We start from the raw sequence: 71,086 nt of genomic DNA, 5'->3' as shown, positions 1-71,086 counted from the left end.
ACGCATACCAGTTCTCACTGTAGTCTAGCTCTGGCAACTGTAAGATATCGCAGCCAATTCTCTACATTGCCTCATCGTTTTTTGTTTGCTTTTTTTGTCTGAATGTAATTATGAAGTGACCAAAATCTGAGACGAATTTGGATGTGGTGGGAGGTGAGGTTCACCAGTAGTTGGAATCGGTCGTATAGCTGAGGTTCCTCAACAACGAACGTTCAAAAACGTTCTGCTGTCTAGATAAGCGTTTTATTATCTATACGATTCCAGGCCGGCATCTAGAGCTCCTTACCAAAAGGGCCTCCATGAGCATGCCAGCAACATTATGAGGTGCTGGCGCTGATTCGCTTTCTGTGGTATTTGGCCGTAAGAGTTATTTCCTCGGGCGGAAGCCCAAGCGAAACAGGCGAAAAACACCAAGTTATGCACACCCAACAATCAAATTGTAAGCATTGCTTAGCAGTTCAATTACAAAGGTAATAATCCAGCAGCACCTAGAATGCAAGCAGTCGTCGGAGTGTTGAATTAAGATCGGAGTTTTAGGCTCGTGCAAAAAGAAAATGAATGAAATATGTAGCGAGGCGAGTTTTTGTGTCACATTGGCAGGCAGGTTTAGCCAACTCGCCTGTCTCTCGTCCAAGCTTCTTTTGCAAAACCAGGCCGCTGGAATGAAGCATATACCAGTGAGTAGCCATTTCCAGCAGCGCAGCCAGAATTCGCGACGGGAGTGACCGCCTTCATTTGCGATGGAATATACTGCCACGCTGCGATTGAGGATGGGAGCTATTATTCTTTTTTAATCAGCGAGTCCCAACCCCGTTGACATTATTTATACGTATTACGAACAGGCTGACAGATCCAGCAAAAGTCATGCATACAGCGCCTAGCATATCAGGGGGCTATCGATGGTAGTTTGCCCTGTCCGGCTGCGCGGCGTACACATATACTCGGCTTTCCGCTGGTACTGCCACTGTATCACGGCTTCTGGGATCTACATACTGCTGGCCATGGTATGCCGTCCATGAATTAAAGTAACAGCGTGGTTTCCCATATCATCAGATTCTGAAATTATATTCTGCAGTCCTGAAAAACTGCGTTCGAACCTGACGGAGGGAGGGACGGTGTGTTAAGCCGCATGAGCCCCCCCCCCCCCCCCCCCCATTGGCTGCGTCACTTGCCATAACCATTTCTGTTCGTTTATGAAACATCTGGGACTTGAAAGGCGTCTCCGCCTGATCGCTGATTCACTCACTTTACTCACTCATACTCACTGCAGATCTGTTAAGAGGAGCTTTTTTTGTACTCGTTGCCACGCATACATCTGCTCTTGTCCCAGCACAGACCGGAAAGGTACCTTTCTTGCGTTTTGCTGTAAATGTAATCACCACCGCCACTAGTGTTTTTTGTTCCGAAGTGCGCCGACACCGGACCGCTGCCGGTAGTTGGCGCTGTGCCAGTTGGGCTCGGGGCCGGTTGGGTTGCGCGTGGTTAAAGGGAAGGGTGGTGTTAGGTGTGCGGGCTGGTGATAGGGCTGCTAGAATATGCGCGTATGGTTATTAGTGCTTGAATCACGCTGTGTCATATGGGTGCATCGCTCATGTTAGGGAAAAACGTAATGCTTTTCCTACGACGTGCTGTCATCAGCCTGGGATAGCCTTGCGAGGTGAGTGTCGGACTTGGTTACGGGTGGGTTTTGTGGGGACAAAATGGTGTGACGAAGCGGGGAACACTTTCTTAACGTTACCGTGCTGTCGGGAGATATGCAAAAAGGGAACACTTTTATGAAGTACATGGACGTTTGCGTATGGGGACTGAAGACCCACGGCGCCAGTTTGTGATTTCTTGTGCCATGACTGAGACTGGGACACCTCATCTAGATTCATTTCCACGCAATTGTGTCACCACGCGACGGCATCACCACGCGATAGTGGCACCACGCAGTGGTGTCACCACGCGATGGTATCACAACGCGGTAGTATCACCACGCGACGGCGTTTATCCAAAAGTAATGTTTTCTTATTGATCTAGCAACAACATTCGCGACCTGCGTTGACCGGACCGACGTCACGCGCCGGCGTCGTCGTCTGGCGCCAAGCCAACGCTGCGTAAATAAACGACAGTGGTCGTTGCCATACCAACCCGCGGCGGCTTATTGGTCTGCAAATGTCATGCTCATAAGCTGAGTTGTTACGCAGCAACGCGGTGAATATAATCAAAACGTGCGCAACTGAATTATCTCCATTAAAGACAAAAAGGGAATGGATATATACGGGATGTCCAGGAGTGTCTCTTTTTAAAATTGGTGTGGGTGACTCCGGCAGATAGGGTTGACCTAACGAAAGCCCAAAGCCTGATCTCTCCCGGTTTTCGGGTACTTGAATTTCTGTTGCCGAAGTTGAGGATTGAAATATTTAAAAATGACCAATAAAAGGTGGTTGTGAAATAATGGCTTCCCATCTCAAGCCCATGTGAAACTGCAGCTTTTTGAAAAGAGAATTGGGTGCAATTCGCAGAAGACATCTCAATAAGGCGGTCCGATATCATCATCGGAAATATGGTTCGCTCGTCGTCCATGGAAGGTGCTCCCAGGCTAACAAAAAACAGTTCTGTGCAGAATGGTGCGCCTTGACACGAGTGGCGGATCCACAGGAGGCCTTGACATGAGACCCTCCCCCCTCCTTGGAGCCCGAAGGGGCCCATAGGGTCTGAAGGGGTCTAAAGCCGGCCGAGCAGACACATTTTTAAAACACAAACGCAACAAAATTGGACGTCTTTGGGCCTCCAGGTGACCCAGAACAGTCGCAAGCGAAAGTAAAGGGTCCGACAAAAATAACTCTTCGCTGATTGAGAAGGTGATGATTGGGAAGGTGTTTAGGCTCATCACCATGTCCATAGGTCCTGCGCTGCTGCCGGTGGCCCTTTATGTCCACTTGACGGGTTAATCTGATCGCTAAGGAGCCATCCATGTTAGCCTTGATCTCTGCCTTTGCTCGGAGGGCCTACGCTGCCGATGGGACCCTATCTGCTAACATGCCGGGGCACTCTTGTTCGACCAGGCACCTCCACGGATTTTTCCCATGCGCCCGACAAGCTCTATACGTTATTGCAGGGGCCCGGGGTCCCAGATGTTAATCTGCCGGGGTGCTCTTGGTTGTTCGGGGGCCCTTCACGTTGGTCTTGGGTTTTTTCCGGATGCCCGGAGGGCCCCGCGCTGTTGCTGGGGCCCACGCACCGAGACACTCGATGCTCAGAGGCCCTCTGCATTGATCAAGGGCTCTTTCCCTTTGATCTCATTTGCGGAGGACACTTCACTCTTGTTGGGATTCTTTCGTTAACCTGTCCGGGCACCCTTGATCGCAATGGGCCGCTGCAATGGTTTTGGGTTCTTCATATTTGCTTGGAGGTCCCCACAGTGTCCGCAATCCTATACGTTCGTCTGCCAGGGCACTCTCGATCGGTCAAGGGTTTTGACTTGTGTACACTGGTCTTGAGTTCCTCAAATTCCTTGGATGGCCCTGTGCTGTGATCAGGCCCGATGTATTTAACTGCCGGGGCGCTTTCTATCGTTCAGGGGCCCACCACATTGATTGTGAGTTATTTTCGCTTGCTGTGAGGGCCATACACTGTTGAAAGGAGCATCTTTGTTAGTCTGCCACGGTATCTGCGATCTCCCAGGCACCCGGCCTTTTGGTCTTGGGTTTCCCATTTTGTCGGAGGTCCTACGCCATCGACGGGAACTTAAATGCCAAGCGGCCGGGGGGGCTCTTGATCTCTCCGGGGCACTTCACGTCGGTCATGGGTTTTTCCAATAAAGTGAGAAGGATTATTCCGTTGCCGAGAGCCTCACGTATGCTCCCGAGCGCAAATGTATTTCGATTGTTCGTGTTACCGGTCTGTTTAAATCAATTCATGCACACATCCGATATCTTCTATTTTCCTTGGCACCTTAGCCTTAGAGCAGCAGTCAGGTATGATCCGATAATTTTTTACGCGCAAGTACCGGAGGTGATACCATGCACCGCCGACATGATATCTGTCGCTTTCATTAGCTACTGAATGTGTGGAACTTATGCTCGTGCATCATGCTCTATGCACGTTTTGAATGGTAGGCTGCGTCTGAAATTGTGTTTCTCGGTGTTTTTAGTCCGAAGACATTTTGTTTACCACATATATACACTGGAATGAATATGAAAACTGTGCTCTGTATGCAACGTAAGATAGAAATAAGCCGTTCCGGAAACCTCGCCAGCATCGCGTGCCACCAAACACGACTAAACGAGGGATGCTGCCTGCAGGTTGCAGACAAAGCTCTTTATCAGACCGCACACAACCTTTCCTTCCAATGTACTCAGTGCCCACGTCCAGTCCTGCTCACCAGCACACGTTGAACCCACCTGTCACCGTCGACTCTCCCGCCCTTAGACGCCCGCCTCCGAGCGCCGCACTCCAGACAACCGTCTCTCCTGGCAGAGAGGATGGCCAAGGAGAATGGAGAGAACAGCGAATATCTCGTAAACGTGATGATTCAACGTTTATGGACTACACGCTAATATTGACAGGGAGTAAATGACGTTACTCTTACATATACCTATACATATATGACGTAAATTGATCCTATATTGTATACACAATACGCATTGACACCTCTTAAATCCTACGTTTATTCCGCCCCATTTAAACCTATACAAATGCAGATTGCGCACAGGGTACACTAGTGACGCCAAGCACCATCCTAAACACTCGTGTGAGCATGCGGAATCAACGGCGCTTCCGAAGTCTCCGGCTCTTGGGGAGGATTTAGCGTTTGAGAGAAGGCATCTTCTCTACCAAGAAATCCGAGCTCAAGACGGATAAAACCCACAAAAGCAGCTTTAAATAAAAGTATGACGTTTTTCTTGTAATCTTCGGAGCGCCGCCGCCAAATTATTGTGAGAATGTAAAGCTAAAGCATGGTTTGTTATTCTCCGTTCGGCAGGACTTTTGGTCTTGCATTGAAATAATTATTTGCGATTTGTTAGATTAACCTTCTACTTAAGCTGCGCCTGCCAATGAATGATGTCTACAAAATAATCAAGGTCCTAGAAAAGCAATATCAAAACCGATATATCACTGGCAGCGGCTCTGTCGTTGAAGACTGCTTCTCCGCGTGCAACCATGTCTGTAGCATTCTGACGTTTTGTTCAGGCCGCTGCGGGAGCCGTGTTGGGGAGCGATACTGGGATGGATTGCTGATATAGAACTCATATTAACAATTATCATATTAACTATGATTATATATTAAGAACTATGTCCTAACTCAGCCCAGCGTTACATACACTTAGAATAGTGTTGCATCAGAATCCCCGTCGGTGAGGAGATGTAGCGGTGCCAACTATGTAGGTCTGGTTTGCTCTATACTTGGGTGCGAGGTCCGCGCCGACGTTGCCATAGTTCCTCCGCCCCTGCTGCATTGGCCTCCGGGCCCCCATCACGCAGCAGTATGACGTCCCAGACGGTGTGGTTTGGTACATGACTTCGGGGAGGAGTGAGCAGAGAAAGTCGTTAGGCCCAAATAAATAGTGCAAATGTGACAAACTTTGTTCCCAAAGCTGGGGGCTAGAGGCCAGAGTCCCATGCAACTGAATAGGAAACTGCACCTGTGGTAACAAATGAAATATATCTAGGTCAGCAGAAGCTTAGGTGTTTATCGCATTGCTCCAGCATCCCTTATGTGAGAAATATTGTACCTTGGATTGAAGGTAGCCACACTAACTACGATGTCCCAGGTGTTCCTATGTATGTGATAGTGGCTTGTACGACCTTTCAACCGTAAATTTGTCATAATGTGCTCTGGGGAATAATGCAAGGGCTGCACAACATTTTAAGCATTGGTTTCTATCAGCCTTAATTGAAACTCACACTTTTATAATAGAACTGTCAACCTAAACAGCCTTCTATTGGCTCCATAGCTTCAAAAAGCACACTAGGTGGGATCATACATTTAGGAAGGAAGCACTTAGAAAAATAGAATATTTAAGAATTACAAGCAGCCAATCTCCAGTGGCCCGTGGCAATGACTGAGACCAGCTAATGCATGGTGTTTATTGCCACCCATTGCATGAGTTGGAAGAGGCCATCAAAAACAAAGGAATTTCTGGGAATGTGGGGAACGCCACGTTTAGCAGAATGCAGAGCAAGATTCGGTACCTTCATACTCGAAAGACCAGCTTTGTGGGCTGCTGCACAGGTGTGTTACGGCATCGGCACCACGGCATATATGGTCAGTAGCCCAAATTTGGCCTGAGAATAGGAGCGTTCACTTGGCCGTTGGAATGGTTTGTCGTATTGTTTTAACTCGCCTGCGCACTTTTGCTCATCCGTTGAACCTCATTCTTCAAACCGGCAATTACTCCCAATACATATCACAAATCACATAGTTCGTGCCTGCTACGCCTGAATAGCTCTATCACATTCACACTTCCGCCCCGCACAAACAATGACTTTCGGAGTCCATTCTTCCCCTATCGTCAAAAATTCGCAAAATAATACTTGGTTATGAGGCCAAATACTTGATTAATTTGCCATATGATAACCACCCACGTTGCAACTACTAGATAACCGACATTCGGCTCAACGTGATGAACTTTTTCAGATGACTTGTGTGAAACCATGTGAAGTAATTGTGTCAAGTCAAAAGAGTCACAGAGTTTTCAAATATGCTCCAACAATATCCCCAATGCAGATATTATGCAGTGAAGAGCCAGGCTGAACAAGCACACTAAAACTGTACTAGACACTGACAACTGCGATCACACTACAAAGGCGATGGCAGAGCAGCTCAGATGGTGCATAGAGGCATGTATGATCTTAGGTCATGACGTGATTTTATCTTAAGAAGATGAGTGGATATTGCATGTAAATGCCCACAGGTGAGTGCCCATAAGTACCCATATGAAAAGTGAACTGCCACCAACAAATCATATCCGCGCCAAGCACGGCCCAGACTGTGCCTTGCGGTGGTTTCCCGTTTTGTACTTATCTAGCCCAGTGCGACTTTTACCCAAATATCAACACATTATGTGCACAATCCATATCCATATATTCTCACATACACGCACTCTTCAAACTACATCTGCTCTGACACACATCACACATTGCGAGTGCTCACTCACGTGACACATCCTTTAATGTTCTGCATGCTTTTACCCGATTTGGTGTTTGCAGGACTGCTCCTGCAAACTCTTGCATTTGGTGAGAGGAGTTGGTAAATTGTCAACATGGAATGTAAATTGACGGGCCGGTAATGATTGCGTCCGCGTGCATTGAAAAAGGAATTTGATGGTTTTTAGTTAAGACGGGCTCCGGCTTAGCTGTGGATTTGATTAGGCATATTTTGTAAAGATTTAAGTCTCGGAAACAATTAAAGAACAATATTTTACATTAAAAAACTGCGCAGAAATATATATGTTCAACTTAATATTTCTAAGGTCATGAATAGAAATAAAAAGTGATGGGCCTTTTTCCAAAATGGCCGGCTGCCACTCCGTCAGGTGAAAGCGTCGGAATTTCTTTCGCAACCGGGAAAAACTGCTAGTTGTGGAGAATGTCGGCGACGCCGCACTTGGTGGGGGAGATACTAATGCTTGGCAGTTGGACATCCGACTCCGACGCCCACCAGTTGTATCGCTCCACAACCGATCACAATGTTGTTCACCCAGGGCTTCTGGCACGTGATCAAGTTGACATGACGCAAGGCAACGTGGCTAAGCTGCTGACTGATGAATGCAGGATATTCAAAAGAATAGCGACGAACAGGTGTACCTACCATCACAAATATGCAGTCTCAACCGTCTTACTCGCTGTCGGGAATCCCAAACGCATCCGGCCGCTGTTGACAAGGCGCGCTGTTGTTTCAGGCAATGGACTCCGATTCGAGCTGTGCGGACTCGGAGGACTCCACGGACACCGTACTCATATCGCAGGAGTGCCGGTCCCGGTGGAGAAAGCAGCGGGACCGGCGCAGCGCAGCGCCACCAACCTCTCGTGCCTCCCAGTCGCCGGCAAAACAGCGCGGACATAAGGGCGAGGCATTCTACAACCTGTTCGTCCCCACGGCATGCGGGACCGCCACAACCTCGCGCAGGGGCGGAGACCCTGAGGGAGGTCCCCCTAACCCAGCTGCGGAGGCGCGAGTGTCTTCTCCGGACGTCAGCGGTGTCCCGGAAAGCGGTGCTTACGCGGGAGCCTCCTTGACTTCGGCTGTTTGCGCGCCAGGTGCAGACTGCACGGGACCTGATGGCGCTGGTCCTCATGTGCGGGCAGGTGCCAATTCGCCCTGCAGGGACCTTCCTCTCGCCGCGGACGGTTCCCAGTGTCAGCGGGCCGTCGCTGGGCGGCTTCGGCGCGTCTCCCGCGGCGCGTGCGATCTGGCCGTCCGCTCTGAGTCCGAGCAGCGGCTGGTGGGAGCGGGTTCTTCCAGTGCCGGATCGCGAAGCGCGTCTGCCGGAGATGCCGGAAGGCGTGGAGAGTACGGAGGGGAAGAATGGGCGACGAAACGAGGTTTGCGAGAATGGACATCCGGGGGCGAAAAGGCTGAGGAACGAGCAGGCTTAGCGCAATATGGAGGTAGCGCGTCAGGTGCTAAAGAGTCCACCGACACCAAGACTTGGAACAATGCCGGAGCTGAGACGGATTCAGATTTCGACGACACGTTGAGCGGTGACAACTCAGAAATTGATGCTTTCGAAGACTTCCTGGAAGGCATAAGAAAAGAGCTGAACGAAGGCAGGTATTCGGATTTGAAGAACCTCGGCTCTCCCATTGACGAATCGCTCCAGTGTAATTCCCGGCAGACGGATGGAAAAGGGGTGAAGTTGGAGCCGGCGTCTCCATCTTGTTCCACCTCGCAAAATCCAGTCCCCCCAAGTCTGGTCTCAGAAGCGCCTTACTTACAACCTGCGAGCAAAGTGGGACAAATCAGTGCATCGCCCTCACAAACTCCTCACTTTCAGCCCCCGGTCGCATGTCTGCCGTTGACAGACACCATAAATATCACGACGGTCGCAAAATCCGTCCCAAGTGATGGCTCTATCAAATATCTTGACAGAGTGGGTACGTCGCAAGCAACGCAGTTGGACACCGATCAAGCTTGTCCTAAAAGTTCGGCCTCACTTTCCTTGGACAACGGCGTAGAGTCCATCTCGCAAAGGATCGAGCTGGACCAAACGGTACCATTTGATGAAGAGGCAGTGCAACATGTGGAGGACGAGAGTGATTCTCGCATGACCGTGGCGGTTACAAATGAAAAGGAAACCTGCGAAAATATCAAGGATGTCACCGACGCGCCGAAAATGACCGATCCACTGAACCCAGAAACTCCCTATACGCCGGGCCCAGAAACTTCCGATGCACCGGGCCAAGAAGTGCCCGATGCGCCGGGCCCAGAAATGCCCGATGTGCCGGGCCCAAAAACGCCCGATGCGCCGGGTCCAGAAATGCCCGACGCGCCGGGCCCAGAAATGCCCAATGCGCCGGGCCCAGAAGCTTCCGATGCGTCGGGCCCAGAAATGCCCGATGCGCCGGGCCCAAAAACGCTCGATTCGCCAGGTCCAGAAACGCCCGGTGCGCCGGGCCCAGAAATTCCCGATGCGCCGGGCCCAGAAACGCCCGATGCGCCGGGCCTAGAAACTTCCGATGCGCGGGGCCCAGAAATGCCCGATGGGTCGGGCCCAGAAATGCCCGATGCGCCGGGCCTAGAAACGCCCGATGCGCCGGGTCCAGAAACGCCCGAAGCGCCGGGCTCAGAAACGTCCGATGCGCTGGGTTCAGAAACGCCCGATGCGCCGGGCCCAGAAATGCCCGATCCCCCTGTCCCAGAAACCCCCGATCCGCCGGGCCTAGAAACGCCCGATGCGCCGGGCCCAGAAACGCCTGATGCGCCGGGCCCAGAAATACCCGATGCGCCGGGGCCAGGAATGCTCGATGCGCCGGGCCCGGAAACTCCCGATGCGCTGGGTCCAGAAATACCCGATGCGCCGGGCCCAGAAATGACCGATGCGCCGGGCCCGGAAACGCCTGATGCGCCGGGCCCAGGAATGCCCGATGCGCCGGGCCCAGAAACATCCGATGTACCGGGCCCAGAAACGCTCGATGCGCCGGGCCCAGAAACACCTGTGCATTCCGCGCAGACTGAGACAGTTGGAACCTCACCAAAGCCTGAGCAGGCAAGCGCCGCGATGATGTCACCGACGCCGGAGGGCGCCCAAGCGCGAGATGAAGCCGTTAGGTCACGGGTATCCACAGTGGACAAGTGTGCTGTCAGTATCACAGACGAATTTCAAGAATTTTCATTCCCAGCGGATGTGGCTGCCAGTGCTGCAGATGATGAAAAGGCAACAGCAGCTGCTCCCGCAACATTACATGAGCTCGGCATGAAGTCAACGGGCGGTGAGGAACTTCATGGTGATTTGGCAACAGAAGGTAATCTGCCCGCGCCCTGCTCTTCTAAAGCAGACCAGAGTACGCAGGTCGATGGCTTTGCCGGAGGCCACTCAGGGAAGGCGCACGTTGCTGACGAAATGCCTACGGCGGAAGTTTCGGCCCCCATAATGGCTGTTACGAAGGCAGACCATGGCACTCAGACAGACACACCAACTGGTCCTGTGACATCACCAGTGAAAACGAGTTCGCGGTTGTTTACCTGGGCGCCCAAATCTGCGGCAGGTGGCATGCCCGACGACGATGCCGCCAGGTGCGTCGATGACTACTGTGAGAAAACGTTTTGGCTTCTGGACAACTTAAGCGACAGCATATCAAAAGGCGCCCACGACAGAAAGGTTGGAAAGACTTTCACTAGAGCTAAGAGGGCGAGGGACAATCTGAACAAAAGGCACGGGTTGACTGTAGAGAAGCAGCTGGAGCTGTGCACAAAAGCAGTGCGAGCCGCGCTGGGCCACGTTCGAACAATGTTGAGTCAGCCTTCCAGGAAAACGTTGCTTGATACTAACATTGAAAGCCAGCAAGAAACACAGCTTTCAAAGGCAGTGGTTTCAGGGGAGAAGCTAAAAAATTCACAAACAAGCAAGCAGAAAGGGAAGGAAAAAAGTGAGACGAGGACGGCAGAACCGGCTCATGCTCACGAAAGACGGAAAACGGCTGATAGGGCGAGCAACAGAGACATGTCCGCGTGGGGACGCTGCTCCCTCCCGCAGGAAAAGAGGGCACTTTTGGAGGGTAGGTATCCGATGTAGCAGTCCCTGTAAGCTCAACAGTTTTTTTAGTCTCTTCGTTTGATGGTGTGACGTCTTTTTGTGTCCCTCTCAGTGATCGCCTTTTCAGCCAACTATTGCTGGTAACAAATGAAACCTGTCAAATTTGGTGGGGTTTGGTTCGCTCTCAGAAACCGAAGTGTGTGTGATTGGGGCTTTACGACGCACTCAGCTGCTGAGGCTATATGGCGTCGCCTGCGTCTCACCCTGGCAGGAAGGGCGGGCACCGCGGGGAATCGAACCCGTACCTCTGGTTTCCCAGGCGCGCAGTAGCCAACGCAGACGCGCTAACCAATACACTACCGGCACCCCACCGAAGAACCTGAAGGCCACTAGAAGCAAACAATATGGTTATTTTACAGACACACCTATCAAGCGTATTACATTCAAACCTTGAGACAAAGCAGCGAAATCCAAACTATCAGCCGAGCTCTCTGAACATTGGTGGCGGAAAGATGACGAGTCCCAATTCTAATACAACTACGAAACTTTGGTTTGCTCCAGTTTCAGGTGTGGTAGATCAATGTCATTGCTGAAGACGGATGTCCTAGAAGGTTCCCCCTCTGGTATCGTGTTGGCCACAATACTTACCATGTAATGCTTATCTAAGAAACATGTGTAAATGGGGTGGCTGCCGGGCTTAAAGGCCTGATCAGACTTGCGGCAAAGCGTAGTATGCGAGGCGAGGCGTTCTTCCAACTCGGGGTGACAGGGGGGGGGGGGGGGGTAAAGTTCCATAAAGTGACAGCTTTGGTACAGATATAGAAAGCTATGGTATCCCTGAACGCGTACATCGTTCATTCGTGTATTTTTATACAACAAGTTGTAGTAGATCCTCTCAATCGTTCTTTACTTACCATTCAATGTTTGCAGACTTCTTATTATAGCCCTTTTTCGGCAGGGCTCTCCATGAACGCTGTTTTCCCACTAAAGCTATTCCGGGAATTGCAGACGCCCCCCCCCCCCCCCCGCTACCCGACGCTGTGAGGTCTTGGGAGCTTCTGAGCCGATTATACGGAACTAAGCGGAGATTGATTTCTCTCGACGAAATCTTAATTCCTATGAACTAAAAACCCCAACAATTTATTCAAGGTGGGGAACAGGTGATCCAAAAGGATATAAGTATATTTCCTAGGACGCGTGTGTCATATTTATCGGCTGATTGTGGTGCAGCCGACGTAGATCGATAACCATTTCAAAATTGATGTGCTATGGCGCCATCTGAAAATTGCTAACTCAGTGGCGCATGTAGGAGATGCGAACACATTTTTCTACGTTATTCACTCACAGCACCTTAGTGCGGGACGAGGTTTGAGGCTGCTTGTATCCCCTTTCGTGGAACCCGAACACGTATTTTTACCGTATATTTCAGTTCCTTTTACAAATGTTGTCTGAAAGATGGAGCTTTGTGTAAAGACATCGATAGCTATCTTTTACGTACCTGCATTGGTAATCCGCAATACACTTCACGCTATTTGAAAACTCGGCACTCAGTGGGCCACGAGTACTGCTTGGTAGTGCATCCATTATGGCGGCGTTGCATGGTTACGGCGGAAGACAAGGTACAACATTAACGGCATGTCTAGTATCGGGGATTCGGTGGGCTGAGAAACTGTTTTTTACCAGGGTTTTGTGCTCTTTCCAGGAAAAATTCAGTGAAGTTGTTTGGGTCGGTCCCTTTAACAAATATGCGGTGTGAACTCGATACAATCACGTTTTGCCAATATTGCAGCACGGCACTGGATGCCATCGCGTTACAGCGCAGTGAGCAGAAATGCTTCATAAACCACCTGACGTTCGCGCTTCCCATCCACATCAGACTACTTCAACGAAGAAGGGTCTAAAATTTATACCGCCTTAAAGTCACGCTGCTGAAGCATATAAGAGGGCTATAAATAGGAAAGTTATAAACCAGTGAATCTCTCCAGTCATCGAACCCAATTTGTGCACTACACAACTCATGTCCTTGTGCGGTGTGATTTGAAGTCTCCGTAAGCTGCTACTTTGCTTCATAAGAATCTTATTATGCTGGAGAAGCCGCCGGATGCATCGAAGTTCAGCTTCTGCCCGCCCAGCAGGTCTACGGTGACAATAAACGTTGTGTCTGTGTTCCAGATGCATACGGGCTGCCCTTCCTGCGGGCTCTGCCGAGTCGCCAGGTGATAGACTCCCTGTTCGCCACCACCATCCGGCGGCTGTATGGCAACTGCGATCTGGTGTCGCTTCAGAGCGAGCGACTGCCGGCGCCGGCTCGGGACCGCGTCACGTTCACGAGCAGTTGGCGCGATGTGATCTGTCCGGACGTGAAAAAAGAGCTGTTCACGGGATTCGGCCCTCACCTGAGAAGCGTTGCCGAACTTCAGAACGGGTTCCTTCCGTTGAATCCATTTCAGATCAATTCCCGTCCGGGGGCGAACGATCCGCCCGAAGCGGAGAAGCGGAAGGAGGACGGCTTGAGTCCAGAACCTCACGCCCATAATGCCCCAGCGCCGGAACTGCGCACGGTACCGCTAGAGCTTCACGTGCCGCCACCCGGGTTTCAACTGCCACCGCCGGGGCCTCGCTACCCGCCACCGGGGCTACACGCTTCACCTCCTGGACCAGCGGGCGTGCACCCGACACCACTCCCACCGGGACCACCACCGAGATTCCACGCCCTGTCACCTCCATCACCGTTTGGACTTCACGCGCCACCGCCTGGGCTTCAGGTAGCACCTCCGAGGTTTCACGCACCACCCCCGAGACTTACGGCAGCCCCGTCATGGAATCCATCGGATGTGCTCAGCAACATGCCAGGATGTGATCCATCACATTCTGAGACTGCGCGGGCTGCCGTCAGCTCGAGATGCCTCATATCTGTTCAAATAACCCCCACTGCGGCTACGTCTGTGTCATTCCCCGAGAAGACTCCTGAAAAGGTGAAGCCAGTTATTGTCGACGAAATGCCGCCGATTGCCGGGAATTCTGCTCGCGAACCGGCGCAGCAAAAGAGCCACCTGACATCAGCGTCTGCCATTACACCATGTGATAAACCCGCGGACGCATTCAAGGGCGTTGCTCCCCCGGTGCATGTTGAAAGCCCATCCACGGCCGATGACAAACCACAGGATGAGCTTACAGACGCAAATAGAAACATCCCCTCTCCAATGCATCTGGAAAGCCCATTCGTGGATGATAGCAACCAATGCGACAAATCCATCGACGTGGCAAAAAGCACTGCTACTCCGATACTTGTCAAAATCCCACCTGCGGCTGGCAATGAAACATGTGACGAACCCGCCGGCGCAGTCAAAAGCATCGCCTCTGTCACGCTTGTGGAAATGCTTTCTTCGGACGATGCTAAATCACGTGACGAACTCGCCGATGCCGTCACAGGTGCCGCTTCTCTCTTAGACGCGGAAAGCCCATCCGAGGTGGACGCCAAGTCACGTGACGAACCGGCTAACGCAGCCAAAGGCGCCGTTTCGCAGACACCCGTGGGAAGCCGGTCGCCGTCCAGCGTTGCGACAGACTCCGTCGAGACTGGAAGCGGGCGGCTTGACCTGCCGAGCTGCAGTGTTGTGTCGCCTGTGGACGCGTCCATGTCGCCCGATCGCGCGTTGTACTCGCCATGGAGCTTCACGGACGAAATCATCGTTATTGAGTCTGAGGACCAGGACGAGGATAGCCCGGCTGCAGCCGTGGAAGGCGAGGGGGCGCCGCACGGAAATACATCGGTAGGGGTTTTTCCAGAAGATGGAAAACAAGTGCCGGGGGATAAGAAAACTGGACTCGGCGAAAAGCATGCCGGAAAAGAACGCTCCAACTTGACAGAGGCGAGCCGAGGGTTCATGTTAGTTACAGCTACAGCAGAAGTTGCAAAGTGGCCAGTCGCCTTAAACTCTTCGAAGGACGGTGGGGTGTGTAACGACGGTTGCTTAACGATGACACCTGCTACCGTGCAAGAGAAAGTCGCTCAACGACAGGCACAAAAAATGCTACGGGCAGGTATGCAACTGCTGAACTGCCTGAAGACTGACATCTCGCCCAGAAAACAGTGCTGGGAGGATCCAGATGATGATGGTAATGCAGCCTCAAAGAGATGCGATCAATCGGTAGAACGCAGTAAGCGCGCCTTGTCGAAATCAGACGAAAGGGGTTCGGAAGCATCGAAGAGAAGACACACCGCAATATTGCCGATCAAGCGTTGCTGGTACGATCCAGAAGAAGAGCGGAGCGTGTCAAAGAGAAGTAAGAGGTACCTGGTCACCGCGTCTCCATTTCCAGTCAGGTTGGTAGGGCGCTACAACTGACGTTTCCGGTTGAGGAGTACTGAACGTTGCGAGATTTCTCGCGCATTCTGTGATGTTGCTGCTGTCATGCTTAACTTCACGAACTAACTGGAACTACGTGAGCATTACCCAGTTGCCTGCGTTGTGCGGTGAGCGTAACATTGGCCGAAAAACAGCTTCACGGAAGCTCTGTCCGCAGTTGCGGCTTGGGTTGTGTAGCAGATATTTCCGCTGCCATTGCAAAAGCTGATAGACGCTAAGTCTTCTTTCCCCTCGCAGACTGGAGGAGCTGGTTTGCGACGTTCATCAGACCGTGCACAGGGAGCCGTGGGAGACCTTCTTCCACTTGTCATCCCGACCAGGTGACGCCATGGACATGGCGTTTGTTTCGTTACCGTGGCTCAGCTGTTGTACGTGAAACCGCCAGTTAAAAGTCATGAGATGCTCGTTGATATCGTTTCAAATTTGTGAATGCATTAAACGCGGCCTTAGCCACGCCTTAAATGTTACCGTGGTCTGCTTCCGGTTTGCTGCCGCATTCTGTGGGTGGAACACAAAAATGGACCGATGTGCTCAAACGCTGCTGTAGCGCGGACTCCACCGACTTTAAGAGCGGTTACACCATGGCATGTAGACGGACACCACGTGGCGGTCGGCATGGTAGCATCTCGTTACGCTCGTTGCGATGGAACGAGGGAAGTCGTGGCACACTGATTTGACCTCCGTCCCAGCAGTCATGATTAGGTTTCGCTGCTGATCATTTCTGTGACGTCCCGTCTGCTGTTTACTCTGCTCCAGATGGGTCGTCAGAACAGCCGTGTCCCGTCTGCCGAAGGGAGTGCATGTCTACGGAGCTGCTAGATCATGCGCGTCGGTCGCACAGCGTTGTGGCACCGCCCGGCGTGACTGACGGGATGTCATGGAGCCGTTCGTCGTCTAGTGAAGACTCACACCGCCGGTCCGCAACCGACGCCGAGGGCCGCCGGAGGTCACCCGGGAGGAGGTTAAGACACAGCACGTCAACCTTAAGATATCGTCGGCGCTGGTCGTCTGAAGAAAGATCGCGTCGTCGCTCTACATCAGGGGACCGTCATCGCAGCACAGCGAGCAGGATCAGCCGTCGCTTGTGTTCACCGGAAAGATCTCGTCGACGTCGCAGATCTGAGTTGTCATGCCGGCGTTTGGCATCGGCGGAGAGGTCTTCGCCAAAGCGGAACTCCGACAGGCGGCCTCGATCAGCGTCCGTGGAAAGTACATGCCACCGGCGCGCAAGAAGCAGATCGCGGCATCGCTCGTCGTCTGGTGGGGAATCGCGCCACTGTTGGCGGGCTAGAAGGCCGCGACAATCATATGCCGCACCAACCGTCGCGTTACCATTGGTTCTCTGAGAGACGCTTCGCACTAGACAGACGTCGCCGTCGCTCGGGGTCTTCGGGGAATTCTCGTCCAGGCCCGGCACCTGACTGGTGTCAGAATCACCACGTGCAAGAGGGAGACGGGCTTCACCGCTCGACACCACATCGGTCCGGCCGTTCATCCCCATCCGATAAAAGTTATCACCAACAACCGACAGATATAGAGAGCAGGCGGAGACGCTCTCCTGCGAGCCGGACGGTGACTGTCAAGCAACGTCAGCAACAAAGCAGTGAGACGAGCTGCTCTTCAGCCAAGAAGAGCTCGACCGGCCGGACAACGTTAGCGGACAGATTACGGCTTACGTCCGGTCCGAAGGCGCCGTTGACCCGTCATTCAAGTCACGGTGACCAGCGATGTGAGCAGCTGCTCAGCGAGGAGGCGCCCGTCGAGACCGAGTCGAGCGACCAGCTCCACCAAACAGAGCCAGTGAATGAGGAGACCGTTCAAGATGAGACGACAGTAGACGCTGAATCACGACGCCGTTTGTCTCACAGTGAGCTGAGTCAGTCAGTCCCCTTGCAGAGAGCTGTCAGTGAATTAACCACTGATTCACATTCGGACGGTAACGAAGCCCCGATGAGCCAATCGATAGAAAGTCATGATAAGCCAACCGATCAGGAATCACAACTGCAAGCCCCCAAAGACTTGGTCCATGAGCCCTCACACATGGATGAGTCGGGCAATCCACTTGGGATTAAAGAATCACGCCCTGGCTCGTTCCTTAGGAGGGAGCCTTGCTCTCAAGTGGTTCGGGAGGAAGCGTGCCAACAACCGAAATCGGAGGAGGATGCCCTTCTCGTGAGCAACAGGGATGTTTCCTCTGGTCTGGCAGCTTCGGAAGAGGCCGAATGTTGTCAGGGGGCCCACTGACGCGAAAGTGCCTCGGTTGTCCGACGAGGAATTATTACATGCGAACACTGCAGAAGGGGTACTTCTGGCAAGCTCTCAGGACAAGAAACAGATGTTAGCCGCGGGAGCCGCGCCCGAGGAACTGCTATCCCGTGTAGGGGAGTTATCAAGTGAAGAAAATGTGAGCAAGGCAATGCCTGCTGTGGACTTGCGTAGTTCCACCCCTGAAAAAGGGTTGATTAGACCTAGTGCCAAAGAGAGTTCGTGTAAACCTACTGAAGAGGCGTCTCGCCAGTTGATACCTGCGGTAGAATTTGCAAATGAACCGCTCCGGGCGCCTCCAAGTGGCGAAAGTCACGATAAGGTGGCTGTCGGTACAGATGATTCATGCTCGTCAGTTCCTCACGCCGTCTCAGCTACTGCTCAGCTGGGCTGTAGTGACCTGTTGGAGCGTTCGACTTTGGAAATCATTTCGCGTGATTCACGCGCCAGGGAGGTGTGTTCAGACCCGCCATCGAGGCTTGAACAAGAAGCATGTGTCTCAAGTGGTGAAAAGCTTACGAATACGCCTCAGTCGAGCCCGCAGTTGGGGAAGACCAAGCAGGCGTCCAAGCCGGGAGAGACCACGCAGACCTGCAAGACCACTGCGACCAGTGCTGATCCAGCGACTCCAGCGTCCACGGAGTCAGGCCTGGAGTATCATCGCTGCCCGAGGTGCTTCAAGTGTCTGCCCTCGGTAGAGGCCCTGAACAGGCATGACAAGCCGTGCCGCGCGGGTGGGCCGCCGTGCTCCGCGTGCGGTGAGAATGTGACAGATGCGTTCAAGCACGGCCGTCGTTGCCGCGGGATTTGCCCGTGGCTCTGTCTGGCCTGCCACACATGGACGCCGAATTGGACAATGGACGACATTACTGTGTCCTCTGGACCTAGTTGTCTTATTTAGTAGTTGTCTTATTATACACACACACACACACACACATGTGTGTGTGTGTGTGTGTGTGTGTGTGTGTGTGTGTGTGTGTGCGTGCGCGCGCGCGCGCGCGTGTGTGTGTGTGTGTGTGTGTGTGTGTGTGTGTGTGTGTGTATGTGCCTGCACGCAACATACTGGAAATGTCATTATTCCTCCACTAGCTTTGGGAGCATAAATATATCTCATAAGTTGTGCGCCAATGAATCAGTCTGGCAACCGGCCGGGTGTCGAGCCATCCTGGGCGTGAGACAAGAAGGCTTAACAGCCGGCAGAATGGTACGCTGTACAGAAAATCATTACAGCAATGTGAGCTTTTCAGGCCATGCCTTTCCCCTACCCACTTACCACCTGCCCGCTGGGGATGGTGGTGTCAGGGCGGATCCAAAGGGGTGAGCCATGTGGCCGTGCCCTCCCCCATCCCTCTCGGGGTCCATCAGGTTTTGGTATCCTTTACACCAAAATCTCAGAAGAGGCACCATAACCTTTATTTCGGAACCACATAATCTTTTTTCGAAAGGTGACAGATTCTAGGGGCACCACAAGGGGCACAAACCTCCATTTTCGAGCCACCAAATTCCAGTGAACCACAGTGTCCGTGCCGTGTCCCCTGACGAAATCCTGGAGCTGTCGTTTTGGTAAGCTAGCACCAAACAAACTTTCATTTCAGTGGCATAGCCATGTCGTGCCTTCCACCCTGATGAAACTGCGTCGGACTCCTGGGCGAGTGGGCACCAAAACCTTCATTGCGAGGCACCATAATCGTCATTTTCAACAGGTACCAAATCCAAGCAGGCCTTTTAAAGAGCCCAACGCCGCATTGTAAAAGCGGACCGAAACCACAGGCACTACAACTTCTGTGCTATTCCTTCTGACAAAATTCTGCATTGGCCCGTGCGGTGAAAATATATCAAAAGCATTCATTTCGGAGCATCATAACCTATACTTGTCAGAAGCACTCAATTCTAGGATGTGCCATAAGTTGCCCAAAATCTTCATTTTTATAAGACAACTAGGTCCAGAGGACACAGTAATATCCCGGCTCTTCAGTGATGCGCGCTCGGGCGGGGGGTCAATTGGCCCTCCCCCCCCCCCCGAAGGCTTTCCCGGAATTATTTCGGAACGGCGCTGCGTAGCCGCACTAAATTTTGTGTATCTGTAGAAAATGGAATGGCGGGTTCTTTGCCAAAATTTAAGTTGGCAATGTTGCTGACCTGCGGCAGGTCAAATTCAGGTAATGGATTCAACAGACAATTTCTGGGAAAGCGTTTAATCTGATGCAACAGCGGAGCGTTAGACGAAACCACACATCGCTGAGATAGTTTCTTACGCGGCACAACTGTTGAATTGAGAAATTCAATTGACTTAGGGTCTAGTACGAAAGTCAGATCAACGTTAAAACCAACCTGTAATATTGCTCTCGAACTCGCTGCATGGGGTAGCTTCTGGTGCTCATTTTTGATTTGTTGCTGACAGGAACCATGCTACATATGTTCCATAGACTTATTTAACGTCAAAAGGAGTCACTGACCTAAAATTATCTCGGTCAACATTTTGCTTTTAGGAATACACTGCGTGGTGTAGTCCTGGACGCTTATTCAAATGCAGAACTGAAAGCAATCTTTTACAAGTTAAGTCACTACGACCTTGGAAAATTCAAACAAGATCACTGAATTTTAGCCTTATATGACCTGACGGTTATGACCCAGGAACCTCAAATTTTGACACAAGTAAGTTCACGTACACGTTTATACACCCTGCGAATTTGGTGTCTAGCTCTCTTAGTTTCTGAGATCTGACAGGGGGTTAAACTGATCCTCTACCCTAACGAAGGGCGTTCAGCCGGCCACCGGGCCACCCCGCCTTGGCTAAATCCTGAGTACAAGTTCCATCTTCTATATATATATATATATATATATATATATATATATATATAATGTGTGTAATCTGAAAGGCTGAATTTTATCAATACAAGCTGTGACGCTGAACGCTAATGATAAGAGCGCTCTTCTTCGGCCGTGCGTATAGTTATTGGTTTCTTTAGGCTTTTGGCTTAGAGCGCTTCATCCTCGCGAGCGCTATCAGCCTGAGAGGCCTCGATCCTAAATCACCAAAAAAAGGATTGTGTGTTTGAATAACAGGGGTGCGCTAAAATCCGCGGACTCACGCACAACTTTGTACGCACATGCAACCCGTTGAATGGATGCTGCGTGACCTCTTACAGTCGATACGCTCTAAAGCTTCAAGTCTTCCTCACCGTATGCCCTTTTCTTGCTAATGTTGTGGCCTGCATTAATGTACGTGACGAGATGTTCATGGTTGAAATGTCAGGTACACGCGTGAAAACAAAATAAAAAATGCGACATTTTACAAGATAAAAAATCGCTCCTGCCTGTGGTGTAATAACCGCAGTTTTCAGTGCTATTTGTAAAGTTGTCTCCTGGCCCTATTGAGAAATTCTGCGCACGCCCGTTTGTATGCATGCACAAAATCATGCTTGGGCTAGTTGCGAAGCGTCCAACGTGCCACCCACATATTGCCATTAGATGTCCTCGGTGGGGACTCCACCCTCCGGCTACCCCAGTGCCGGTTCGCGGCGGCGCGGAGGTGGGGGACGCTCAACCCCCGAGTGACCCGAGGGGTCGGCATGTCGGCGATATGACGTCATAACAGCGCTGGCCAGATGAGCCGGCTGAGGGACGCGTGTACCGCCAGCGTGTGGGAACAGACGACGCGGGCGGAGTGGAGAGAAAGAGATAGCGACAGGGGCAGGGCAATGACGGAGAGATGCGTGCGCCATCTGAGAATCTCAGTGATGCGGAAAGCAGCTGAAACTGCCTGCGGCTCGGGGGACGGCTCGCAGCGCCGCTCCAGCGAGGAGGAGCGCCGCTCTGTAGAGTGTCCTGCCCTGGCCGGGCTCGGCGCGCCAGGCATGCTTTGGAAACTGAGGGGTTCGCTCTGGCCCGGTGTGTGCCTGTTGTGAGTGGGGTGGCACGCGGCCTCCCGCGTCCCCGCTCGCGGCTCGTGGGACCGCCGCGCGGCATAGCACTTGGGTGTTGTTTTGAAGGTTGGACGCGAAGGGCAAGGGATGTCGGAGGGGAGGGGGCCTGATTCTCAAAGATATAAATAGCGAAAGGGTTCTTAGCTCAGAGCGCGGTAGCACGGTACGGTACGCCACTTGTCATCGCAGCATGACAGCACGGTTGTATTTTTATGGTCCATCATGACGTTCGACGCGACGCGGTCGCTGTCTCGGTGAAATGCTCTATCTTTGTTTAGCTGAGCGCACCTGAGTTGCAAAAGCAGTGGCAAATGACGGCAGTCTGCTGTCGGCGTGCATGAAGGGATTAACCTCTCGGCTGTACAAGCTGACTCGCAACCAGTAGGTTGTGGTGGAAGGATTTTTCGGGTACGCAAGGCTCACCATCACGCTAACATTTGCGCTGCAAGGAAATGGTGAACTGGCCCATGCTGGCCATTTAACGCGGTCCCTATTACCCAGTGCCCCCATGAGGCGACATGGAAGGCGCCAGCCGACAACCGCCGCGCTGGCTTGGCAGAAGCTCCACGCGACGGGGATTCCGCTGGCCCCCGACACCGCAGGCGGCGCCCGCATCAGCTCGCCTGACACACCTGCCGGCATGACACAGCGTCCACGCACGCTCGAACGGTCACCACACACGCCCGTCGCCGCTCCGCGTGTTTCCGTCCGACGTGAATGGAAACGCACTCTCACCAACAAAGCTGCAAAGACCCGAACATTGGCTCTGGCAGATGTGTGCCATGGTGTGCGGATGAGCCGGGCGGTGTCGGTTTGGTCTATCTGTCGCCGGAAGCGTGTCCTCCTGGTCGGTATTTGATGAGCATTAAACCCGGTGCGGGTACGCAGTGGCGGCGTTGATACTGTTGCGTCGGTAATGCACTCTTGATTTTTTATCGATACAATTATGGCGTCGATTCACTATTCAGAGCTATGGTAGGAATTCGTGTGCAATGTATGGCGCTTTCCGTGTTCAGGACTGCTTGTGTGCTTGGTCATTGGCAGACTTGTGCTTGATTCGATTCAAATGCAGAATTGGTTCAAGAATCCTTCATATTATTCGTGGAGCGAGGTTGATTAGAATCTGTAGCCTCAGTAGTTATTCTGAGTAAGATTTGATTCGCTGCTCGAGGCTTGAATGAGCTCAATCAGAAAGAAATGAATTTGAATTAGCGACGAATTATAAGTACAGTTGAGCATTCAAAGGATAACTGTTCGAAAGTTTAAAAAATAGCAGCAGGATGGATAACAAAATTGCTTGCTTATGTTGGAAACCTGGCTGGATGTAATCCAAACATGCAGCAGACTTTGACGCATGAACACAAAGATTGTTCGGGTTACATTGCAAGTGTGAAAAATATTTTGGGAAGAGGAAAAGGCATAGATAAAGCATACACGCTTGCAGATATTTTGATATATTTACTGAAACTTTCATCCCATAAATATACAATCCGTAAACCAACGCATGATGTCTCGGGGAACGTAACCTTTTCCTTTCGTACACGATGACATAAACTGTATGCCAGAATCTTTTGATAAACACGCTGTGGTGCAGATGATTGATAAATGCAGTAAAACGTTAGCAACTCTATCACCGAATATAAAAATATTGAAGCACAATTAGAATATAAGGATAGACTTAGGGGCTTGAATTTGCATTAACCGAAATATAGCAGACTTAGATGGGATCTGATAGAGGTATATAAGATTATGAAAGGAATAAATAAGGTAGAACTACATGGAGCATTGGAATTAGGCCGAGGCATGGAGGAAACCAGTTTCATTTAGCAAAAAGTAGGAGTACAACTATGAAGAGACAGATGCCATTTATTCAAAGAGTAGTGAACCATTAGAATGGGCTGACAAACGAAGTTATAGGAAGTCCGTCTCTAGGAACATTCAAAAACCGCTGGGACAAGTTCTATTGGTCTAGATATCCCATTTATAGTTTTATTTATGCATGTCATTTGATAAGTTTTGAGGATATGTATGGCACCTGAGGTAGGCCAGCCTATGGGTCCCCGCGGCCCTTTGCTGGCCGGATATCTTTGTGTCCTTATGTCTTTATCTCACTGACGGTATGCGCTTTACGGTGCTTTCGCAAAATGAATTGAGGTGGGACGGGGGGCTGAGCAATAAAGAATGGTCAAACCTGCTCTCATAATGCACATCAAAACCAGCTTTCCTTCGGATTTGAATTCCTACATGTTTTCTGGTCCAGCCCTTCTCGCTCTCGACCGCACTGGATGGGAAGGAAACTTCACCCCAAATTGGCGATGTTAGTACAAGTGCTTGAATTAAAACTGCTCGTTTCGATTGGAATAAGTTTCGTGATATCATGATTAAGAGTTCAGACCCTATTTTATCGTCTGAATGAGACCTAGAGTCAGCGATGCCAATTGGCTTAAATGAACAACTGATTCGAGCCATTTCAAAAATATGTTTGACTCAAATCTTGATTGGCTCCCAATTGTTTGAATAAGAATGGATTCCATTCCCGCGGAGTTAAATCATTTACAAACCTGGTATGCCGGAGCAATATTCTATTGCCAATATGTCATGCATAACGCATTTTTATGAAGTGCGTTATGCCGCCCGCCACCGCCGGGCCAAGGGCTACGGGAGCCCGCGGCGCGCTCGAAAGACGCCGCCGCCGCCGAGATTCGTAATCGTTGGCTCAAGTTCTGGCCGCCGAGATCCTTAATGATTGGCTCAAGTTCTGACCGCCGATGTCGTAAGTCACTGGCTCAGGTTCTGACTTCCAATATCGTAAATCATTTGCTCAAGTTCTGGCCGCCGAGATCCTTAATCATTGGCTCAAGCTCTGGCCGCCGAGATCCTTAATCATTGGCTCAAGTTCTGGCCGCCGAGATCCTTAATCATTGGCTCAAGTTCTGGCCGCCGAGATCCTTAATCATTGGCTCAAGTTCTGGCCGCCGAGATCCTTAATCATTGGCTCAAGCTCTGGCCGCCGAGATCCTTAACCACAAGCTCAAGCTCTGCAGTTGACATCGATCGCTGATCGGAACCGGAACTGGCATTGTGTGAGTGTATGCGCGTCACCACCAGCAGGACCGTGGGCGGCACGCGAGGCTGGCGGCCGCCCGCCATCGCCGGACCACGGAAAACGCACGAATGAGCTGCGCAGTCGCTGCAACTGTCGAAATCCTTAATCGAACCTCGATCACCACAATTAGCTGAAGCATCTGTGATTGGAATTGATTGGGGATTGCTGCCGGAAGGGTGAGACCGTCGCGTCGTGAGTCATGCTGACCTCTTCCCTCCCCGCCTTCGCTGTTTTGAGTTGACTCTCCCCATAAAATTAGGATTTACTGCGGCATTAGCAATTTTGCATCTGAACAGAGGCCCTTGTAGATCGATAGACGTTCTTTGTTCGAAGCGGGTGACCGGGTTTTATCCTCAGTAGCTTCGAGGCCCTCGAGACACGTCAATCCACGCCCAGCCAGACCTGCTCTGGATGGGCGAGGCACTGAATTGTTCACTAGTCTGTTTGACCTTTTGAATCTGGATCGTTGGTTGCGGAGGTTGTTGCCATTGTATCGGTCTGTGCGTGCGTGCGAATAGCCCGGAGAAGTGTAGATGCCTGAGCGTCTCTGTTACTCCGGAGTCTATGACATAAAACTAAAATGGCGCGAAACTGAAAAGGTGTCGGAGTGGTGCATCGAGCTGAAAATTTTTGGATTGCCGGAAATATGACTAAGATCTGTCCGCTTTGCTTATGAATACCCCACCAAATATGTGTAATGTATACGAGTCACCACGTTGAAAATAATTGTTTCATATTTGGTCAGCGTCCTCTTTAAGAAAACCCGCTGTCATCCCTTTGTGTCGATCTTCTCTGAGTTAGGCTAACTGGCGAGCGCTTCTGTGTTTGCATCGTGTTTTTACACGCTAGGTTACCGTTCAAATTTATTTCCATGGATAGTTGGCAATAGGATAACTCGTACCGTTCGAAGTGTTTTTATTCGCAGAAGCTCTTTGTCGGGGTTCCTTTGATTAGCTGTGCACCCTGGAGCACAATCGGTGTTGTCCAAACCCGCATAATCTGTCAGAATTCATTTAAAGACATGCGCTCGTTGCAGAATGATCGGTGTTGTCCATGCCTTCTTCTAATCACGCTATAAAACGAAAAAACTAGTGCCGAGAGAAGTTCATCACACAGTCTGTGCCCATAGAAATGAGCGTTAGAAGAATTGGCTTTTATATGTTCACGTTGTGCCAGCGCCGCCCCATATGTTTGAGGCATGCATGTGAAAGCGAGGATGGAGCGGATCGTCCGTATGATGCGTAAGGTCGCGCATCTCGTGGCACATGCGTTTTTTGATAGGCCGAGGAAATGCGTTAGCTCATGTATCTCCTGACACATGCGTTTATTGATAGGATGAGTTAGTGCGTTAGTTCATGCATGTCGTAAAAATGCGTTTATTGAGAGGCTAAGGTAGTCTGCTAGCTCATGCATCTCGTAACACATGCGGTTATTGAAAGGCTAGGTGCGTTAGCTCACATTTATTGGTGCGCTGAGGCAACGCGTTATCTCGTGCATCTCGTGACGCATGCGTTTATTGAGAGGCTGAGGTAGTGTGCTGGCTTGTGTATTCCGTGGCATGTGCGTTTGTCGATAAGTTGGTAGTTTAAAATCAGCCACGGTATGTGCTAGTGCATGCATTGGCTTTTCAAGAGGCTCGACCTGTCTCGTAATTAATTTTGGCGGCGAACGTTCTTTTATCCCTAATGATCATGCGTTTTGTGCTTTCTTATCGCCCGTCGCTCTAAATCACTTCACCGCTGTTTGGACTATTGGCTCCTTTTCCTCTTTTCTATTTATTGCTGTAGATTATTGGCACCGCATTGTTTTTACTTGTTATTATGGCCTGACCTTGCACCACTCGGTCAGCGATATCATGTCTTTTTCTCAATCGCAAACAAGTCTTGCAACTGATTTGGTAGCTCAGATGTCAGTCATCTTGACAACTGAGTGTGCTCCTGGGAGCGCTATATCCCGATAAGTAGGGACAGCAGGGAAAAAATAGTTTTCATGCCGGTACCTACAGAAAGTGGCGTGAGCGGCATTTTAACGGGTACTGGGGCGCTGTCCGGAGCGTTAATACGCTAAATGATGTGAATTGTTTGTTCGATATAACTTTTGATCAAGGTTCTCGGTAGGCAAAACTTACTGCACCGGTGCCGAATTGGTCCTTCTTATGCATGAAAAAGTTACATTCAAAACCCGCTGGTAGGAAAATGGCTGCAGACAACTTTGGATCCTCGTAAAGCCATGACGCCGCCACCGCCATGGATCTTCTCTACGGCCATCGTGATCCCGCCGTGTGGTAGACGTGTCTTACCGCCCTAGTTTTTCATCGGTCACCCGCGCAGCCGTTGCAGTGAAAGTTGGTGACAACATGTGGTCAAGCTTGAGCGCGTCGTTGATTACCCAACACTTATCCAGCACGCTTCAGCCATGGCCAGCCAGTCAGCCAGAAACTGGAGCGCAAAACACGCTTGAGCGGCCCAACCTGGAAAATAACCGAAGAATCCTTTACCATCGCAAGAGTGGCAGCAAATTCGTGCTGCATGTCTGGCGCACTGCCGACAGTGACGGCCTTGGCACGAGAATTTTAGCGTGGCCCGTGTCACTCTGTGTCTGGTGGAATTTGAGGTGTCGGTGTGTTGCTGTGCAGCGGGCGTATTGAATTTGTTCTGCGGAACTACCTGAGGCAAATAGTTGAGGGATCCGTACAGGTACAGCGCCACCTTGTCAGTTGGGTGGTAATATACTTTCATTTCTCGGCTTCGTGCACGGAGAAGAAACACAATCAAACGTGTTTGGGAGCTCACCGGTGAACCTGTTTTGAACAGCACAGGCTTAACTTCTTGTGTTCCGTAATTGATCAGAGGATTGGACTTTCGCGTTAGGGAGGGGAATACCAATCAAAATTTACAGGGGCATAACTTAGCAGAATTGGGGGAGAGGACAGAATATAGCCCTTAAAATTTGTCCATTGCGCCAGATACTGAAGTGAGCTGAATCCATGGTTGACATGCATGCACATACTCATGAGGCTAAATTGGATGAAACTTTGTATTTTTGTGCATAAAGTATTCATGAAAATGTTTTCCCAGGTTTGCCTTTCCAACATGCAAATCTTTGAAACTACCATCTTGTGCTGAAATTGATAATGCACATGTGCCAAACTCTGGGCTGTATCAAGTGTGAACTGACCTGACCAAAATGAACCAGCAGATGGTAATGGTATTGATGGCACGAGTTTTGAATGTTTCTTTGGTTGGTATATGACTGATCCTGTTGCCTTGTCTAAATTTTACTATGCAGGTAGATTGTTTCTGGTAACTTGATGCCAATCTCATATCTTTCCTTTATATATTATCAGCCTGCTGTATGAGGTTTCAATAGGAAGAAATAAATCAGGTACCTGTTGGTAGCTATGATTTGTATCCTTTTTTCCACTGGTCAGATGATTGAGTATCTCATGCAAAATGGAAAAAACATGATGGAAAACGTTCCTTTCTGTCGTGTAATGATTTTTATTGTAGGCATGTACAATCTCTTTATCAGTGGTGTTGATCAGCTGAAAGTGTAATGTTGTAACCTTTTTAGTCACATTTAACTACTTAACAACCAAATTAGATAACATTTTATTTGCTCTGCATGAAGGCGGATTAGCTGAGACATGTGCTTAAATTTGGTTAGCATTATTTGAACTGGATGACTGATATATACTTTATTTTATAAATTACAGCTTGTTGTGTGACTAGGCTATGTGTGTGATGGATGGCAATGACTTTTTATGGAGTAAAGGACAATGTGTTGCTGATAGCTCTAATGTTTTCATAAGGTTAGATACTAATCCATATTTTCCCTTACAAGGTTTGATGTATGTCATTTAACTCCAAATTGATATATCACTTTCCTTAATGCTAGTCATGTGTTGAGTTTGATGGCTTCATTCATTTAACTCCAAATTGTCATGCCACTGCTCTTAATTGCAGCCACATGTTGAGCTGATTTTGTAAAATTGTATGGGCCTTTAGACATGGTATTTCATGCTCATGTTGTACCCCACCTCTTGCTGTTCAATATTGTATGCACCTGTGTCAAATTTCAATCAAAGGGAATGTTTTTTACTTTGAGACCTTGTGGCAAGCATCAAATATTATGTCAAAGCTCAATTGTCACTATAAGTATGCTTTGAAGTGTAAAAAAACTGTTCTAGAACAACACAATTATACTGTTTAGTAGATATTATTTGCAATACATCATCATTTGATTACATCATGAAAAGTCTTTATGATGCCAGTCACTGCCAGACTGGTCCTGTCAGTATTGCCACTGTGGCAGACAGACAGACCCATGTGAAGTATTTCAACTCACTGCCAGGTGGCTTGATAAGTTATGTGTGTTGATTAAACATAATATCATTATGCACACCTGTTTTGGTTGTTTCTTCTGTATTCTTGTACACTTGTCTCTGGCAGTATATTGTTAACTTGTATTTGATTCCTGGTTACAGTGCTGTTTAAGATATGATATCCACACCTTATTTCCATCTGTCATAACTGGTAGGGCTGTGCAAATGCTTGTATCGTATATTGCAAACATAGGTCATGTTCAAAGCTTGCTTTTATAGTGATAAGTTTGTTAAAAGTTTCTGTTGATGTAACAATTTGTGCTGACATACTCCTTGTAAACATTTCATTGGGTCCAGGACATGCAGCCAGCATCAGTCGTTTCGCTTCAGCGCACCCTGCCGACTCACCACGAGTGCGTGCGTATCGCTCGTCCCCGCTGTGACACCCGCCGTCGCCTCTGGCAGCTGTATGTCTGAATACCCCTCGCGCCCGGTGTAACACGTCGCCGGCGCCCCTCCGCCAGTAGCCACCATGTCCGGCCTGGAGCTGCTGTCCGAGCAGGGGCTGCGCGTGGACGGCCGGCGCGCGCACGAGCTGCGCAACATCGAGTGTCGCCTGGGCGTGTTCTCGCGCGCCGACGGCAGCGCCTACCTGGAGCAGGGGAACACCAAGGTACGGTCCGGCAATGGCGGACCTGTGGTGTCCTATGTGTGCTGTATATGTGTGCGGCGGGCTGCCCTATGCGTCTTGGCACTGCCGTGCTCACTGCATATTGCGAGGTTTGGTGCGCCGCCCTTTGACGTATTTGAAGCTTCAGTTTGTATATCGTTATGATAGCATGCAAGTGCTATTCGGTGTAAAGCCCTGGCACGTGTGTAGTAGTGTGTGGTGAATGAGAGCCATCATGGGCTTCGCACTTACGCAATACTTACGCACTTACGTCTTTTACTGACTGCCATCCTTTGCGAAGTCGCAAAGCACCATGCACATCGGTGCCGTCCAGCGAGGACCCTCCGTCCAGCGTCCCGCCCTATAACAGCTGTGTGTCGCAGGTGCTGGCGGCCGTGTACGGGCCGCACGAGGCGCGCGCCAGCCAGCGGCGGCACGACGCGGCCGCCATCAACTGCCAGTACAGCCAGGCGGTGTTCAGCGGCTGGGAGCGGCAGCGGCGCGCCGGCGGCGACCGCCGCTCGCTCGAGCTCACCGCCCTGCTGCAGAACACGCTGGAGAGCGTCGTCCAAGTGGCGCTCTACCCGCGCTCCCAGATCGACGTCTACGTGCAGGTGCTGCAGGTGAGCGGTGGGGCGGCTACTATCGGGCGCGCCGGCGTCGGCGGCGGCCTGCCGGGCCCGCGGCGGGGTGGCTGCGGCCGGCACAGAAGCTGGCCCTCCGTATGGTGCGGTTTCTCGGCCTGATCCCGGACGGCGCTCGTCGCTTCAGGCCTGTTCGCACTTCATTGTCTCAGGGTTGACTTGCAAGTTGAAAGCATTGCAGATGGCGTAGTTCTCGTCGGCTGGTGTCCTATGCCGCAGTGAGTTAGGGGGCCGTCGCACCATTGAGCCGGTCATGGTGGCGTCAGGTTTCAGGTTTGCAGTGCAATCCACGCGCGATAATGGCCCTCCTGAGCTGCTAGTGGGTCGTGTTTTGCATCTCAAAACCGCCACTTGTGTCCCACCCGATGACGTGAAGAAGCTGCACAATACTACCATTCGTACACACGTCAAACACGCCTTTTTCCCTCGCCCGCTGCTGTGTCTCCCCTTCCCCTCCGCCTGCGGCCGTGGTGCTGACCGCGTCTCCCCCGGCAGGCGGACGGCGGCCATTACGCCACGTGCGTGAACGCGGCGGCGCTGGCGCTGATCGACCGCCGGCGTGGCGCTCAAGGACTACGTGTGCGCGTGCTCGGCGTCGGTGCTGCGCGAGCGGCCGCTGGTGGACCTGAGCTCGAGCGAGGCGAGCGGCGCGCCCGAGCTGACGGCCGCGCTGCTGCCGGCTCCGGCCGGCTGCCGCTGCTCGAGATGAGCCAGCGCTTCCACGTGGACAAGCTGCCCGAGCTGCTGGATGTGGCCGAGACGGCGTGTCGAGACGTGCACACCATCCTGAACCGCGCCGTGCGCAGGCACGTCAGTGCGCGCGCCGCCGACCTCTGACGACGGCGCAGGGAGGGGCGCGGGGGGCGGAGCTGAGGTGGAGATGAGAGGGGAGCGTCGGAGATGGCGCCCGGGAAGGTGGCCTGTGCTCAGGCCGGCCCAGCGCATGTGCGCACGTGGGCGCGGGCGTGCGACGACGAGATTGCCCCGCGAGAGGATCAGAGCGGGAGCCCTCGCCATCGCGCTGAAGGCGACGCTGAGTCCATCACGGTGCGGGTCATGCCGGTGTTCCCTCCGCACTGGGTCCAGCCTGCGTCACACGCTCCGCCGCGGTCGGACCTCGGGTGCGCCGCGCGCCGCCGGGCGGGCGTTGGACTCTGACCCTTGGTGCTGCCGGTCCTGCGCGCCGCGGTCTGGACGCGGGACGGGCGACTGACCGCCCGCGTGGGGAGGCTCCTCGGCCGTGAGGATGTGTCGCTGCCGGCGCCGGCTCTGGTGAGAGGCGCCGTTGTGAAGAGAGAGTGGGGTCGGCAGGCTTCCAGCGTGCCCCTCGCGTCGTCTGCCGGTTGCGTTTTCAAGTGTAAATGTGTGCCAAGACTGTTGCATGTGCTGGGGTGTCCTTTTGGCATTGTGAAACCCGTTTTTTGTCTCACAACTTGGTGGCACATCGAAAATACTTCACTGGGAAATCGACATCATAGCAGTGAACATTGTACGCATCCATGCTTCTAATACACCAGCCAACCACTTCAAAGCCATATCTGCAGGACGCTGATCAGAGCACAACGGCTTGTTGGTTCTAAAATGTAGCTGTTGGTGGTCTAAAACACCTTGGGCGCTTAAGATTGCTCGGGCTTCGACAATAACTCGGTGATGGCCATCATGTGACCGCGTCACGACACGTCAGTTATGCGACGCCAGCGGCCAACGTTGAACGCTTATGTCAGTTGTTCGAGAGCCTAACGTGGTTGGCCCGAATCCGGGCGTCGTTAAAGCATATGAACGCGCTAATTTCTCATGGTAAGTATATTTGGTAGCAAATCTCAAGTGACCCAAGAACGGATTCAGGCTCCCCGCAAGCTCCAATGCTGTTCACCCGTAATAATACATGTCTTAGTATCCCCGAAAGCCGATGAATGCAGCAACTGGCCGTTTCGACGATTTCGTCGAGCCTCTTGGTTGGATGGACCTGTGGGAGCATGACACACAATAGGTGGCTCCAGCTGCGCGAGTCCTCGCCTTACTTTCCGACTGTGAAACTCAAGGTCAACGACAAGACTTAAGGCGGAAGCATAACTTGCCGTGATTCGCGGCAAGCCCACCCGGCCCTACCCTCTGACGTCACCTCGCACTGCCACTGCCAGCCACCGTCTTCAGCTGCAGCCTGTCCCAGTTGGGGGTAAGCTGTGAGCGCTTAAAAGCAAATTGAACCCGCCTATTTACGGCTGGGTTTTGGGAGGCAACGACTAACGGGTGGCAACTGGGCTATCGTGACGGAACGTTATGTCGCGCGTGTTTCGTTGCGCATGACGGCATGTTGCGTTGCATTTGGCTTTCATCGATAGACGTCCGAGTGACAATGCTGGATGTTTCTGAATGTGTGCGAGAGCTGTTGGGCAGGAAGCTTGCGTGGCAGTGGGATGGGAGATTAACTCGGATTTACACGGCTGTGTTTGAGTTGCCCACGTTTTTCTGGAGCGTTGGCAGTGATTGGGATTTCACCGGATGGGAAACTCGTTTATTATTGTTGGTTAGCGTACATGCGTTCGCTTGATAAGTCTAAAAAATGATCTAACCAGATTACTTGAGTAGTAGCTTTTCCTTTAATTTAGTCCCAATAGCTTGAAAAGAATCGGTAGAATCGGACAAATTCCCTCTAAGCTGTTTTCCCGTGATGGAGTAGGCTGTGATTCTAAATGATTCTTCATCCCAGCAAATGTAAATCGACCCAGTGCTCGTGCTGCCGCATGGGCGCTCTGTCTTCGGCCGCGACACTGAACAACAGCGCTGCCGTAATGAAGTACCGCTTCTACATATTCGTCGTGGAATCGATGCTAATAACGGCAGAGGGTAACTGCGATGTACTACGTATTTCACTTACTGCGGTGACAGCCTCGGCCCAGGGGCGGGGGGAGGGTGAGCCCAGCTTTGCCAAAATGCTACTGTTCGTCCATGGCGTCAAATGGAAAGAAACGTTTTAGACAGCCTTCGCTACTTCCCCCCCCCCCCCCCCCTCCGTCAGACTGAGCCGTGGAGATGTCATTGCACACAGCGTAATTAAGTTTTCAAAAGATCATCTTAATTTGTGATCGCTATGTCGATTACATTCAGCTCACTTAAATGACTCGATTGCATGCTGCGTCCAGAAATTTGAGTGCGGCTGTCGTCGAATCAGTTCCGGCTTTAGCGCATCGTCCTTGCCTTGTTGGGTCGATCCTACCACGGTCAACAGCCGGCCTCGTGACAGCCAAAATGACGTCATCAGCACTACAGGTCTGACCAACGCAGCCAAGCATCCACCGCACGTACGGCAGACCAGGCAATCTGAACCTGGTGCGGAAGTGAAACCTTACACCTTCTCGGTCTGAGAGTCTGCGATTCTACGAAATGAGTGCGTGTACGCGGGTTCAGCGAATTTGTATCGCAGCGCGCGGCACTTCCGGGCGCCTCTGGGTCTCCGCGGTCTTGATCTCGGTTTCGAGATCGGTCTCCGTGATATTGGTCTTGACCTCGGTCTCTATCCCAGTCGCGGAGTCTGTCTCCGTGATATCCGTGTCCGTGGTCTCGGTCTCAGTTTTAGTCTTGATCTCGGTCCTGGTCTCGGCCGGTCTCGACCTCGGTCTCACTCTCTGTCTCGGTCTCCGTCTCGGTCTCGGTCTCGGTCTCAGTCTCGGTGTCGGTGTCGGTGTCGGTCTCAGTCTCAGTCGTGGTCTTGGTCTCGATCTCGGTGTCGATCTCACTCTCAGTCGCGGTCCCGGTCTCGGTCTCGGTCTCGGTCTTGGTCCCGGTCTCGGTCTCGGTGCTTTGCGCTGACTTCAGAAATGATGACTATGCGTAGGCGTACCTCTCACGGGTCCGTTAGTCTCGTGGCTAATTCCCCAACAAAAAACAAATCTGGATGGACCTCATAGCAAGTTTGGTTAACTGGTATAACCGTCGTCTTATGAGCTTCATAACGCATTCAGCTGCTAAGGCTGTATGGTGGCGGCTGGCTCTCACCCTGACAGGAATGGCGGGCACCGCGGAAAATCGAACCCCGTACCTCAGGTTCCCCAGACGCGCAGTGGTTAACGCCTACGCCATCAGCACCCGGGAGTCGTACAACCGTACAACCTAAGGTGAAACAATCTTGCATTTCTGAAAGCAAAACTGCCAGAATGCGCATTTTTCCGCCGGCATATGCTAAAGTGATGATAATTTTGATGGATTGCAACGTGGTCGGTGCCACACTTACCATGTCGCATTCTTCACCTCTGCTTGCAACGAAAGGAAAACAACAGGAATTAAAACCAATGACGGCCTGCCAAAAATCAAAACCACGTGAATTGGATGATGCTTATAGTCAAGTATGAGCTACACACTTGCGAATAGTGCAATAATTTGACAGTGCCTAGCCTTATAATGAGAAAACCTTAACCCACGCCCACATCTCGGGAGCTTCAGCATACTATCTTCCACGGCAAGGGTCCCTCACAGCGACACCTGAGCATGGCTGACAGACATAACCTTACTTGTAGGGGACAAATTGTTGGTCAAGGCTCTTTGCGCTAAGATGCAAGCATGCTGGCGCACCTCTCCTCCAGTCCACGCCAACGTAACGATTCCAGCGCTGGTGTGGTTGATATTTCCAGAGCGTCGCACCGCACCCCCGGCACCAGCCTGGCCGCAAAGTGGATCGTTATTTAGATAAAGTGAATACGACACAGGCCACAAATCAGTGTTGAGGGCATCCCAGCTCGTTTCCTATGGATTCCAGTCAAGGCAGTGACTGCCTCGGGCACAAGTGGTCGGCACATCTAGCTTTTTAAAAGAATTATTCTCTTCATGCCATGCTTTAGACGTTATGCTTAATTCCGCAGAAGTTGGAGACCCACTCCCTCCCCCTTTCCATGTGGCGGCAGTCACAATTGCAGCTGCGCATCCAAAGCACACCGCTAGACGGGCGCCGCCTGAAATCAGCTGTTTCACCGGGCGAATCGACCGGCCGACTTAGTACCGCCGCGACTGCCGGGCGTGGCACGATCGGTACGAGCCAGGACGGGGCTGGCTAGCCGGCCAGCCGACGCCGCCGCAGTGTTGCCGCTGACGGGGCGGCGGTGTCGGATGTCGGGGGTAAGCGCGGTGCGATGAGAACCCTGGCGAGGAGCACCTGACTGCACAGCGACGAGTTCTCCTCTGGAGACCACTGCGCTGAGGCGAGACGTGTGCGTGGCTGCAAGCGAGCCCCGGTGTCAGCGGCGGCCGGAGCGACGGAGTAGGTGTTTTTTTGGTGGTGCCGGGCCAGATTCCAGGTGAGTCACCGCGTGTGGCGGCGGGGACAGGCGGCGGGAGGGTCCAGCTGGCGGCTGGCGCGCTCCCGGCCGCCAGCGGGCGGCGCTGGAAGGGCCCCATCGCCTACCAACCGTCGCCCGGTCACGCTCCTGTAAACAGACGTGAAGCACGTGCCCGTTGGACTCGGGTCGCCTCGCGCGTGACCATGCATCGCGCCCGGCGGCCGCTCAAACGGCGCCCGGTGTCGTACGGCCGCCTTTTTACGCCGTTCGAACTTCGAGAATGTCATCGGCAAGATCTCTCGTGCGACGGTGCTCAGGCCGCAGTTGAAGTCCTGAGAAAACGGGTTGGCTGCGTCACGTGGCCACCTTTCGCGGAACTTGTCGTGCGCGATGACGGCCGTGATCAGCTGGCGGCGCGGGTCCAGCGGCGCCGGCCGGCCGCTGGACCGCGCCACATTGGCCGCGCATCGGGCCCTGCGCGGCGGGTTCGTCCCTGCTGCCGGCGCGCGTGTGGGCGGGGTTGGCGCTCTCCATGCCTTGTATGGAGCAGACTGTCACGCGGCCGTTGCGAGCATGGCGGCCGCGCAGAAAGGACCGAGTCATTCGCTTCTTTGATATGGAAATGGCCGATTTCTATAATCTTTTAGTCGTACCATGTGTCATAAGGACAAGAAGAGACATGCCGTTATATTTCTGATGCTGACACTCAGAAAAGGTAATGTGACAACACGTGACATGCAAACACAAGCTACCATCGTTTCAACGCTTTACATTAGACGGCCACAGCCTGAGTGGCTGGTGTGTTCTACGTAAAACGCAACCGTGTGGTTGTGCGAGCAGTTTTGCCTGATTTGGACACTGCACCGCTGATCTGCATTCGCACATGGCAGCGATGATTGTGTCTAGTTCAACCGGAAGTACACGGCTCCAATAGGCCCTCTCTGCTGCTCGGTGAGGATCAGTCGACGTCTCTGGGTATCGCTGACGTCATCAAGGACCCGCTGCCGGGGCTGTCCGAATCGGATTGACCGGAGTCTAGAGCGGATCGTGGGAATCGGATCGACCGGAGTCCAGAGAGGATCGCGGGAATCGGATTGACTGGAGTCCAGAGCGGATCGTGGGAATCGGATTGACCGGAATCCATGGCGGATCGCGGGCATCGGATTGACCGGAGTCCGGAGCGGATCGCGGGAATTGGATTGACCGGAGTCCAGAGCGGATCGCGGGAATCGCATTGACCGGATTCCAGAGCGGATTGTAGGAATCGGATTGTCCGGAGTCCAGGGCGGATTGCGGGAATCGGATTGACCGGAGTCCAGAGCGGAACGCAGGAATCGATGTCTGGAACCGTTAGACTCGGCCGGCGTCCAAATGTGGTTGTCAAGAACGTTGTGTATGTGTCGGACTGGGGACGTGAACACGCCATTATGCGCTTAATTTGACTCAAATGGCAACTCAAATGGCAATAGCAAATGGCAATAGTGCAAGCTGGGACACTGGCTGAGCATTAGGCCGCACAAATTTCGTCCACTTCGCCGCACGCTTAAGTGACATCGAAGCGGCGAACCTGCGGCAGGTGTGCGTCGAACTCACTTCAGACCAAATTGGGGGAATTTTATGCCTGCAACTTGTGAAATTTTGCGTGGCGTGAAATTGTCAGTGCAGCATGTGAATGTCCTCTGACATGTCTCTTCATGCGCTGGAATTACTGGCCACCGTGCGCTGAACTCGAGGCGCTCGGATGCAGGGCATACATGTCTTGAAATTCTTGCAGCAATGGCAACGCTACGCCGCACCTTATACATTATTGAGCGTAACGTGTGCATTATTTGCAGTCTGGACATAAGCATAAATAATGTCAGAACTTTTTGCTGTGTAAAGAGGCAGGCCCATGGAATATTTAAATTGCGGCGCGTCTACGGTGCCAGATCGGAATATTCCGTGAGTCATAAACCTGTGACCTTTTTGAGTGATCTCAGTGTTGACTCGTTCCAAGATGGGGGTCTCATTTCCGGCTGGAGCTGAGGCTCTCAGGAGCCGCCCCCCCCCCCCCCCCCCCACTAGACCTCCGTCCACTCACGTACTGAACCCGACCCGGCGCGCGCGGTACGTGGGCGTGCCTCCGCCACAGCACCTGGATCACGCACAGACGACCTCGGCCTCCAGACACCATGCCGCGCACAGCGCACCTCGACCCCGACCCACTGGGCAGAACTGTTCCGTCTGTCCACGTTGGCCCGTTGCCGAGCGTGCCGAGCCGGCGGCCCTATGGGCCACCCGCTGGCCGCGCGCGGCGGCGGGGGCGGCGCGGGCGGATGGAGGCGCGTGGGAATCGGGGCCGGCGCACCGGGCCGGCCGGTCAGGCCGCGTCAGCGCGCTTCTCCGTCCCTCTGATCACCGACGGCGCCGCCCGCTGCGCCCCGGCGCGGGTGCCGGTCGTGACCCGAGCCCGCTGAGGTCACGGGCCGCGCCCCTCGCCGGCGGGGCGCTGTTGGGGGCGCCGCGGCGCGCCGCGCTGGCTGACGAGCCGGCCGCGTGGGCGACGGCCCGGTGGGCGGGCCGCGGTCTGGGGATGATCAGCGGCCGCTGGAGGTTTACGGCCGTCCCCGGCCAGCGGTGCTGGCATTAGACGGGGAGGTGCCCCTATCAACAGGGGCGCCGCCGCTCACGGGTCAGGGAGGAGGCGGCTCGCCTCCGCTCTTCCCTCGCTTGCCGGGGCGACGGACATATTGGAAATGATTGCAGGCTTGCATTGCAGTACGCCGGATTGACTTAAGGCGTGGTGGGCTGCAGCAGGTGCTCTCGCGAAAGCCGGGGGAGCGGCCGTGCTTTGCAGGCATCCTCTGCTAGGGGCCCAAGGAGGGCCTCCGGTATAACTGTAAGCGATAATCCCCTTCAAGCCCGGACTTTGTCGGCAATCCATTTCTGCTGCAACGGGACCAGCATTTTAGATCAGCCGACGAACAGCTGTTAACATGTTGTTAGGTAGAACATTGTAAAACTACAATTCTCAATTTTCAGATGGGTCAACACTATCAGTTGAGCTGTCCGTGGCAGCTCAAAATATGAATTACGGGTACGATATGAGTGAGAGTGTATCCTTTGCATTTAACAGCCGTGCTACAGCATGCAAATAGGCGCCGATTAGCCGAACACTTTCAATGGAGTAAATTCTCGGTTGAATTTTCGTATTTTCTTCGATAGATGTAGGCCGCCGCTTACTCTAGATAGTATTTTCATTCAGGTGATGAAATGATGAAATGCGCTACGATTGGTTTGCTTATCGGGTGTCGAAAATGGCGTTGGAACGTGACTCGAAGGCCTTTAAGTGGGCGGAATTAAAATCTCCAGCGACTCATGCCAGATGTGGCGACTCTCACCATCTGGCCTGAGTCGCTTGAGCTCTTCCAGTTCACACCTCGAAGTCAGTGGCTGCTTCGGCCCGACAGCGGCCATCGGCCCAGCGGCGACCCCTGACGTCACCGCGGCACGGTCGTCCCCGCCGAACCGAAGAGCCCGACGTTCGACCCACTCCCCCCCCCCCCCCCCCCGGCCAGGGACGCTGTCTGTCCAGCTCGGGCCGGTGAGTCACGCCCGGGCGCACGCGCGCCCTGTTCTGCGCGGCCGCCCGGCCCCGCCCCGCCCGTCTGGCTGCCACGTCACGCTGCGCCGCCGGCGGAGGGAGGGGGGGGGGGGGGCGGGGTGTACGATGTCTCGGCAGGGTGTCGCGGTGCCAGCAGGCGCGTACTTTACCGCACGAACGGGTGCGGTAGCCCGAGATTCAAATTTTGGGGCTGGAGGCGCATGGATCGGCTACCAGCGCTTAGAAGTCAGGCACATGCGAGTCGCGACCTGGTTTTGGCTCTGGTCTTCGATCGCTTTTCTGATTTCACAACATGCTCCCTTGAAGGCGGTATAGTGTCTGGGCTGTAGACGATGTTTCCTCGTGTCCTCGGCGGTGCGGGTGGCGCAATGAGCAGCCTGAAGGTTCCTTGGTGGGACGTTCCGCTAAGCTGCTGTGCCCGGCGTCGTCCGAACGTCGTGTTCGCTCGCCAGGGGCGGGCGTGACCTCGCCGGACCCGGCCGCGCGCGCTGATTGGCTGAACGGCAGTGGACCACGTGACCCACCTCGCACGCGAACGGGCCAAACGAACCGCCGCCGAGCCGTCGGCGCCCACAGACGCCAGCATTTCCACTGGCTGATTCTGACAGATGTATGCTGCAGTCTCCGAATAGATATGTCTCTGTCCAGCAGTTTGTGTAAGGTTTTTGACGCGTCGGAGCAGCCGGGGCCGAGTCCGCGAGTGGCGAGTGGGTGACACTGGTCAGATGTCGAGAGCGGAAGCTGATGTCTTTCCAGCTGCGGCTGTGGTTGGCAGCCTGGGTACGGCGGTCGACGGTCTTAAGCCTGCGGTGGGCGCCCCGCAGACAGGTCAGGGAGCGCCGGGCGCCCCACAGACAGGGCAGGGAGCGCCGGGCGCCCGCAGACAGGTCAGGGAGCGCCGGCGCCCTGCAGACAAGTTAGGGAGCGTCGGGCGCCCTGCAGACAGGTCAGGGAGCGCCGGGCGCCCGCAGACAGGTCAGGGAGTGCCGGGCGCCCGCAGACAGGTCAGGGAGTGCCGGGCGCCCGCAGACAAGTCAGGGAGTGCCGGACGCCCTGCAGACAGGTCAGGGAGCGCCGGCGCCCTGCAGACAAGTGAGGGAGCGCCGGACGCCCTGCAGACAGGGCAGGGAGCGCCGGGCGCCCGCAGACAGGTCAGGGAGCGCCGGGCGCCCGCAGACAGATCAGGGAGTGCCGGGCGCCCGCAGACAGGTCGGGGAGCGCCGGGCGCTCGCAAACAGGGTAGGGAGTTCTGGGCGCCCCTCAAACGGGGCAGGGAGCGCCTGTTGCCAGCTCAACTGCAGCGAGCCTCGACTGCGCCCCGATCAATGTCGGGGCCGCAGAGTCCCTGCAGTGTCCAGTCCGGCGCGTGGGCCACTTGGAGGGGGGGGGGGGAGTCTTTGGGGATCGATTTATCGTTCACGGCCGCCTGTAAAGTTATGCACATCAGCTGTGCACACGACTACTGCATGGACACTTAATGCACTAATCGGCTTACAGCTGTCTTCCGAAGCATAACGGCATACTATATTTTCTGTTCACAGCTGGCCCGTTCGAAATAAGCCGTGTGTCCGACGATTACCGGACAGCCCAGTGGTTTTGCAACCTCGAGGTGGATAGACAGTAGTCTGGACAGAAAACCTCCGGCTTTTTCTCCACGTGCATGATCATATTTGGCAAATCGTGTTGATACAACCAGCCGCCGTGTTTGGTCCCGTCGCCACGGCTTCTGCACCAGGCTTGGCCATGTTTGCCATACCGAACTAGTTCACAACCGCGTTTTACGACCAAAACACATGTCGACGTGTCTGGTCAGCTGGTCCAAAGACGTCATGATGCCCTTACGTGCATGACTGATGATCTTCAACCGTCCGAACCATTTCAGGAACTTATCTTGGGACGCGATGTCCGGTATGAGCACTGCATCCGCTTGTGCATCGTTCGCGGTTGTGACACATGCGCAGGCAGCGAATCATCGATGCAAAACCCAGCCGCCCCGGTCACCCCATCATCACAGCCCTGCGCGCGGAGATGGCGCAGCTTTGTACGCGCGTCTAGTCGGCCGTCGTGCCCTCTAAGCCAAGGTTTTGCAACTGGAAGAACCCGTCACCAGCGAGCGCTGGGCGCCCGGCGGGCCGCGGGCCGGCGGGCCGGCAGCTGTTTGTTTGGCGGCGGTTGCGTCACCGCAGCACGCTCGTGCGGTCCTGAAGAGCACCCTTTGTGACGGAGCGTCAACGTCGCGCTGCAGGGCAGATCCGCACACGTGTGACGACCGTTCGGCCCGGCGGGCAGGCTGCGGGTGGCCGACGCTGTTTTGGCAGCCTGGCTGTGTTGCCCCCCCCCCCCCCCTGACGGGTGAAGTGAGTGGCACGGGCCAGCACGTGGATCTTTCGTGGAACTTAAGCCGTGTGGTGGTCATCACTCGTCAAATGAAGACGGGCCGATCGCACATAATTACGCGGCGTCAAAATGTGGGACGCTGTTTGGAACAACAGGGACTGGATTGTTGTTGTGATCACCGTGTATATCAATCTTATTCGTAACACTGTCACATATCGTAACCACAAGGAGCACGTTTGGCGGGCTTAACAGCTCCTTCGACAGCCGAACGACCACGTCGGAGCGCGGGCTCGATTCCCGGGCGGCGCTGTGACTGTTGCACGCTGAGATGACCGTTGGACGTATCACAGCTGCCAGCGCCGCACAGCAGAGTCGGTGATGACTTGTGTGCTTCCCGAGAAGCGGCAGCGTGGGCGATGCCCCGATGAGATCTGCGGTGCTGAATCCGCTCATGGTAGTCTGCTCTGTGTGTGAAAACGGACGTTTTCCTGTAGCTAACGCGACGTGAGATCATGCTAATTTCACTGACGGTATGAAGGTGTTTTGCCACCTGGTAGCTGCCATCAAAGCATGATCAACATTCAAAGTAGCAGCATACCTGAGTTTTTGCTCGATCTTCAAAGCTCTGTTGACGCACCGTAAACGAGCATGATGATGTGTGTGTCCCTGCGTTGGTATCCGCACCATACTGACGGCATTCCTCTCATCGGCAGGCGATAGTTGGCCGGCCGTGACCTGAGGGGTCACCAGCGCCGCCGACATGGTGGTGTCGGAGAACCAGATCAGCGACATCATGGGGGGCATGCAGCAGGCCGCCGGCGTGCGGCTCAACAACCACAAACACAAGCTCAGGCACAGGTACGGCAACCAGGCTCAACCGCAGACACAGGCACAGCCGCAAACGCAAGCTCAGGCGCAGGTACGGCAACCAGGCTTATTCGCAAACACAGGCACAGCCGCAAACGCAAGCTCAGGCGCAGGTACGGCCGCTACCAGGCGCAACCACAAACACAACATAGGCGCATCCACAGACACAGGCCCAACCACAGACACGGCACGACCACAAATGCAGGCACAACCACAAATACAGGTGTAACCACAAACACAAGCGCGACCACAAACACAGCCACAGCCACAGCCACAGCCACAGACACAGACACAGGCACAACCACAAACACAGGCATAACCACAAACACAGCCTCAACTACAAATACAGGCATAACCACAAACACAGACACAGCCACAAACAGCCATAGCCACAAACACGGAAACATCCACAGCCTCAGACACAGGCACAGCCACAATCACGGCACATCCACAAACACAACCTCAGACACAGGCATAGCCACAAACACAGGCACAGCGACTAACACAGGCATAATCACATTTACAACCACAGCCAGACACAACCACAAACGCAGGCACAACTACCAACACAGGGACAACCGCAAACACAAGCGCAACCACGAGCGTGGGCACAACCACACACACAGGCACAACCACAAACACAGGCACAACCACAACTGCAGGCAAATATATAAACACAAGCTGAGGCACAGGTACGGCCACAACCACGCACAACCACGAAAAAAACAGGTTGCAGTAGCCATCGTTTGCATGAAGTTGGACTAAGGCAGACTTGAAAGTAGCCAGTTTGGTTATTGGCATACAATCGGACTTGAATATCTATTTCATTGGGGCAAGGAGCATACGCGGTGTATTTGTTAGTGTTGCGTTGCATGGGCCGTGTTTTTGTAAGGTTAGCCCCTTATTCATGTTGGCATCTTGTTAACTGGCCCTTGCAGCTCACGGGAATTTGCCGATATTTCGTACTTAGCATGTTATTGTAGTGTGGATATAGTTACGCGATTATCACGCTGTTTTATTACGTTTACCGGTATGCTGCATGTTATGAATATGCACCAAAACATAGTACAATTACGTTTGGTCATTAATGCAAATGATGACTGCCTAATGCGAAGATGTAAAAGCTTCTGGACTGCAAAAGCAGAAGCAAAGCTTCTATCGTAACTTATTGTATGTATTAATTGAACGATCATTCATCGCCATAGCTTTCCGGTGTGCAAGCTCTCTAAGCACTATTTACCTATAAACAGGGAAGTGACTAGGGTATTGAAAGTTTTTTTGTTGCGTCTGCGTCTGGCATGTCTCTGTATATATTTTTCAATTTCGAAAAGTTTTGGTAGGCAGAGATCTGGTATCATGCCTGCCCATCAAAACATGATCTTACTTAAACCTAGGCGACCGCAAGATTAATCTGATCGGCAAAGACGTCATACTGCGGTTTAAGACGCGGAGGACGCGTAGATGCTCGGGTTCTCCGAAACTAAGGAGCGATTTGAACGATCCCAGTACTACAGAATGATTGCGTGGGCAGTTCCTGCAGTGCCGATTCGAGGGAAACATTAACATGCTCTGAATCAGCGGGCTTTATGCGGCCTTCAGCTGCACGTGCAGTTATCACGCGAGCAAATGTAATTAAGATAGCTTCGTTTAACCGTTCCAGTTCACACATCACACGCCCACACACCCATACGCACACACGCACGCACGCACACACGCACATGCAGTTCACCGCCGCCATTCGCTGAGCACACACTCCGAACCCGCAGCCACACATACACAAACATCTCCCGTTTATCCGACGGGCAACAATGGGCGAGATTTAACCGGCGTGTAAACAGCCGAACAGCGCCCCACTTCGGGCCGGCCGTCCCGCCGCAAAACACGGGCCGGCGCGCGGCGCGCGACGCCCTGCGCGCCCCGCCGCCGGCCGCCGCCAAACGGGGCAGCGCGGCGGCCTTCACGCCCGCCGGCATTGGGGTCACACCAAGAACAACAGGCGCGCGGCGGCCGGGGCTCGCGAAACGGACCGGCGCGGCGGCCGGCTCGGCACCCGGCCGACGGTTGAACGCGGGGGCGGTACTGCGGGCGGGCCTCGCGAGGCGGACCGGCGCGGCGGCCGGCTCGGCACCCGGCCGACGGTTGGACGCGGGGGCGGTACTGCGGGCGGGTCTCGCGAGGCGGACCGGCGCGGCGGGCGGCTCGGCACCCGGCCGACGGTTGGACGCGGGGGCGGGACTGCGGGCAGGCTGCAAGCGTGGGCACTCGCGCGTGTAAAGTCGGACATCGGGGAGGGACGGCGGGTGCTGACTGGACTGACACAGCGGGGAGGGACGGAGACTGTTGACTGGACTGACACAGCGGGAAGGATCGGCGGCTGTTGACTGTACTGACACAGCGGGGAGGGTCGGCGGCTGTTGACTGGACTGACACAGCGGGGAGGGTCGGCGGCTGTTGACTGGACTGACACAGCGGGGAGGGTCGGCGGCTGTTGACTGGACTGGACACAGCGGGAAGGATCGGCGGCTGTGGACTGGACTGACACAGCGGGAAGGATCGGCGGCTGTTGACTGGACTGACACAGCGGGGAGGGTCGGCGGCTGTTGACTGGACTGACACAGCGGGAAGGATCGGCGGCTGTTGACTGGACTGACACAGCGGGGAGGGACGGAGACTGTTGACTGGACTGACACAGCGGTGCTGCCGGCGGTCTCCCGCCAGGTGTCGAGCGGCGCCGACAAGGTACCCACTCCTCTGCACGATACGGTGCCAAACTCGGGGACATGCGCACACCATAGTTGAGTCGGAAAGCAAACCGTACCTGCAAACCTTCAATTGCGTGTGTAAACATGACCTGCGCGCGTCATGTGGCGCCGCAATGGTCGCTAGCATCTAATTTGCATGCTATTAAGACGCGCTCGGGTGGGGGTCAAATTGACCCCCTCCGAAGATATTTCCAGAATGATTTTCAAACGGCGCGGCACAGCCACGCCAAATTTTGTGTATCTGTAGACAATTGAATAGCTGATCGTTGGACATCAAAAATTTAGATGCACCTTGTGAGGTCGCTGACCTATGGCAGGTCAAAGTCAGGCCATAGTTTCAGCGAAGGCAATTGCCAGGGAATCGTCCAATCTGATACAATAATGGAGTGTTTAACGAAGCCATACATCTCTGAAGATGCTCTCTTAGGCACCACAAATATTGAATTAGCAAATTACGTTGACCTAAGATCAGGTATGGAGGTCAGACCAAGGTCAAAACCAACCTGATTTATTAATTTAGAGCTTGCTGTGTGGGATAGTTTGTGGTGCTCATTTCAAATTAATTGATAATAGGAACCGTATTATGCATCTTACATTGACTTCCTAAAGGTCAGAAAAAGTCATTGACCTAACATGAGCCAGGTCGACATTTTGTTTTAGGAACATACTGCCTAGCGTAATCTTTGTCGCTTATTCAAATGCAAAACTCAGAGCAGTCCTGTATAATTGCGGTCGCCATGACCTTCAACAGGTCAAACAAGTTCACTGAGCTGAAATGGGTTTGTGACATTTTGCTTAGGAACAGTTGCCTAGGCTCTGGGGACACTATAGGGATCAACCTGGAATTTGACATTGTTTGACCTTATGTTACCTGAAGGTCATGACCTAGGAAGCTCAAACTTTGACCTAAGTGATTTCACGTACAGGTCAAGACACCCTGTAAATTTGGTGTCTCTGGCTTTCTTAGTTACCGAGATCTCAAGGAGGGTCAAATTGACCCCGTCCACCCGAGCGAAGTGTGTCTAGCCGGCCACCCGGACGCGTGTTAAATGATTTTCAAAGTCCGCCTTGCTACGCACTGCACCAATATAAATGATCATGGAGCAGCCAGCATCCAGGGCGCTTGACCGATCCACCCGGCTGATTGCCAGGCCCGGTACTCGCCGAAATATGAGTGAACTAAAGACGTGAAAGGATGAAATTCGTGTTTAAAGAGTTTTGTTTCATGCTATTGACTCATTAGTCAGATACGCCAAGCTTACTTTTTATTGAAGGTCAATGGAGTCGCATGAAAATTTTCGGCTGTTTGGTATACACTAAAGAAAACATTATAGAGGTATTTTTAAAACACGAAAAAGTTTTTCAGTGCTTAAATCAACCCTGAAAATGGCCAATGCTTGACCGTATTATAGTTCTTGGCAACGTGTCTGGGCTTGTAACTTGCACATGCTTGTCTGTATACCTGACTGGTAGCTCTAAATGTGTAGCTTCCTGAACATAGCGAGCAACAATTCAGAAGTCCTGCGCTTCTCTGCTGTATCATGGTCTTTGTTTTATACTGCATGTGGCGTTAGGCTGACAGGCACAGCAAGCTGTTGCATTTTTGTATGTAGAAATTACCAATGGCCCGGTGGATTATCACCCTATGATTTTTTAGGACATCCGAAGGTTTACCCAAAATGTTAAACACCGACTTGCATTTTAGTTGTGACAGAACAATATCTTATTGGAGAATGTCGACGGACGATGCCGTGACGACTCCCTGCTGCGGTCCCTGGGCCTTACCAGCACCCTTGACTAACGGTGCCGGTCTGGGGGGCCCGGGAGGAGGCGGAGCGGTCCTGGAACAGTTACTCACGCTGCGCGGCACGCCTTCAGCGGGTGGGCGCACCTCACGCGGACCAGGTGCGGGCGGCTGCTGCCCCGGCCGCGAACACGCGGGCGCGGGCCGGCACGATCCGAGCGGGCTTGCCTGCTGAGCTCGGCGAGCGCCTTCCGGCCCATCTGGCGGATTTCGGTGACGTGCATGTAGATGTTCGGATCTAGTCGTGCTGCCTGTTAATGCCTGAGCAGGGCGCGTTACATTCGGGCCACGTCCGCGGCCGTGCGCCAGCGGCGCTGAGAGGAGACCATGATCTCTCACTGTCAGATGTGGCGGAGATCGATCTCGGCTGTCAACTTGGTCTCCGGAGGGCCTGTCAGCTGACGCCGCGTCCATTTCCGCCTTCTCGCCCGCCGTCTGGGACATTTTGACCGCGGCCGGCGCTGCGAGTCGGCTAGTAGCTAACGCCGCCGCCGGACAGTTACCATTCGAGATTGCGTCGCTTTCATCACGGCGTGGTCGCTGTCGCAGAACACCGAACTTCGGTGGCATAACATCGCCCGCCGTCCAGCGTCTCGTGTCCAACCTTGCCTCCGCCCCAACTGTGACGTAAGCGGCGCCATTGGTGACGGATTACAGACGTTGCACCCTTCTGCGGTGGTTTTCCTTCTCCCTGTAGCCGAAGTGAGGTGCAGTTGTTGGCGTATTTCCTTCGCTACAGGCCTCGGCTTCCTGCCAAATTCTGCGTCGGCGGGTCTGTCGCCATCGTTTGCGTCGCCATTAGGGCTGGTTCAAGGTTGTATTTACAGGATGTCGCTCCCCTTCCCCGCACAGAAAATATCACCGCCAAGTTTTTCAGCGGTCTTTTGCCAACGAAATTCAAAAATCGAAGCGCTCTCAGAGACCTCCTGCAATGAGGGGAACTCGAGCGCGACAGCCGGCCGGCCGGTGGACAACGCTCTGCTCCCCCGTGAGTGGGCCTGACCGCGGTGATGGTGGCCTTCCAGAGCGCTCGTCCTGACTCAGCGGCGCGTCTGGCCGACTCATGCCGACCGCGTGCTCGAGCTGGCGCCCTGCCGCCGCTCGGCGGCCGTCCCTCCCCCCCCCCCCCGCTCCCGCTCCCCCCCCTGCCCGTGACCCGGCGCTGTGCGGCTGTCATCTGCTCTCGGACGGGGGGGGGAGGGGGGGACGTACCTGGGTGCCGTGCCGACTGCCGTGCAATGATGTCAGAGCGGTGCTTTGATGACGTCACCGTCTGGTGCGCGGCGTCAAACAAGTCTAATTGCTTTGGTGCCGTAATGGACCACCATGCAGTCAAGTGACCTCATACAAGTTTGCTTTGACGCGTTATGTCACCACCGTGTGCCGCGTGTATACCAAGTGATGTTCTCTTTCATGAACGCTTTGAAAAGCGCATGCTCACTGGACAGTTCTGGGGTGTGTTTGGCATGGCAGGCCAGCTGGTTTGCAGATGTTGGAGTCAGCCGAACCTATGGCCACCTGTGATCTCGGGACACGAGAAGACCGTGGGGTTTGTCGGGGTATGAATGGGCCTTTGCATTTGTCGGGATATGAATGGACGGTGAGGTTTGTCGGGGATTGATGAATGATGAATGGTCCGTGGGATTTGTCGGAATATGAATGGACCATGGGATTTTTCGGAATATGAACGGACCGTGCGATTTGTCGGGATACGGATGGACCATGGGATTTGCCGATTTGCCGGGGTACTTCACGAACTTAGGACATTCGGAGGACGGTTTTTAGGCGATGGATGAAGTGCACTTTGCTCAGCACTGACAACCTTTTCAACAGGTGCCTAAACATGCGCGTGTCGCGTAAGATCGTAACACGAGGAGAGCGCATCATTGCGTGAGCAGTGGGTCATAACGCGGGTAATTTGGAGTGTCCTGCGTAAAAATCTTAAAATGTTTGCTCAGGTTTTAACCTTGGCGCTACGTCGCGATGCATTCTTCACGTTACCGTCTCAACTACGAGCGTGGCTGAAGCGGTACTCAAGAGACGGGGACAATAGTGGGCATGCCGGTCGCGTCCTCCCTTCGAGGACGGCGGATGGACCGCGCTGGGATGTGCTTGGAATCGAGGTCGCTGAACCATGTCAGGGCTGGTCGGCCCGGGAGCCTGAGGGCAGGCGATGGGGTAATCCTGTGACGTCTCGAGATTAGAGGAACGGTTGAGGCCCGGAGAGAGGGAATTGGGCCACGTGTAGTGAGAAGTTTTGTTCAATTCGGCACCGGATAGCCTGTTACGTCAGCCGCAATTGCCCTGGGGGCTATTTTTAGCAATCCGGTCTCTCAGAACCTATCCGGGAATCATGCTTCTTTACGAAAAACGGCCAGTGGGGCTGAGGGGGGGGGGGGCAGCCTTACCGTGGGTCACTTCTCTGTGGCAGAATGACGCCCCCTTGCTGGCGTCAGCCATTCCCTCGAAACGTGCGGGCTGGCAATGGCGGATATAACGTCTCAGTTTGGAGAGAGCGGTGTTCGAAAGACGGCGCTAATGCCCCGAAAATTAGGCCTAAAGCATTAACATGGTTGTTTTTTTTTTGTCGCCTCTGGGGGTGTGGCCCCACCCAATTCCCCCTCCCCTCCTCCCTGGAGACGCCCGTGCGCCGTATCCCTCCCCTTCCCTGGAACCCAGCCCGACGTGAGAAGTGTGGAGCGCCGGTCACATTCCGTGACGAGCTGGTAACTACACAACACATTCCGCGCGTGCTCACGAGGAAATACGTCGCCTGAACCGTGGGTCGTCGGTCGCTTCCCTTCAGATGGAGAAATGGTGTGACATGTTTGCTGGAAGAAATATTGATGATGAGGAGAAGGCTTCTCGGATCACTTCTTCATAGATGTTTTGGCATTGCTCCAAATCTGAGACTGCTTTTCGATAACTTGACGTGGTTTGATGCCGGCAAAATCTGTAGGCAGCCGGGCATGCTACAAGACAGAACGTTGCCTCTTCTTCCTGCACATTGCTTTTGTCTTTGAAAGATGTGTTCTCCTCTGAGACCTTCGTGACTTTGTAAGATCACCAGTCAGTGACGCACCAGTGAGGATGACCGGGCCACTGGGCTTGTATCTGCTGAGCGCCGCACGCGCTGAGGGCTGGACCAGACGTCAGCGGCTCTCCCCGACCCGTGTCGTAACGCGTCCGCCCCGTCCTCCCCTGCTATCCCACTGGTACGTCAGGCGCGGCGGCGGCTCTCCCGACCCGTGTCGTAACGCGTCCGCCCCGTCCTCCCCTGCTATCCCACTGGTACGTCAGCCGCAGCAGCGGCTCTCCCGACCCTTGTCGTAACGCGTCCGCCCCGTCCTCTCGTGCTATCCCACTGGTATGCGGCGTCTGTTATCCACGGTCCAGAATACAGGCCCGATAAGCAGGGACAAACAGAGATGCGTTGTGTGTGTGGGGGGGGGGGGGAGGGGGAGGGGTGAGCGATGGCATGGAACAGGTCCGCGAATGAGAGGAGACATGCACCGCACGCTGCACGCGCTGGCCAGAAGTGATCGATGCGCCATATGACCCATGCTGTCGACGCGTGCTAAACCCAGATCATCAGCATCACGCGTCGGCGCGACGGTTGTCTGCTGTTGTTGCCAAAAGGTGCAGAGCACTGGGCGGTCGGGGCGGTCAGTCAGGTCTGGAGAACACACATGGCTATCGTTCCTTGATGTGCTGATGTTGGTAATTAGTCCCAGAGACATCATTCAATGCTTACATCTCACATTTACCACGGCAAGAGTGACATCTATATAACGGAAGCATGTGATGTTTTGATCATGTTTAGATCTGATCGCAGGACGTTTATGTGGCACGATGATCTTTTTTAAGAAATTGTTCACGACCACGTCGTTATCATCGAGAACATCGCCGATTCCTAAGAGTTGACTGTTACTTCTGTTTCAGGTTTGATATAGTGAAGAAACTTGGCCAAGGAACTTACGGGAAGGTGCAGCTGGCTATAAATAAGGAGACGGGCCAGGATGTGAGTATATGTGGGCAATGGGAGGCTGTGAGTTCAAGTTGGCCTGTTTAAAAACGAACTGATGCAAATAATGACCTCTATATTAGACCATGTCTGAGTTAGGTCGTAGATGGCGTTCGTGTCAGCGGAAGCCAACGCGGAAGCCCCGTGCGTGGAGATGGACGTAGGACGACACAAATTTTCGTGGCAAATTGGACGGGGGGGGGGGGGGGGCATGCCATTTCATGTAATGCCACTTGGCATTTCATGTAATGCCTGCGCCCGTTAGAAAAAAAGCTATCACTGGCCTTTTGTCATGTGTTGTTTGCAGGCTTTTAGCTGTTTGTGATTATGATGACGGAGCACTGACGTGCGGAGAATGGTACGTGATGTTTTCTAACGAAATGCACCCAGTTCCTGGCACATTCCAAGGTGTTTGTAAGTAAATGGAGAGTTGCGACACATGATGCTGACTTGCTTGGCATCGCCCATTTTGCCATGTTTTCCTTCCGCTGTAATGATTGCGCATGATCTTGGGTCTAGGGCGGACCAATGGGAGGTGAGTCCGGGGCACCGATATCTTCATGGTGCTCGTGCTAGGGTCTGTGGCGTTTCACTCGAGGACATTGCACACATAGGACAGTAATGCAGTTCTTCGAGATTTGTTTGGGTTGAAAAGGGTCTTTCTGGTATGAGATGTTTCCGCTCGTTCTAAGGGAAATAAAATCAGGGAACTCTACATAGCGCAGATCCTTTCCAACGTTCTAGATGACCGCGGTCCGTTTGGCGTCACGTTGTGGTCGTAGTTGATCGCTTAGTCACGGCATCACAACAACTTTCTTCATATCTAACCTCCCATGATTAAGGCAAAGGGTCTCAACAGAGGATACACCGTAGCATCTATTGACATGTAGCCGAAATGGTAATCTTTAGACAGAAGTTATGCTTAGGTGGTCACCTTTCATCCCATAAGGCATGTTTGCATAACATCTATGTTATACACCTGCAGCAGTCGGAACACGCATCAACGGAATGAAACAAGCCCCAGTTGAACAAGACCTGGATGTATTTTATATCCATGCGTGTGTCTATACACATCATATGCTCGTTACCAGCAGATATAAACTGCGGTGATGAAGAGGACGTCTTAACGCTGCGGAGCGTTTAAACAGCGCTGATGGGCGGGAAAGACAGAGATGCCCTGGATTCTGGTGCCTGACTGGCGCTAGTCCAATCGGAGCCGAGGTTTTGGCGTTTGGCGTATTTGTTGTCACTGGAGCCGCCAGAAATAAAACGCCATGCGATGCTGGCGCTGCTGTCCCAGCCGCTCTTACTCGCAGCTGCCTGTAGTTTACAAACGCGGTGATTGGGACTGGACACCGGTGGACGCCGGTACGTGCCGGCGGATACCGGTTGACACCGGTATGTGCCGGTGTACACCGACGATTCGCACACCCGCGGCGTGCTTTTCTCATCTATGGAGGCGCGGGGAGTGTTTGTCTGGGTGTGCCGTGGATGGGAACGCGGATTTTACATATCAGTGGAGAACCACTGTTGTCTTAGGGGCTTAATGACGCACTCAGCTGCTGATGCTGTAGTGCGTCGCCTGCCTCTCACCTTGGCAGGAAGGGACGGGCACCGCGGAGAATCGAACCCCGTACCACTGTTGTTGTCAGAATTGTGGTGTCGTAGACGTAACTAGATTCCAGAAAGTACGGGAGATTGATTCAAGGTCCTAGTTGGCCGGGCCGGGGGATGCCTTCCGAAGATTAGCGCCGAAGCTGCCGTTCCAGGAAGCGCCCAGAGCAGCGCCTCCTGCAACGCTACCGCTGACGGGATGGCGCCTGCCGGGTGAGCCGTCGCCGCCTCTCGGTCGATGGCCGGTGTCTGCCGACCGATGAGTCCGCTCAGGAGGCGACTGGAGGCGTCTGCGGGGAAGGGCGGTCACGTCAGCTGTCTCGGTACAACCGGCGCCTGTCTGCGGCGGCGCTGGGGCGGCTCGCCTCTTCAGCCACTGTTTGTTCACGGCGTCCGCCCGTCATGCGGCGGCGGACGGCGCGGAGGCGCCCAGCGTTTGAGTGCGCCACTCTTCAGTTGCAGCAGGTGGAGACCCTAGCCCACTTGTCATTCACGGGGCCGGTCCGGAGCGTTTGCAAACCAATCAGGGCGGCGCGGCGTGCCCCATGGCGTCATCAGACCGGGCCACCCACCTGTGCCGCCCGAGCACCGGAACCCCTGACGGGCTTTCCGAATGTGAAGGGTCGAGAAGTGCATCCGTGCTCGCACCGCCGCTATTTTCGTCGCTGGTTGGCGTCGTCGCCCCTCCCCCTCCCCATCGCGGCCAGGCGCGGCGCGCCGACTGAAGTCACGGCTCGAGCGCCAGTGTTGGCTCGGCGCGATAGTGGGCGCCCGCTTAGTACCGCCGCCGGCACGTGCTCCACGTGTCTGTGAATTGTTGCACGCGTTAATGCTGCGTTCACGGAACTTTGTGGGGATTAGCTACCGTACTGGGCTTCGGAATGGTCCTGTGGTCAGCAAAGTACGATGTTGTGGTCAGCTGTGACATATGAACTGTTGGGGACGATGCGTTCCCGTACTTCATGCGGCTGATTGTGTTGCCGCAAACCCTGCTGGCTGGTCCAAAATCGTTAGTGATCTTATAACTCAGCAGAATTTTCGCCTCAGCATGTGCCCGGTGGTGTGGGGGGGGGGGGGGAGAGTGCGCAATTTAAACTATTTCATGACGGCATTGTTGCCGAGATCCTTCATTAGCTCTTGATGGGTTGGCCCACCGTTTGTATTTTGTGTTCGCTTATATTTATTTCTGTAGTATTTTCCAGAGAAAGCTTAGTATTATTATTTTAAAAGGCAGACCTACCTAAACGAATCTAAAACACCTGATATAACGCCACCTTTGCGCTGCGTCTTTTGTCCTAACTCTGTGTGCCAAAACGCCCACCACAATTAAAATACGTGTCACCGTTGGTATCACATACCACATGACCCGTGCTGAGACCAAAGCCTTGCGAGATGATGACGTTGTAGGGGGCCACTTCTATAAACACAAATGCATTCTGACTTGAGGAAGTACGCCGCAATCTTCTACGTGTTCAACTCAGGAATGATTTTTGATGGGCCAATCCACTAAGAAATGCGAGAGACTGGCTGAACGGCGAGTGGCTGTGCTTGCATGAACTAGTTGCTGTACGAAGTGGCGGACATTTGCGCCGCTAGGATTGCTCGTCACTTCCTCGGTTAAGTTGCATTGATCCTATGTTCTTGCCACCCTGGGTTGTCGGGACAGGAGACCGGTTTTGAACTCGTCCTGCGATTTTTCGCTGGTTGCACGTTGTACAGCAAACAACTGTTCAGCACTTAAAGATGGCCTTTTTGTTGCTGAAAGGTGCATGCAGCTGCGATTAGTGGTTGCGAAAGCGCCGGCATGTCAATGCCGCTTGCGCCAGACCATGCCGCTCAGACTGAGCACGTGGCCGTAGTTGAAGTAAGACACACTCAGTCTGCGGCCTCGTTCCTCGGTGCTATGTAAGCACGTGGTCTTCCCAGTTGACCCCGCTGAACGCTTCATTCGTGTGAGGGACTCGAATGGGACGGAACACTGGGGCGGCGGTGAATAGATTGTTGACTCCGCACACTGGCTGTGATTCCTATTAGGGTAACCGGCGTCGTGCGGTTGTGCCCACCCTTGGCATGTCACTTTTACGAAAAAAATTACCGGTTTATTTGTATTTTCCTGTGGGGAAACCTTTCACGTGTTATGCTTCCTAGCCCACCTACATTTTTCTAGTGTGTTTTGTGCGCTGGAAAAGCATGCTTTTACCTGTTGTTGACGCTTTGGTTTCAGAGTTAAACCGCCGTCAGCAGTTGTAATGCTGTGTTTGTCCCCGCAGGTCGCAATTAAGACCATTAAGAAGGCGAAGATCGAGACTGAGAAAGACCTCATCCGCATTCGACGGGAGATCCAGATCATGTCCTCGGTGACGCACCCACACATTATCCACATATATGAAGGTATCTAGCTGAGGGGCAGTGGTCAGCGTCGGTTCCCTGGCATCGCGCGAGGGATGATGTGATCATGTGACGCTGCACGCGGTTGGTTGACTCGCGTGGTTTGGTGATTTGTTACGCTCACGCAATCGGATATTTTTGCCTGTTTGTTGTTCTTTGTGTTTGTATGGATATAGTGTCATTGAATCGCGTACTGTCAGTGCCTTAGTTTGTTGTAATGTTAGCTAACAAGCCACACCCACCAAGCCACGAGTGTGGAGGAGTTTCACTTCCGATTTCCTGGCTATACCCTTCTAGCGCTCTGTTCCACATGGCATGGCGTCGAGGAGTCATCACCATTGAACTGCTTTTATGTAGGGGTGGTCATGTAAAGCAGTATACTGCATTTCTACCAGGTGCATGTGATATGTAGCATATCAGGGGACAACGACAGCTCAGCCAGCTTAACTAGCACCGTAATATTAGTAGCACATATTGGGTTTATTTGAATACTTTCAGAAGACATTTTTCCACCATCGGAGTTATATATATATATATATATATATATATATATATATATATATATATATATATTTGTGAGCTTTCTCCGGTTTGCTGGCGTGCTCCTTTCAAGCACCGTCATGACCCCTCCTCCCACATACATCAATATCTGCTCGATTGCGGAAACTCCCGCCAGTCAACAATCTTGCCAGCAATCGCGGTGAGGTAAGCATCGCCTGCACATGAAGTCTCCCCTGTCGGCGCAGTGTTTGAGAACCGCGACAAGATGGTGCTGGTGATGGAGTACGCGGCTGGCGGCGAGCTGTACGACTACCTCAGCGAGAAGAAGGTGCTGGCCGAGGGCGAGGCGCGCCGCATCTTCCGGCAGGTGGCCAGCGCCTGCTACTACTACTGCCACAAGGTGGGTGCGGCGGACGACACGCTTCCCGGTGTACCGGCGAGGGGGAGGGCTGCTGCCACTGCACGCTCGGTACGGTGGCCGGCACGCCGCGCACCAGCTGGGAGGGTGGTGATAGCACTGACGCCACATAGCAAGGGCCGGCACCGCGGACAGCACCTGCTACTCCCATCGCGGGGTAGATGGGGCTAATAACTCTGCTACGAGGTAGAATGGCTGATGGCCCTGCCGCGGGATAGATAGGGCTGATAGCTCTGTCAAGGGTTAGACGAGAACCGTTGTCATACCTCATGGCAGTTGTCTCTCCACATCCGCGTGGGAGGCTCTAGACTCCCAGAGTCTAGAGCCTAGACTCTAGGCTCTAGACTCTGGGCGCAAAATGACCACTGCAGTCGACGCGCCCGAAAACTCCAATGAACAACAACAAAATGGGAGGCTTTAGACTCGTAACTCGCTGGCTCTGAGTACAAATACCACTACGGACGCATTTTTAGTGCCGACTGACATGGGACCGCCACCCGGCAACTGGTCAGAGGGCAGAGCTGGCGCCGAGTGGCTGTGATGTAACATTGTACGGCACGGAAGGACCGCCCCGTAGTACACACCGGTTTTGTAAGACTTGGGGCAGGATTGTCGATGAACTGAAATAGCATAGCGCGTTTGGCTTGATGAGCGTAAGCTTATCAAGCTGTACTGAAAAAGAATTATGGACTCCTTGCGTAACTTGCTCAATCAAGCTCTCAAAATGGTCTGGCCCCTGTCAGTGCTGACCAGGTTAGGACAGCGTCGTCTCCCGCCTCTTCAGGATGTGGGTACCTGCGGTTCCCGCAGGATGCTGTGGACCGTCATCGAGCGTTGCATTCTGTTTTTATTGAAGGGTCGGAGTCTAGCGAACCGGTTTTCGAATGTAGTGCTTCGTAGTGATTCGAGAACACTCCGATTTCAAAAGGCAGCTTCTCAACCACGATGAAAAAAGAAAAGCGAGAATATTGTTACGTTTGCGTTTTCTTTCCGGTTATAACGCCATGGACGACGTTTGTTTAGTTAAAACACCACTATCGCTTGTTTATTGGAGATGCTATTCTTTATTGGAGATGCTCGTACCCTTTAATGGGTACGAGCATCTCCAATAAAGCATCTAAAGTTACGCATCCATAGCATTATGGCCGAAGCCTCTGTTGTCATTTGAGCTCGTTCAGCTTTTGCTTAGTCTCCAATCACATTTACAGTTGCACGAGGTCAGCATTTGCTGCACGTGGTCAGATCACCAAAATGCTTTGGCGAGCTTTGTCAGTATTAGAATTAGGTCCCGCTTCTCGTCAAACTAGCGCACAAATACCGACTCTAGGCACGGTCTGACCGAAGGCTTTCGGCTAGATCGATGATCTGATGTTCACTGAACCCGAAGCTGCTTTTCAATCCCTAGATATGTGCATGTCGTGTATCTTGCAATTTCAACGATTCGACTGTAATCGATGGGCCACACCCAGCTTCCCGTCAGCGGCAGCTTCGCTAAGTGTGATTGCTCTGCTTGCAGCACAAGATTTGCCACCGAGATCTCAAGCTGGAGAACATCCTGCTGGATGAGTACGGCAACGCAAAGGTGAGAATCCCAGCGCAGAAACCGCGGCACGCCCCTTCTGCTGGCACCGGACGTCGCTTGCGAAACGCTTACGTGTGGATCGGTCACGAGTGTGTACCTTTTTTAAGTTCCTCTTCTTTGTACTAGTCTGCGAACATGAAGCGCCTTTTGGCACATTGACGGTGTGACGTAGGCAGCAGCAGAAATACCACTGTCTTTGTACATATCATGGCTGCACTGCTGCAGGTGGATTGGTTTGTAACATGTATTAAATCCGTATTCGGGAGGAAGTATCTCATGGGGAGTCAAGTGTGCGCATGCCCCGGGTCCGTAAGTCTCGACGCATGTCTAAAATGTGGTCATGTGCACGTGTCGCTCAGCAGGACGCTTCAAGGTGAGTCCTGTAAAACTCGGGAAACCCGCACAACACACACCGAAACATACGCGAAAGGCGACTGTGCGTATTGGATCCCTCCAGCCTAAAAATCTGCATCGTTGGCAGCGTAAGCGTGTGTGCTGTGGCGGCCGCATGCGCCTTCTTCCGGCCAGCTGTCGTTCCCTGCTCCTTCTTCCGGCTAGCGGCCGTTCGTTCCTCCTTACGGCTAACTGCCGTTCCGTGCCCCTTCCTCCGGTTAGCTGCCGCTCCATGCGCCTTTCTCCGGCTAGCTGCTATTCTTTCTCTGGCTAGCTGCCCTCCCCTGCGCCTTCCCCCGGCTAACTGCCGCTCCGTGCTCCTTCCTCCTGCTAGTTGTCGTTCCGTTTTCCTCGCTTCGCCTGCCGTGACCTCACCGCCCCGCCTGCCGTGACCTCCCCCGCCTTCCGCCTGCCGTGACCTCCCCGCTCCACCCGCCGTGACCTCACCGCCCCTCCTTCCGCCTTGCCGTGACCTCCGCGTCTCGGCGCCCGCCAGATCGCCGATTTCGGCCTGAGCAACGTGTTCGACGAGACTCGCCTGCTGTCGACGTACTGCGGCTCGCCGCTGTACGCGTCGCCGGAGATCGTGCGCGGCACCCCGTACGTCGGGCCGGAGGTCGACTGCTGGTCACTCGGCGTGCTGCTCTACACTCTCGTCTACGGCGCCATGCCTTTCGACGGCTCCAACTTCAAGAAACTGGTCAAGCAGATCACGTCCGGTGACTTCTACGAGCCGCAGAAGAAGTCCCGTGAGTGCTGTCCCGGTCCTGGGTGTGTTCCAGTTCCGGAGTGCTGTCTCAGTCCCGTGAGTGCTGTCTCAGTCCCGTGAGTGCTTGTCTCAGTCCCGCAAGTGCCTGTCTCAGTTTAGTGAGCGTTGTCTCCATCCTAGGCATAGTGCATGTCATTCCTGGGAATGCTTTCTCAATCCCAGAATATGTACAGCTTAGTCCCATCAGTATGTTCAGCCGACCTGTACCTCGCACCCTTGAGCACTGTGTGGGGACCTTGCATCGTCACTGGGTTGAGGTGCCGTGCCCGCCGCCGACAGCGGCCTCCGAGCTGATCCACGCGCTGCTGACGCCGGCGCCGGAGAAGCGGGCCAGCATGATGGACGTCTGTGGCCACCCGTGGGTCAACCAGGGCGAGGAGGTGCCCTGCCTGGAGGCGGCCGAGGAGCTGGCGCACCAGACACCGGTCCGGCTCGACCTGCTGCTCTCGCTGGCGCCGCAGGGACCCGACATGGAGCACGTGCTGGTGCCGCCGCCGGAGGAGGTGAGGGGTTGGGAAGATGACTGGGGAGTAATACTGAGGCGTGCGGTGTTTGGTGGCCGAGAAGTGACCCGGTCGGATCTTCGCCCTAGATCTGCTATAATTTTGCTGGAACACTAGGGTGTAGCCAAGGGGTGCTTTTGGGAGCGTGCACATGCCCATGCCCGCACCTATAGAGGTGCGAGACTCACTGGGACAGAAAGGCCCAGTGCACTTTGACAGCCTTAGACGCCCTTAAAACTTCTAAACATGTCAATGGGCCCGACCCATCGAAGTTTGGTCTCGAGATGAAAAAATCCTCCAAACAAAACAGGGCGCCAAAGCGGCGAAGAACCCTATGTCCCTTGAATGTGAGGGCCGCCTATTACCCGATTTCGCTCGCTCCTGGGCAAGCCCTCGCTGCGCCACTGCCGAAGCATGATTGGATGTCCCACATCAGATCGCTTGTACTGAGACGTTTGCGTTGCCTGATGTCCTTTTGGTAGTTGTGATCCTTCCAGCCAAGGTGGACCATCATGTGGTCCTTATTATGGTTTGGAAATGCGCCCGACCCGAAAATTTCTTGAAATTACATGCCTGCCCACGCAATATCATCAGTGTGGGACAGATGTCGTACTCTGCTCCAGACCATCCTCATTATCGATGTTATCCTGCGGCGTACTGTCCGTACTCCTAGCATTGCGGGCCGCCACCAAACCACATTCTCACTCCAGGCTCCGATAGCAGAGAGTTATTCCGCATGAGAACCCTTCGTGACAGCAGAGCAGCACGGGCCGCGGTGTGTCGGGGCCTGTGCCTTTGATGCTACGTGTGGCCGCAGCGACAGGCGGCCTTCGCGCTGTATGAGCTTATGTTGTTTGACCATGGCTTTATTAGTGGATCGAAGCACTTGTAAGCCTCGAGCCGTGTACGTGACATTTGCGTTGCGTTTGGATCAATAATGAGACCACGCATGTGTGAATTGGTGAAGCCTATATCTGGTTTGCGCTTCTACACGTGGATAATGTCAGTTTAGCCAATACTTTTCCTTCTACAACGAAACATGCATGTGTAAACACAAACGCCGCTAGGGCATTTCTGTCATTGTTTATGTTTTCGAAGTGGCTGGAACGAATGTGAGTTTCATGCGGAATTAGACGCTCGCCGATTTGAATTTCTAGGCCCCTGTGCTGTGCAATTCGCTCGGCATTTATCGACCAGAGTTCATCTCGTCTCTGTGCTGTCATCCCCGAAGACGTGATACTAGCAATGTGTCCGAAAGAAATGTACCGGACTGTAGAATGTATCGCTTTAAGCCCAGACACTAAGATTCAGTCCAGGTGCATGAATTTGGTCGGGAAAGCATCCTGGGTATTTTTTAAACATTTAATTCGAACCTTTTGAATGGACGGATTTCTGGGACCAGAGCTCAGGCCAAGCAGTGCTGGTTGTGTGAGCCGTACCGGAGAAAGTTTAACTGCCGCAGTGCTCGGCACGGTCCGCCATCCCCCCCCCCCCCCCCCACATTAAAGGAGTGCTCAACATTTGTATATGGTTTTGAACTGAAATAGCCATCTTGAAGATCGCGTCTTGAGCATCGTTATGTGTACGGATGCGAGTACAGTTTGGAGTTGCCGTCACTTCCTTGGAAGTCTCCGGTATCAAAACTGGTACTACCGCAGTCTCTGTGACATTTTTGATACGCTCGAAAGCAGTAAGCCTTTCTGGCAACGTCTGTCGTCTAAGATTGTGTCGTGTTGGATCTAATCCTTCCGCTCAGTGACAATCCTCTGTTTGCAGGGTGCTGTGCCGTCGGCGCCGGAGCCGTCCAAGGCGCAGTTCACGGCCTCCGACTCGCTGTCGCTGGGCAGCGCCATGGAGGTGCGGGCCGCCTCGAGCCCTGCCGTGCCTCAGGCCCAAGAACCGGCACCAGAGCCGGCCGAGCCCGGCGCCGACAAGGCAGCCAAGCGAGCCCTGGACGAGGCGGAGGAGCAGGCGGCCCCGGGCGGCAAGACAGAGAAGACCAAGAAAAAGGCGGGAGAGAAGGCGGCGAAGAAGAAGAAGAAGCCGGAGGCGGCGGCGGTCGTCGAGCCCTCTGACGTGGTGATGAGTGACGATGCGGCGGCGGCTGAAGCAGCGCCTGCGGAGGCGGAGGCCCCGGCTGCGGGCGCTCAGGAGATCACTCCAGGGGAGGACAAGACCGCGGAGCTCAAGCTCGGGCCCGAGAAACGATCGCCGTCTCCGGTCGTCACGCCTCCGGAGGCGGAGACGCCTCGTCCAACACCAGCGCCGCCGCCAGAGGGCGGTGAGGAGGTGACGTCGGGGGCCGCTCCGGTTGAGCAGGAGCAGAGCACCGCTGGCGATCAGTCGGAGGTGCCGACGGACGTTCAGGCGGCTCCGCGACCTCAAGTTCGCCGGGCGTCACCGTCCCCGGCGGCACCGGAGCCGTCGGCCGGCGCCGAAAAGCAGCCCGAGAGAGAGGTGGCCTCTACAAAAGCGCCATCTGCCTCCGATAGCCGTCTTTCGCCTTCGCTGAAGGAGGCAGTTGTAGCGCCCTCTTTGTCTACTGGGGATGCTGCTGGCGTCAAAACTAGTCCTGCGAGAGAGACGAGCAGAGAAGCTGGCAAATCTGTCCCGACGGCACCCGAAGAAGTAAAACAGGCTTCGTCGGACGGTGTCAGGCAAGACAAGAGTGCTTCGCCGAAAGAGCTCGCGGAACGCAAGCCAAAGAAGACGACGGTCGACCCAAGCGGTGCCAAGGGCGAAGAAACCGAGGAGAACATTCGGGTGTCCCCCAAACAAGAGACGAGTAGGGCGGATGCTGATGAAAAGGCCGCGGAGCATAAGCCGAAGCTGAAAGCTGTTGACCCTGAGGTGCAAAAGGAGAAATCTCCGGCGAGAATTCCTGGCGAGTCCCACGTGACACCCAAAAAGAGCAAGATCCCGGTCAGTGATGCAAAGTTAGCCGATGGCGTGCCAAAGCAGAAAAAGACTCTCCAGGAGCCGAACGACGTTAGTTCTCAACTTGGCCGTGTGTCCCCAGTGAAAGAGAAGGGGACAGTGATTTCGAAACCGAAGGAAGAAAATTCAGCCGATCTAAAGCGGGAGAGAAGTCCTGTAGGTGCCAAGGACGATGGTAAAGTGCAAGCAGGGAAACGTACTCCAGTTCTTGAAGAAAGCAAGGTTGTGAAAGAGGAGACGAAAGAAAAGGCTGTGGATGATGAAAGGAAGGTGAAAGACAAGGTCGTCAAGCCTGAGGGAAAACTGAAGGACACAGCGGTCAAGCCCGAAGACAATGCGAAAAATAAACTCGCTAAGCCCGAACAGAAGCCCAAGACCCAGGACACCAAGGTCAGACCGAGCCTGAAGATGCCGGAGCGCAAGTCACCCGCTCGCTTCTCGGCGGACAGCGTGCCGTCAACGATCCGCACCGCGCCCGCCGACGTGCGGCCGCGGGCCCTGCCGGCCGAGCCGGCGCCGGCGGCTGTCCGAGCTCGGCTGGACCGTGGCACCAGCGACGAGCAGCCGGCGGCGCCGGCGCGGCCCGAGGACCGCGCGCAGAGCCTGCCGCCGCGCCGCGCCGCCAGCAAGGAGTTCATCATCCCCATCCGGCTGGCGGACGGCGAGACGACCAAGCCCACGGCCGCCGCCGGCGGCGCCGCCGCCGTCTCCGCCCCAGCGCCGGCGGCGGCGCCGGCCCCTGCGGCGCCGGCGGCGCGCCGTCCCTCCAGGCCGATCGGGCCCACCTCGTCGCTGCGCTCGCTGCCCGAGCAGGACTCGTCCAGCGACGAGGAGGTGCGCGCGCCGTCGCCGCCACGCGAGCTCATCCGCAAGTCGCCGCGCGAGTTCATCATCCCGATCGCGCTGGAAGGCGGCGGTACGATGACGCCGCCGGCGCGCGCGCAGTCGGTCGAGGCCGAGCGGGCCGACGGCGCCGGGCTGCTCCGCTCCCACCAGCTGTCCGGACAGCGTCGACTCGGGTGAGTGGGACGCGGCCGCCCCACGAGAGCGCTGGTTTTGTCCGCGCGGAGCCTGGTTTTTGCGTGCGGCTGGAGTTTGTTACCGGCCGGTGATGGAGGGGGGGGGGGGGGGGGGGGACAGGGGCGAGGGCGGGAGCCGCAGTGCCGGCGTGGGAGGATTGGGGTCCCCCTTTGTGGAAGTGGTTTTTGTTGGTGACGAACGTAAGCTAGATCAGGATTGCTAGTCAGTCTGTCCTTTGTGGAGGGGCGGGATGTCAGTGACAAAGAACAGCAGCTGGTATCTTGACCCCATTCAGATATCCTTTTTCTCCTGTCTGTTGAGTCGGTTTCTTGAACCATACCACGCAAAATGCGTCATAGGATGTTGGTGTTGGATTTATCGAAGCCTGTATATCAATATCCCAACGACAGCATGATGCAAATCAATCGTTGCGTTGTCCGACTGATTGTGATAAAATTAGGCATGATACTTCTGCTGCATGGCACTACCAGGATGCTCCTGTTTCGTCCCTCTGCGTCACTATTGCTTTTGATGATCGTCCATGATCTGCATGCGTTTGACGAGCCCCTTTTTGCGAGGTTTTATTCCCAGTTTTGTGTGATTCCTGCCTATCAGTTGTCGTGCTGGTGGTTCCGCTTCCGCCTCGCCAACCAGAACAGGTCCCACGTTTCTCAAAAGCTATCGGGCCAGTCGGTATGTGAACTGATGCTGTCGACCGCATCTAACTGGCAGTTGGTAAACGGCTTGAACCTCATTCTCCGAACGTGCGAGACCTTGCCTCCTGGTTGGCGGCGCGGGGACGGGCCCGCCGCCCGCGCGAACGCGGCCGCCGCGTCTGTGACTAACGGTGCTGCCGCCTGGCGGGGACTGGCAGAAGCCTGCTGGGAGACCGGGCCGCCAGGGAGGACGTCTGGGGCGCCCCCTGGGGCCTGCAGAGGCTCACTTCCATGCGCTGCTTCGATGACAGACCGCTGCCTGACCTGGTCGGCTGGCCCATCGCCAGCAGCAGGTAATGTCCGCCGACGAAGGGCTCTCCGGGCGAGTGCAAGATGACGAGTCCCGAACGATCGTAGGTATCCGTCAGCGCGGTATGTCATGGCCACGAAAGTTGGAATAAGACACCGAACGAATACACGGACGTATCTATTGTATAAGTAGATACCACATCAAAATTATTCATGTAAGTACGGCTAGCCACGCACGGGTGTCATACTATGGTTGAATGGACGGACGTATCTATTGTATAAGTGGATATCATATCAAAATTATTCATGTAAGTACGGCTAGCCACGCACGGGTGTCATACTATGGTTGAATGGACGGACGTATCTATTGTATAAGTAGATACCACATCAAAATTATTCATGTAAGTACGGCTAGCCACGCACGGGTGTCATACTATGGTTGAATGGACGGACGTATCTATTGTATAAGTAGATACCACATCAAAATTATTCATGTAAGTACGGCTAGCCACGCACGGGTGTCATACTATGGTTGAATGGACGGACGTATCTATTGTATAAGTAGATACCACATCAAAATTATTCATGTAAGTACGGCTAGCCACGCACGGGTGTCATACTATGGTTGAATGGACGGACGTATCTATTGTATAAGTAATACCACATCAAAATTATTCATGTAAGTACGGCTAGCCACGCACGGGTGTCATACTATGGTTGAATGGACGGACGTATCTATTGTATAAGTGGATATCATATCAAAATTATTCATGTAAGTACGGCTAGCCACGCACGGGTGTCATACTATGGTTGAATGGACGGACGTATCTATTGTATAAGTGGATATCATATCAAAATTATTCATGTAAGTACGGCTAACCACGCACGGGTGTCATACTATGGTTGAATGGACGGACGTATCTATTGTATAAGTGGATATCATATCAAAATTATTCATGTAAGTACGGCTAACCACGCACGGGTGTCATACTATGGTTGAATGGACGGACGTATCTATTGTATAAGTGGATATCATATCAAAATTATTCATGTAAGTACGGCTAACCACGCACGGGTGTCATACTATGGTTGAATGGACGGACTTCTGACGTCAGCGCACGTTTTCTTCCGTTTTCGTTTGGCGGCCCCGGGGAAGCGCTTACGCGAGATCGGCGTTGCCTCGTTTGCGTCGGCAGGCTGTCTCGGCCCAAGATGGCGCCCTCGTCGGACAGCCTGAGCTCGGGCGGCGAAGACGACGACGAGGATGACCAGTTCGAGATCTTCACTGCCGAGTCGCTGTTCGGTTCTCTGATGGATCGCGTCAAGAACCTCAACAAGCGGATGGACATGGAGGACTCGCCCGCTAAGGTGAGAAAATCGAGCCCGGTAGGTGATGGCGAAGGAGCTTGGATGGCTTGTGGAGAGCTGTAGGAACCAGTATCAGTGCTTACAAGATTGATGTTCAAGAAACGCCTTCAGAGGAAGCGTACTGTGTTTTGTGCACACTGCACGGTTGCAGGATCCTTGAATGTCATGGTACCGTCGGTGAATGTCTCTTGCTATCGCAGGCGTGTTGATCGGATCACTGCGCCTGACCTCGCCGCTCCGTGACGATATCCCGCAAAGCTTCGCAGGAACAGCTTCCTTCCAGCTTCCAGCTTCGTTAGCCCGCTGCTGCCAGCCTCTTAAGTGCCGGTGTAGCCGCGCCGGTACCGTGCTGATCCGACGCCGTCTCATGCCGACCCGGCGCCTTGCTGTGCTGATCCGGCGCAGTGCCGTGCTGACCCGGCGCCGTCCCATGCTGACCCGGTACTATGCCGTCTTGTTGCAGCGTTCGCTGCTGCTAAGCGACCCTCTGCGGCTGAACCAGCCTGGCTCGCCTCGTCAGCGGCTGCCAGGCCTCTGGGGCGTGCACGGTCAGGTCAGGTCGTTGTTCGACAAGCCTATGACCTTCCCACGCGGCTCGCTGTTCGACCAGCCGCCCTTCGCCAGGTGAGACGTCAGCTGAGCCGTCCTTGGCGTCAGCTGAGCCGTCCTTGGCGTCAGCTGAGCCGGCCTTGGCGTTAGCTGAGCCGTCCTTGGCGTCAGCTGAGCCGTCCTTGACGTCGGCTGAGCCGTCCTTGGCGTCAGCTGAGCCGGCCTTGGCGTTAGCTGAGCTGTCCTTGGCGTCAGCTGAGCTGCCCTTGGCGTCAACTGGTGCGGTCTTGGCGTTGTTGGGTATGGGGCAGTGTATTTGTTACGAGCAAAACGATTTGAATGGGGTGGGCACTCGGTGCTTAATGCACAGAATGAGAAAGTATAAGTCAACTAGTTGACATTCCGAGGCTGCTATGGTGCTTAGACATGCATCACTACTGATTTCCTAGGCATATAGGACATCTCAGGGAGTGCAAAATTGTACAGATCGCATCACTATTGCAAAGCACCCTTTGTCAACCTGGGGCTATTCTGCACCCCGCGTCGCAATGGTGGAGCCCTTTTGGCGCCTCTGGTCATACTAGTGGAACCCTCCAGGCAGTTACCATCACTACAGCAGCAACGTGCCTTTTTCGTGCCACACATGCCACGCTGCCTTGGAGACTGATAAGCCAGAGTGACAGGACCCGTTTACCCGAGTGACCGCACCTGTCTGCCCGAGTGACCAGACCCGTCTGCCCGTGTGACCGGACCCGTCTGCACGAGCGGCCGGACTTGTCTGCCCGAGTGGCCGGTCCGTTCTGCTCGAGTGGCCGCACCTGTCTGCCCGAGTGACCGGACCTGTCTGCCCGAGTGACCGGACCTGTCCGCCCGAGTGACCGGACCGTCTGCCCGAGTGACCGGACCGTCTGCCCGAGTGACCGGACCTGTCTGCGCGCAGGCACTCGTCCTTCGGCTCGCAGCCGGCGGCGGAGAGCTCGGACAGCGGCAGCCAACACGAGGACGACGCGCCCGCCGCCGCCACCACCAAAACCAAAACCATGGTCAAGAAAACGTCCACACCGAAAAGTGAGCTTGCATCCCCGCGCAACCCGTAGAAAGAGTGAGGGATTACGGTGGCGTTGTGCAGGTACCCTGGCGGTGCACTGCCTCGATTTGCCACATAGTTCGGTGACGACTGGTGAAGCGATGCTATGGACCTTAGAGCGACGGGTGTGTGGCCGCATAAAGATCGCGTGGAACTTGACGATTATGGTCGGTTCTACTAAGATGCCCTGGTATCAACGTGTGCCATGGTCGCCTCTGTTGCAGCACGCGTGGCCTCCGTGACATTCAAGATAGTGCCGAAGGGCGATCAGTAGGCTGATATGTACGTGTGACCGTCATAAGTGTGGCGCTTGATGTATGTGGCCCCCTTTGACGCTACTTCTAATCCGATTTTGCGTGGTGGGCTCGCGGACAAACCGGCATACAGCCCAACAGCCCGCTCTTGCCAAAAACGGGACAAACCGCTGCAGTGTTGCATAACGCGTTGGCTTCTTCATATATTGTTTATCCTTGATGCTCCCTCTCAACGCTCATACATTTTATTGTAATTGTGTATGGCTCCTGGACGAGATGTATTTGTTTTACCGTAATCACCTTCTTGTATTATTCGCCGCGAGTTCACTCAATATCATGAACCGTAAGGCATGCGTGTGTTTTTTTTCTTTTGAGGTTTTTTATGTGATCTGAAGAGCTTTCGCACAGAATTGCGAGAATCAACCATTGAATATTGCTGTAAAAGGGTGATGGTATCCCGCACTGAGCTTTACAGAAACGTTTTTGTGGAAGAGACTTTAAACAATTTTATGACACTGTTTGGTAGAATAAGTAGGCTTTTGCGGTCACCCATGCCTTAACATGTTGATTTGATCGTGTTTCTGCTTCTTTTCCCGCTGTTTTCACAATTTCCAGATTACTTGTTTGCCCTGTGCTGTTTTTTTTATGTGTTGTCCGTGCATGCTTGCTGTGCTGTGCCGCGCCGAGCTGCGCCGAGCTGTGCCGCGGCGTGTTGGTGTGCTGTGCCGCGCATCTGTGCTGTGCCGCTCGACTGTGCTGTGCCGCACGTCTGCTGTGCCACTCGACTAACCCAGCTGGCCGGCGTCCGTCTGTTCCAGAGCCGGCCGAGTACTTCTGGCGGCCAACGTTTGACAATCAGTTCTGACCGCGGCCCGTCCTCTGGCCAGGTAGCTGACCCCTGACCCTGTCACTGACCCTGCGATCTGGCCACGGCCAGGCACCCTCCTGACATCTGGGAGCCGACACCCAGTCCAGCTGCGCTGATAGCTCAAGAGCCCGGGACGAGGCGGAGGAATGGGGATTCCGCGGTTTTCCCACGGGGTGCAGGAACCGGCCTGCATCAGTGCAATGCGCGATGGAAGACAGGGCGCTGGCCGGGCGCAACTGGTTCGAAACTTGGAAGGAATGTGCGAGACAACGCGCAGTTGCGTCTCTCCCCCAGTATTGAAGGCTCTATTACTCTGCGGATGGGGAACAAATAAAAGCTGACGAGTTGCACGGGCAGGGCTGGTACCCAGTGACGTAAGGTGTTGAGACATGAATAAACAGTAAAAAGCCGCCTGTTGCTCAGTCAACTGTTCGAGGTTATGTGAGCGTGCGTGTCTCGTGCCTGTACGTGTCTGTCGTCCAACACGTTGTTCTCCTGCCCTCAGAGACAAATACCACCCACCGCACCCCGGGCGAACATGATTCGCCGTCCGCTGCCAAGAGGCTGGGCTCGTCGCCCTGTCCCCGCTTCGCAGCGGCCTGCTGCGATGAGGCTGGTCCGAAGGTCGGCTTCCCCTGCACGGGTCGTATCATCGAAGCGGGTCGGAGGGTCGGCTTCCCCGGCACCAGCCGTGTCACCGGCTGGCAGAGCTGCGCGCTGCCGGGTCGCGCCCCACCGCCGTTGCCTTCGGTTTGTAGTGAACCGACACCGGTCAGCGGTTGGCACCGGCTCGCAAGCGACGCGTGCTCGCGTCCGACGCGGTCAGGCGGCGGCCCGGCGGGCGTGAGTCGGTCTCGCGCGCTGCTGTCCGGCGACGGACGCCGGCGCGCGGCTGAGACTGGGCCCAGGGGGTGACGGGTCCGGTAGCTGGCCAGGACGCGCGTGCATCCACAGCGAGCTTGTGCCGGGCATCCGGCGGGTTCTGCCTGTCTGAGGCTGGCCGACGCCGGCCTTAAGCCAACAAACGATGCGCGATGTGACTGTGACGTCATGGGTGGGAGGGGTGGGGTTGGGGAGGGGAGCGTTCCGTTGGCAGCTGACGGTTAAAGGTCAGGGCAATGCGGTTGACACGGTCAGACAGGATGATAATCTGATAATCGTACAGCTGTGCTTTAAAGGTAAGATGTGAGACAATTTTGTTTGTTTTTTAGTTCAGGCTATCGCGTGTCTGTATGTCGGCGTACTATTTTTAGGAACGTCGCGTCCTCTTTCGCCTCTGTTCAAACATAGGGAGCCGCTTTTGGAGCGACTTGACCCACTTTGTTTGAAAGTGGCATAGGCGTGTCAACGCACGCATTATGCCCACACAGATAAAATGGTCTGTTTTGTGTACAAAATCGGTTGGTTGGTGCATGTAGGCCTATAGGTGGCAGTGATCAAGCCCCAAGTGGGCCAGCCATTAACACAGCATAACACGCCCGTGTCCCATACTTCCGCCCGGCGAGTGGAGTAGAATAACACCAAGTGCTGTGCGTATTTCTGAGAGCAGCACTGCGTCAGTGCCGACGGTGTCCTGGCGCGGACGACTGTGGGCCAGAGCGATCGGCATGTCTGGGACGACGCAGCGATCTCGTCAGTAGGGGGACGGCTGCTGTTGTGCTGGCTCTGTTTGTCTATACACTTGTGATGAATCCGTATTGGCATGTGCGTTAACCCGTCTGTTGTCATTTGTTGATTTTGAAATAAAGACATTCACGCCAATGCCCTACTGTTTTGATGTCCCTTCGCCGTCAGCGGATCGCGACCGTTCGCAGCCTAGATAAGACAGTAGTATTAGCCTTATTCTTCGGAAAACCGCGAGAATGGAAATATAGTTGGGTTGATATTTCGGCAACGTGCCTTTATCGACACAAAAGCAGGAGCGAATTCACTTTCGCTTTTTCTGCGGCAACATACCTTTATCGAAACAAAAGCAGGAATGGATTCACTTCTGCTTTTTCTGCGGCAACATACCTTTATCGAAACAAAAGCAGGAGTGAATTCACTTCTGCTTTTGTTTTGATAAAGGCATGTTGCCGAAATATCAGCCAAGTTATATCCCCATTCTCCTAGTTTCCTGAAGGAATAAGGCTAATAGTTCTGTCTTATCTGTGTGAATAATGTTCCTCGCTAATGCACTTAACAACTAACGTTCGCAGCTTTTTAAAAAGCGATTGAGTCCTTGGGAAGCAGGCCAGATGTTCCGGTAGCTGACGCGGGAGCAGAGGCCGACCTTCGCAGCCCTGAGAACCACGCTTACACAGAGATGGCTACCCCATTAACAGCAACCGTCGTGTCGTTGGAGCTTTACGACGCTGTCAGCTACGGAGGCTGTATAGCGTCGCCTGCCTCTCACCCTGGCAGAAAGGGCGTGTACCTCTGGTCTCCCAGCCGCGCGGGTTAACCCCCAAATTTCCGTTGTGGCCCACGGGCCGGAGCTGACCATCTGTTCTGACAGCGGTCACCGATGTTGTCATCATTTTTATGACTTGCATATTATTCAGCATTACTCAATGCTTGTTCTATTGTTCGTTAACAGACGTGTCTTGGTGGGTTATGTATTCCAGAAGGCGTCATCTTTTAAATTACTTTGGCAGGAATGGACTTAAATCTTGTCCAAATCTTGTCAAGAGGCGTGTTTAATGCGTTTCGACGGGTGTAGCTACAAATGCTAA

At 53.9% G+C, this 71,086-nt stretch overlaps 2 protein-coding genes and 1 long non-coding RNA gene across 3 annotated transcripts; all 3 read left to right on the top strand.

The window, feature by feature from the left end:
- The first annotated feature begins 15,005 nt into the window (after positions 1–15,005).
- On the top strand, positions 15,006–16,634 carry LOC119090675 (uncharacterized). The gene is made up of 3 exons (XR_005093287.1): positions 15,006–15,510; positions 15,791–15,873; positions 16,310–16,634. It is a non-coding gene; the product is annotated as an uncharacterized LOC119090675 (long non-coding RNA).
- Positions 16,635–27,450: 10,816 nt separating this feature from the next.
- Positions 27,451–31,344, top strand: LOC119090648 (exosome complex component RRP41-like). The gene is given in 6 exon segments (XM_037213494.1): positions 27,451–27,546; positions 29,699–29,847; positions 30,228–30,467; positions 30,984–31,040; positions 31,042–31,165; positions 31,168–31,344. Coding segments are annotated over 5 exon segments (720 nt in total). The 5' UTR covers positions 27,451–27,546; positions 29,699–29,706; the 3' UTR covers positions 31,326–31,344.
- A 4,233-nt stretch (positions 31,345–35,577) lies between these two features.
- Positions 35,578–65,677, top strand: LOC119090147 (serine/threonine-protein kinase MARK1). Its single transcript, XM_037212941.1, has 11 exons — positions 35,578–35,776; positions 42,413–42,557; positions 51,075–51,153; positions 55,041–55,161; positions 55,905–56,059; positions 57,594–57,659; positions 58,549–58,801; positions 59,101–59,324; positions 61,101–63,280; positions 64,156–64,290; positions 65,443–65,677. Exons 2-11 carry the CDS (start codon positions 42,460–42,462, stop codon positions 65,675–65,677), a joined length of 3,546 nt encoding a protein of 1,181 aa, XP_037068836.1. The 5' UTR covers positions 35,578–35,776; positions 42,413–42,459.
- Positions 65,678–71,086: the final 5,409 nt, after the last annotated feature.

Source organism: Pollicipes pollicipes, unplaced genomic scaffold (assembly GCF_011947565.3).
Source record: "Pollicipes pollicipes isolate AB1234 unplaced genomic scaffold, Ppol_2.1 Scaffold_3087;HRSCAF=3621_pilon_pilon_pilon, whole genome shotgun sequence".
Classification (NCBI taxonomy): Eukaryota; Metazoa; Arthropoda; class Thecostraca; order Pollicipedomorpha; family Pollicipedidae; genus Pollicipes; species Pollicipes pollicipes.
This window is presented reverse-complemented; position numbering and strand designations above follow the sequence as displayed.

Bases quoted from the DNA above. Each gene is read 5' to 3' on its own strand.
- LOC119090147 (XM_037212941.1), top strand. From the start codon at position 42,460: ATGGTGGTGTCGGAGAACCAGATCAGCGACATCATGGGGGGCATGCAG. The intron at 56,060-57,593 runs GTGGGTGCGGCG...CTCTGCTTGCAG, and splicing joins GCTACTACTACTGCCACAAG to CACAAGATTTGCCACCGAGA. The intron at 58,802-59,100 runs GTGAGTGCTGTC...CGCCGCCGACAG, and splicing joins CGAGCCGCAGAAGAAGTCCC to CGGCCTCCGAGCTGATCCAC.